The 72,089-nt window shown below is 39.6% G+C and overlaps 2 protein-coding genes and 1 pseudogene across 2 annotated transcripts; all 3 read right to left on the minus strand.

Moving 5' to 3' along the window:
• LOC135744132 (E3 ubiquitin/ISG15 ligase TRIM25-like) overlaps positions 1-7,994 on the minus strand; it is a 12,448-nt pseudogene extending 4,454 nt beyond the window's left edge.
• Positions 7,995-16,164: 8,170 nt separating this feature from the next.
• On the minus strand, positions 16,165-40,637 carry LOC135744099 (E3 ubiquitin/ISG15 ligase TRIM25-like). Its single transcript, XM_065262070.2, has 6 exons — positions 40,033-40,637; positions 39,738-39,833; positions 34,964-35,044; positions 34,635-34,788; positions 34,440-34,496; positions 16,165-16,735 (listed from the first exon to the last, which is right to left on the minus strand). The coding sequence occupies exons 1-6, from the start codon at positions 40,621-40,623 to the stop codon at positions 16,203-16,205; spliced, it is 1,512 nt and encodes a 503-aa protein (XP_065118142.1). The 5' UTR covers positions 40,624-40,637; the 3' UTR covers positions 16,165-16,202.
• Positions 40,638-45,316: 4,679 nt separating this feature from the next.
• On the minus strand, positions 45,317-55,681 carry LOC135744096 (tripartite motif-containing protein 16-like). Its single transcript, XM_065262067.2, has 6 exons — positions 54,924-55,681; positions 54,200-54,295; positions 52,154-52,387; positions 51,845-51,998; positions 51,653-51,709; positions 45,317-46,885 (listed from the first exon to the last, which is right to left on the minus strand). The coding sequence occupies exons 1-6, from the start codon at positions 55,503-55,505 to the stop codon at positions 46,350-46,352; spliced, it is 1,659 nt and encodes a 552-aa protein (XP_065118139.1). The 5' UTR covers positions 55,506-55,681; the 3' UTR covers positions 45,317-46,349.
• Between the last annotated feature and the right edge of the window lie 16,408 nt (positions 55,682-72,089).

Below are 72,089 nucleotides of genomic sequence, written 5' to 3' on the forward strand. Positions count from 1 at the left end.
CATGATCAAACTCAAGAAACTCTAAGTACAGATGATTTGTTTAAAGTTATATGTATTTTACTGTTGTATTTACTTGAAGCTTTCTTAGATTTTGAAACGAAGTAAACACATAATGTGTGTTGCTAATGTTGGGCCATGTAATATGTAATACATTTACGTTTTAATGAATAGTCTAACGATTTATAATCGTTGTACTCTATTGTTATAATATGTCTTTTTGACTGAATACATGTTTGTTTTATTTGTCTATATCTTAGATTCGCAGCTGTACACATCCTTCTACAATGTATGCAAACATGCCATAGCTGCCAACTCTCACGCATTCGCCGTGAGACTCACGCAATTGACCCCATTCTCACGCTACATCCATTTTCTCACGCAGGCTCGTGCCCACCATTTAGATTCCCATTGAGTTTAATAAAAGACATTAAATCATTTTATAAAAATACCTAACTGTAAATACTGTAAAACGCCTATCTCTATCTGGCGTGCCTCAAACAGCATAAAGCGCTCGTCAAAGTCAAAATGATGTGAAGGCGAATCAAATCAAAGAAGGTGGAGTTATTGTCTACAAATGCCGAAGCGCCAGCTACAAACTACAGAGAGCGAGTGCGCGGCTGCGCGATGGTGAAAGAGCAACGCACGATGTAAGTAGCTAAAGCAGTGCTCACATTATTGACACTTTTATATTTTAGCGTACCTTCACTGTCTTATGTGCCACCACTTCTCATGGTGCTGGTACTTTGCTGCAAAGAGTCAAAGAGCATTTCACTTTATGTGGCGCTGCGCAGGAAGTTCGGCAGCGAGGACATCAGAGTACCGCGAGAGCAAGTCGAAATGTTACAAAAGGGTCCGCCTTTACCTTTGCTATCGCGTGACTCTGATGTCATACGCCGATCAGTCAGCTCCGCACCAGTCGAACACACAAAGCGTCAAGGTCTGGATGAAAAGCAGAGAATTGCCCGGATTCCACGCACGCAGATACCCTCAGAAAACAGCAATTTTAATCAACCATCACTCGCGTCACGTGTGTATGTTTGCAAGCAGTACAAGCCTGCGTGATGTTTGCGGTGACAGGTTTTAATAAAAGAGAAAAAGGTCAATTTATATTTGACATCTATAAACAATAATATATACGAAATATAATTATATGGTCTTGACGTACACATTATCTCTTGCTTTAGTTTAATATAAACTACTAATTTGGTTTATTTGATTGTGACAGTCCTCTATCACCAATCACAAATCATCACTTTACGCTTCTCTTTCTCACTGGATAAACTGAATCAAAGCTGCTGTCATCTGCAGTTATACATTTTACAGAGACCAGTATTCATTAGATTTTAAGAACTTTTTTGGCACTTTTATCAGAAGGAAAGCATAAGTGTATAAAACAATAGTAAAGACTCTAATCTCAGGCATTTAAACTCAGTAAAAGCTTTTATTTCAATTTAATTTCTAAAATATGATTCGATTTGTATTGAACCATTTTAACGCAGTCTTTTCCAACTATTTAACACAGAAATAGCTAAAATCCACACTATTATCAATTGGCAAATGGTTAGGACTTATATAAAAAATTATTACCACCCCCCCCCCCCCCCCAAAAAAAAAATCTCACTCCAAGCTGAACTCAGAAGTTGGCAGCTCTGCATGCAACATCATAACACACAGTACAAGGAGTCAGACTGGCATATGAGGAGCAAAGGTGTGTAAGACATATGATGTATTTAGCTAGTGAAACCACTACCAGTCTTAGATGTATAACTGATGATGACAAAGTTTTTTTTCTCTGCATAATAATAGGAACCCAGGCAGTAGCATCGTTTCACAATGTTTCCATCACCATCATCAGTGGATGCCTTTGCCGTCCGTACCCTGAGATTTCAGATTTGCAACAAAAAAAAATTGATTTTCTCATTTATTGGAATGCTGTGCAGGTATTTAAGTATTTTAGTAACTTTGTTAAATAAAGTAGTATTTACTTTTACAATAAATTAATTGCTTGTTTATATTTTGCAGGTATTTGTACCTTGCAGCCATCCATTACAATGTCACCAAGCCGTAACAAAAGCAGGAGAGGGAAAGTACAAGGCTATGTTCCCAAAACACACAAGTGACATACCGTAAGCAGTAATGTTTTATTTCAAATACATTCATAATTAAAAACTTAATGTATGAAGCAGGGAAATAAATGATCAAAACAAAAGATTTATTGACTGCAATATTTCTACAGTTATGTGGAGGATGTGATCAGGCTTGTGTTTGATGAGGTATTTGAAGACAAGCTGAAGGAAGCCCCGATTCCAATGGACCTGGCATCACAGTTTGAGAGACCTTCAAAAGAGGACGTGATTGCATGCCATCTTCAGTGCAGGGGTCGTCGAAAGCCAAAATTGTGACCGATCTGATCAGGAAGCTCCAAGCGTATCTGGAGAACAACACACGACAGGATGATAACCTTATAGTGTCGTCTTAAATAGCACCAGCTGACAAAGCTTTGATATGCCATTTATCTGAATAGATAGCTGTAAGAAATTAATTGAACAATTTTTGAAACAAGAGCACAATATGGTTACTAAAGTATGTTTATTTGTATATTGTTTAACATTTAAATATATATTTGTAATAAATAAAAAAAACTTTTGACTGACTATTATATTTTCTTTAAAGTTACATCTTTTGTTCTTTTGGGTACTTTGTTACTATAATGATACTTTAGTGTTATTGGTTTAAAAATCTAATAAAACTTACTCTAGTCCTGCACCTCAAAGGCTTATAGTCGGTACAATAAATGTTCTGTGTGTAGGGATTTAGACAATTTGTGCAAAACCTGGATGATGAATCACGCAGGTAAGAAGCCCTGAAACCTGTTGCATTCTCCTTAAAACCTAATAAGTAAAAACATAGCACTTATAAGTAAGCAGTCTTTCATAAAAAAGTTTACCATAGTGAAATAATGTAGAACATTCATTTCAATTAATACTTTCTTTGTGCTACATTTGGTGTTTCCATATAGACCAATTTCGTGTTTGCAAACAGAGATGACGTTTTTTGTGGGCGGAGCCAAACTGGTTGCAGAAAGTGACTGCTCCGCAGTAGGGTTGTGAAGTGTTTTAGCATTAAACCGTGGTTTTTATGGATCCGGTGTTCTGTCGAAGTCTGATTCCTTTATGTTTCCCTTTAGTGCAATGTTTCTTATAGCGTTTTAATCACATTACGTTTATTTTTTTAGATAGATAAAAAGTTTAAATGGCTTGGCTACTGATATGCATGTATGTAATGTATATGTATTGTTCTTTTTTGCTAAATAAAATATTTTTACAGTCTGAATCGCTAAAGTACATGTAAAAGCAATACTATCATGTATTATATATAATAGCGTTTATTAAATATTTCATAATTTTCCTGTTTTTTATTATTTCTTCCTTAATAAATTATAATTGTAACATGATAAAAGCGCTATAAGAAACACATGGAGGGAACAGACTTCGACAGAACACCGGACATCTTCTCTACTTATTTTCTATTCTAATTATTAAAAGATTTCCAGATGATTTCCTTGCTCCATTCTGTCCGTTTAAGGGCTTATTGTAATCATAAACACCTACGTTTATCTTCAAATGATGTCTTTGACGATGGTATTCTATAAAAATGAAAGCCATCTTTTTTGGCATTCTTATTCTGACACTTAACAGCACAACCGGACATTTTCCAGTGAGTTATCTTGCTCTTTTCACTCGTGTCTAATTCATTTCCACTGTTTTTCTGCAACCGCATTGCGCGCGCAGCTTGCAGTGACGTAACTGTGACGTCTACTCTAAATTGGTCTATAGTTTGCACAGTGATATAGTATGTAAACAGTCTTTTATAATAAAGTTTACTATAGTAAAATAATGTTAACAAATGAAATAGTTTTATAATCATTTCAACAAATACTTTCTATGTGCTACATTTGGTGTTTCCATATAGTTTGCACAGTAATATAGTATGTAAGCAGGCTTTTATAATTAAGTTTACTATAGTAAAATAATGTTAATAAGTGAAATAGTTTTATAATCATTTCAAAAAATACTTTCTATGTGCTACATTTGGTGTTTCCATATAGTTTGCAAAGTAATGTAGTACGTTATAATTACCTTTTGGATGTCTTTGCAACACATTTTCGTCTTCGTTTAGCATTCTGGCAGAGCTAAGGACACCTAAAAAAGTTAAATCCAATCGCGTTCATTGACGGAGATCGTTTATATCGTAACGGCCTTCTGAACTCTCTGGATCGAGCTCGAAGTGGAAAGGCAGTACAGACACCTTCGTTTATAGAGAAATATAGCGCTTCTTTACGTTGCCTGTGACTCTCAGTCAGAACCGGAAAACCCACGCGTAGTCAGGGGCGTAACCTTTCAAACACACGCTGAACCCAGTTGACCAATAACAGTTGAGTAGTCATCTGACCAATCCGAATACACTAGACATTTTGGGAGGCGGAGACAGGAACTAAATCCGAGCGTTTTCCAGACATGCAGAAATCGGTGAGGTATGTAAGCAATTTATAAGACTCACAGTGCATTAGTTCAAGTTTTAATAACATGTATGTACTATGGGATATTACAATAACGTGCTAACGTGCTAATTTATTAGCATAATTGGTGCTCTTTAAATTTTGTGTGTGCATTTGTGAATTTTGTGTGCATTTGTGTATCCTGCGTGTGTATTTATGAATCCTGTGTGTGCATATGTGAATGTAGTGTGTGCATTTATCTTTATTGAGACTCTTCTAGCTCCATACGAATGGCGTCTAAATATCACAGTGGTTAAACGCATACACGGGGGCGCGCATCATCTACGCTGAGCGTAGTTTCAGATGGTGCAATATGCGTAAATATTTTTCACAATGTTGGACGTAGCTAAGCCCGACGTAGGACTATTACACCCAACTTCTTAACGTCCGGCTAGTGCAACCGGCCCTTGGTTATTTGCGCATGATTAAACATGAGTATTTATGGTGAGAAAATAAAGCTTTTTTGGATTTTTTTTTAAATGGGGATTGGGGGTGCGCCAACCCGGTTGGGACATAGAAGGGGGTGCGCAGGAAAAAAAGTTTGGGAACCCCTGATTTACATAACAAGCAAATAGTAAAAATATTGAAAACATTTGTTTTAAACATTGTGTGAACATTTAAACATGACATTGTCATAACGTTTAAAAATGGTAGAATGTAACATTTCTCTAACGTTCAGACAACCCAGAAACATTCTTAAAACGTTAAAAAATTTACATTTTTTATGTTGGCAGAAAGTTTTTGAGAACGTTGGAAACTTTCAAGGAACTTTCAAGGAACTTTTCTGTTAGCTGGGAATACACAACAATCAGATTTGTGTTCATTTCTTTTATTTTAGTGAGTCCTTTAGACATTATCCTTTCTCTATTGGCATGAATAAGACTCAATAATATCTGCCTGAAGTCAAGATGTATTTCTTGTAATGTATGTTGTAGTGTACAGTGTTGAGTTACCTGAAGGAAACTGATGTGATCTTTTGTTTGTGAAAGTTTCTCCATCTCATCATTTCTCCTCCTCAGATCATCAATCTCCTTCTTCAGTTTCTTCAAGAGATCTTCAGCTCGACTCACTGCAGTCTTTTCCTGATCTCTGATCAGTTGTATCACCTCAGATTGTCTTCTCTCAATGGATCGGATCAGTTGAGTAAAGATCCTCTCAGTGTCGTCCACTGCTGTCTGTGCAGAGATCTGTTAACAAACATTAAAATCAGACTGAAACTCAATCTCAAACACTTCTTCCAGTATTTATGTTTCTCTATTCATCAAAACTCACCGTGTGAATCTTCACAGCCTCTCTTAGATCCTGAAGCTTCTTCTCTTTCTCCTGGATTCTCTGATGGAGTTTTCTCTGCTTGTCCTCCAGTAATCTCTGTTAAACAGATAAATAACAGATAACTGAACTAGTCAGGTAGGGTTTGAGCGAGTAATCTTTAATACTACATTTAATTTACAGTCAAGCGGTCATTTCATGTACTCTTGCACGGACCTATGTGGCCATAGTGGCTCTAAGCAGCCACTTAGTTCGCATAATTAGGCTGAAAAAAGCATTAAAGTGTGAGTGAATGACCCATGCTCAAGGGGTGCCACTAAAGCCCTATTCGGATGGTATTCATTTTACGGGAGTAGATGGAGTAATGTAATTTTACCACAGGACATCTGTAATATTGATGGTCAATTCGCACGGGATTAGAAATCTCAGTAAAGCAAAAGTGGAAGGGTAGAAATATCAAGTCATTACTGTTACAGATCTTGACAAGTATAAATTTGCATAAGCGAGTATAATAGTTTTTTTTGTTCTGTTTTTTGTTAAGAGGACTGAGGGTGGATGGAGGATCTGAACACGCAGCTTTGGATGAAGCTCTATGAAGACTCTAAACGGATATACCGGATTAGTAGAAGGGTCCACGCACTTAATATGTAATAGTAGTAATGTAATAGAAATTATAAATGAATCTACCAAATAGTTACCAATAAAATAAAGTTACGGCTTGTTTCTGCATTTCTGGCAACCCCCCCCCCATTCACTTCATGCTAGTTGTCCGCCAACGTAGGAACCATATGGGTTTGACTGACTTAGCCCACATGAACCTTATGTAAAAACTGATGGAAATCAGGAAACCATGGAAATATGGTACAGCTATTTATAATAAACAGCGTTTTGACTAAATGTGTTTAAAATGTGTTTAATGTTAGGTGTGTGCAACTGGTGTGTGTAGATTATATTTTAATTTGTTATGAGCTTAATCATGATTTCTGTTTAAAGCAACACTATGTAGTTTTTTACCTTTAAATAATGTCTCTAAAATTATTTCAGTGATAGAACAACTTTTAACTGGACAATTTGTACTGTTGCTGCAACCTGAGCAGCCTCCTAGCTGCTACAAGCACACTCTGAAAGTGGCGGTGGAGAGTAGAGCACACAGCCCCGCCCCTCCCCCTGCCTGCAGAAGAGTGTCTGATACCAGGCACTGTTGTGCTTTTCAACCACATGGGGGAGCTGTAAGTCATTTTTACATGGAAACTACATAGTGTTGCTTTAAAGTTACTGAAGGCTTTTTTTAGTTGCACAACTAAATAATGATAGATTACTTAGCAGAATAGGCTAAATCAACCATACATGACTTTACTTGAACATGTTTTACTTTATTTTACCCTCTTAGATGATAGAATTAGATATGAATAACGTTATATGACGTTAAAGAACTGGTGAATCGTTTAATGAACCGGTTCTTTCAAACGAACTGTCCAAAAGAGCCAGTTCACCAAAAGGATTCAGACTTCCCAACACTGAAGCTACGCATGGGTGTGGTTGGGTTTAAAAGTGATGAAGTTATAAAGAGATGAATAAAGTTTTATACCCGCATTTGTTCATACCTGTTTCTCAGTTCTCTCTGCTGCAGCTGATACAATGTCGTGGTTTTTATGTTCATCCATCAAACAAAGCAAACAAATACATCTCTGATCAGTGCGACAGTAAACCTCGATGAGTTTGTCATGTTGAGAGCAGATCATCTCCTGAAGTCTTCCTGTGGCATCAGTTAATTTGTTCCGCTTACTCGGGTGAAAAGCTTCATGTTGTTCTAAATGAGTTTGACAGTAAGATTCAAGACACATCAGACAGGACTTGATAGCTTTGCGTTTTCTTCCAGTGCAAATGTCACACCCCACATCTTTTGATCCACTACAAACCTCTGTGGTCTTTAGATTCTCCAAAGTCTCAGCAAACACCACATTTTTATTTAAATCAGGTCTTGTATTGAAGGTCTGCACTGAGGGCAGCTGTAGTTTCTCTTCTGATCATCTTGATTCCAGCAGTTTGTAATACAGCTCATACAGTAACTGTGTCCACAGGGAATGGTCACTGGATCCTTCAGTAAATCCAGACAGATTGAACAGATGAACTGATCCTGAACCACTGAAATACTCGCTTCTGCCATATTAACAGACTGCGCAAATACCGGTCCGTTCAGAGACATTTCGGTGTCCCATCCACTTTCGGTGTTTCCTGGCTGGTTCTGTGTTATTTGAGAATCGTGTGAAAAATTATTTATTTGTCGTTCACTAAATGTCCACTAGGTGTCAGACTTGCACTGAAACTCTGAGTTCACGCTTAAAATTATACTGCACATCTATTTGCCAGTCTTGAAAGAGATTGGGTTAAATAGAGATTATTGAAAGGGGTGTTGAGAGATTTTTTTTTAAACTTTGTTTTTAAAAATATAGAGCTAGATTTTATACTAATAACTCACTTACCATCATGCTAAACCAAAGTTTATAATTGAATCAGACTCAAAGGGTGAAGATTTCTTTATTGAGTCACATACAAGGGAAAACAATAAATAAAATTTAACTTTAAGCATTTGTTTGTTTACAATTCATTTTTAGTGCTTTCACTTAATGCAATTATCTTCAATTCAGACAGATTTGTTACTGAAATAATATTTTGTGAATTTTTAATAACAGATAACATGCAGAAGATTGGTTGTCAGATGTCTTCACAGATTTACAGGAGGATTGGTGCTGATCTTCTTCCTTTCATTCTCTTTCCCTTGAAGATGAATTAATAGATGAAAGCGGGGACATATTTATATAAAAACTCCAAAATTTACACTGACATGAATATTCCTAAACATGCTGTTTGTGTTTTTGCCATCTTAATAGATCATCAGGTGTGTTAATGGTAATTTAACAAAAGCATGTTGGGGAAGATCACGCGCATGTTAACATCTAGGGTAAAAAATAAAACTTTAAACATCTCTATAAAACACATCTGATATGATTACCAATAACTTAAAGTTTACAAAACAGGTTTAAGTTTGTTTCTATGTGCCGTAGATAAAAGGTTACATCATTCTGAAGATAATGACAAGTGGAGTGTCAGGCATCATGGATTTGTGATCCTGAACAGCTCATTAATCTGAAAGTAATTGTGAAAGATATTATCAACTTTTTTCTTATTCTAATCTTGTTTTATGTTGTACATATTTCCCTTGATATGGTTTTGATGTAGAAATGAGAAAAAATATATATCTAAAGGAGTTTTAGGAAACTTAAAATGTACTGTTCTTTTTCCCCTTCCTTAATGGCATTAAGCCCAAAACTAAAACTAATTTCCAAAAGAAAGCACCATGTTAGGACACTTTATTTAGTATATTTCATTTGAAATATTTAACCCAAAAATGGGAGCTATTCTCAGGCTAAAATGTGTAACTCCGTTACCATACTGGTAACAGAGTTACAGGCAAGTCACAAAATGTGTACAAGTGCACATCTCGTTTACTAATTCATAATAAAATGCACTAATAAAAATAATAGAAAATAATTTGTGTTTTTTCTGTCAATATTATTATTAGTAATAATAATAATTATAATAATATTTCCTGACAAAAACATTTCAAAACACACTATTACCAATGAATAGATGATACTTGTATTATTTCATATATTTTTATGACAATTTATAGAATTAAATCTTGTTTTAACAATAGGACCATTTGTAACTCCGTTACCATGTAACTCCATTACCATGAAACATATATGTCTTAGAACTTAGAAGTACAACACAATTGGTCACAATCGCAACATTTTTGGTCATAGGAAACAAGTGTAGAAACGCTTCTATATGAGTTTTTTTTATGTTTTGAGAACCGCATGTTTGATGATGTTGACTTTTATGGTAAGTGATGGTAATTTTCTGTAACTCCGTTACATAGCACTTTTTTTATTAAAATAATTTTACCAGACCATTTTTGTGCTACTATTTAAGGCATATACAAACTGACATATTGTTCTTAAATTTTGGTTTATTAATTGCTGAGTGACACTAAAATATCTAGCGGCAGTGTAACTCCATTACCGCGAGATCTTCCCCTATTATTTTTATTATAATTTGTGTTAAAGTGATATAGAGAAATGTACATGACATACATATTTAAATAATTTATGCACAAGCACTACTTCTGTGTAAATTGTAGACATTATGTCCTGCTTATTTATCATATTTAAGTTGAAAACTACAATAGCTATCTAGACATAAATTAATTTATAATAATTTCCTTGTTTGTAAATGTTTTCTCTGTTGATCTTAAAGCCTATGAAACAAACAAACAAACAAACAAGATGTTATGGGAAATAGATTATGGGAGGTTGAGCATATTAGGTAATCATTGTAAAGCAACAGTAGTAAACATTGCGCAGGATACAGTACAATATATGATAACATAACTACATACTAGCATATAAGTATAGGTTTTGATCCTTACTTTCCTCTCTAATAGCACACAAAGTTGAGTTTCTCCATACAGCCTCTGTTCTCCCATCGCTGAGTTTCCAGGTGTAGAGATCCACAGTAAGAGTAATTGACAGGACATGCTGGCAGCTCAACCAGGTTCCCCAAATCCTCTCCGGTCAACCAGAACCAGGAACCTGCCAGAAACCTCAGACCTGTCCACACGCTAGGGGTTTCAGGGCTTGAGATGCTTTGGTTGACTTGGATGAGATGTGAATATGTAGGCAGACTGGCCAGATCAGTGTAATGAGTCCTGCAGTGTTCAAACGCATCCTCCCAACTCATCTTCTCTCGCACCAGGATCAGTTCAGGCTCCCACTTGTAGCAGAAGAAAGGGTACGATAAAGAACAGTGAAAGTCATACAACTCACCATTTCGAACTGCAGCACAAAGGTTGCTGTTGCCATTGTCGTTGCCATTGTCATTGCCTGAATTGCTCGGTTGACCATGTGCCCACATATAAAAAATGTTATCACTTCCATCACTCGCTTGCCATGTGTTTATAGTTTTCTTCAGACCAATCCACGAGTACAGGTTCAGTATGGTGTTTATCTTTGTATATTCCTCCTGACTGTCTACGCTGGACAGGTCGTCATAATTCTCTCTACAATATTTCTGAGCATCGCTCCATGTCTTGGCTTCGTTTATAAAAAAGTGGTTTCTTTGCAGAGCAACAGTCAGCTCACAGTGAGCTGACAGAAAAAGAGCAAACACGACAAACTTCATCTCTTCTGTGAATGTCTGGTCAGTCGACACCGTCCTAAGACATGCTCATTATGCAAAATTCTAATTTGAAAGTTAGTCATTTAAGCAAATGTAACATTGGAGCTCAGCAATGAAATGAAAGTGACGTTATTGTCAATGTTCATCTATGTGACCATTGTATTTAGCCTATCAAGCAGTGAACACACACACATAGAGCAGTGGACAGCTATCACATTCTTTTTAAACGTGAACATCGAACTTTCAACTTTCAGATTACAAGTTTGACTCTCTAACCATTAGGCCACAACTTCTCCATTAAAGTTTTAAGATTAAATAAAAGCTAGCAGTCATTTACTAAGTTTTAATGTTTTAAGCATTAGGTAAATATTTTGTTTTGTCTCTAGAAGCTGAGATGTTAGTGAGCAACCCCAATGTCTTTGTTGTTTTGCTTATTTAACCTTTTAAAAAAATCTGAAAATGCCTGACTGCCATTCCCGTCTGCTGAGATTTGCATTTTAGATTTTCCTATCAAATTTTGCATGTCTGTTGTCCTAATGAGCTTGTGAGGATTTGTAATATTTTTGCATGATTTGGGTATTTGGTTTGCTGTTATAGTGGATGAGAGCATCGTCTTCAGAGATAAAATGTTGTTTCCACTCCCCAGCAAACATTTCTTGGTGGGGCCAACGTAGGCACCATGTGGGCCCTAAGTGGGTTTGTAGTCGTGTTGCATGTTGGCCCCATCAGAATTTGCCCACATGAACCTTATGTAAAAACTGAAGCCAATGTGGACTAAACCAAAGCCAAGTATGGGTGTGGTTGGGTTGAAGAAGTGATGAAGGTAATGAGATAATGAAGAGATGAATCAAGTGATTATTGACCTTTAATAATAAACACCTGCTGTTAATAAACAGAATCACTTAAAAAAAGATAAACAAGAAGAGAGAAAAATACCAGAAACTCAACAACTACACAGCAAAATCCCCAGAGTTAAATGAACACTGTTGGGTGTATATATTGTCTCAATCTTATAGAATGTTAAAAAGTAACACTGAAGCAGAATTAAAATCTGTAACTTCACCATCTCTGTTTGAAAACTAAAATTGCATTTACATCTTACTTGTAGTGTTATATTCTTAAAGAGGCCATATCATGAAAATCTGACTGATGTTTAAGTGCTATTATTGGGTCCCCAGTGCTTTTATCAACCTAGAAAATGTGAAAAAGATCAACCCAGTAACTTAGTTTTGGTAAACCATTCTCTGCAAGCACGTGAAAAATGAGGTAAATGAAATTGGCTCCCCTCATGATGTCAAAAGGGGATAAAACCATTCCTTAATCTGCACTATCCAACCACGGCACTGCCATTTAGTGCAGAGAGAAAATAATTGAAAGCACAATTGGGTTTCAATTTCAACAAACCACCATTCTGGTGATCCGTGTTTGCATTTCATCAGCTCATTTGCTCTTTTTGATCTTTTTCACATTTTCTAGGTCGATAGAAGCATTGGGGACACAATTATAAAACTTAAACATGGAAAGTTTGCACGCTATGATGCCTTTAAACTTACCATCCATGTAACTCTGCAAGCAAGTTGTAATTCAAATAGAGATGATCATAGAGAGATCAAAGTGAAATATTGCTTCAGTGTTACTTTTTGACATTTTGTAAGAAAAAGTCATATATACACCCAGCAGTGTTCATTTAACCCTGGAGATTTTGCTGTGCACCTCCATCAAAAATATGATATTAACCAAATGCTCTCAGCACGTATTACGTTTATCAAACACTTTTACTTTAAATCCGCTTATTCCGGGCCTCAGGCCATTCAGAGATACCCGTTTGATGGCAAAATCCATCTTAAGTCTGAAAAAAATGTAATTTAAAAGAAAACATTTCAGAGGGTTTTGCATCTGAACTCTTCAATTATAAAAGAGGCAAACATTTAATCAAAAACACCATCTCATCATAAACGCTGTATATTGTTAAAAGAATGACACCATCCAAAGAGACTTTATTTTTAGGTGTTGTCTTGTCTTTCCTATAGAAGCTCAAATTCTTATCCATTTTTTAAATTCAAAAATCCTGATTTTACTTGTTGCAGGTAAAATAAATTTCTTGAGTGTTTGGTGCACTAGATGTGAACTTTATTGTAATGCAAAATAACATGGATTTAAAGCACACATTGTTTATTAACACCACTGCTTTATAATGGAACATCAATTTACATTTATAAAAGTTAGACAAGTAAAGGCATAGATATAAATGGCATAGTTGACACATAAAATAGGATAAGGACAGAATTATATATATAATATATACATACACACTACTGGTCAACATTTTTGAAACACTTGACTGAAATGTTAACAATGATCTTAAAAATCTTTTAATCTAAAGGTGTATGACAAATGCTTGAAATTACTTTCATAAACAAAAAGAAATAAAGCTTTGCAAAACAGCCTGTCATCCCTACCCAATCAGAATTTAGTCAAAGACATTATTCTTTAAATTATTTACAATCTATACATAGTAAGGGTTTAAAGAAAACGGCACATTTTTGTTCACAACTACAAAGTGTCAATTTTAACATGTTATAATAAATTATCTGTCTGGAATTTTAATGTAAAACTTCACATATGTACTCTGGGGACACCAAAGATTTGATATTTAAAAATATTTATTACACGGCTCTTTGAAATGCTTGATTCTGATTGGTCAGTTGAGACATTTGCAGGTTCGTTCTTTTCAAATAATAACCGCTCCAAAGTAATAACGCATAGCCGGTACTACTTGTACGAGTAAAATCGCTCCGCGCTAATAAAGATCAATAAAGATTACTGTTTGTCGCCATCTTGTGACAGGACAACCACGACAAGACACAGACAGCTTACTGAGACTGAACTTGTCAAAATAGAGCATGACAGCTACGAAGCCAACACACAAAAAAATACAGAATGGGCATTAAAACTTCTCAAAGACTGGCTAAAAGAGAAAAAATGGAGACAAGTATGAAGCAGAGGATCTTAATAAGGTATTACGATCATTATATGCATCTTTGCAAAGTTTCGCGGAAGGATAAAAATGTTAATTTAAAACAAATATGCCAATAAAATGTTTCAAATTCATATTCATGTCCGGTTTTTTTCTTATGTGGCAAGTAGCCGTGTAATAAGCGGAATAATGTAGAGGCAGCCGGTAGTTATCGGGAAATAAGCCCCTTCAGTGTGATACAAGACCCTCCGCTTCGCGTCGGGTCCTGATCACACTGTCGGGGCTTATTTCCCGATAACTACCGGCTGCCTCTACATTATCCCTTACATATATAATATGACCCCTTTAAATGTATGCTGCTGTAATGCAATCTCCATCTCTGTTTGAAACCTAAAATTGCATTTTACATTGCATCTTACTTGTAGAGTTTGTTGGATGTATTATTTAAAGTCACCCTCATTGTGATCAATGTTTGCATTTCATCAGCTCACTTGCGTTATAAATCACACACACAAAAACTGTACATTTTTGCTTGCACCTACAGAACAAAATCACTAGTGTTAAATGTACACTACTGGTGTATATATGCACATCACCTGGGGCCTCATTTATAAACGTTGCGTACGCACAAAAGAAGGCGTACGCCACTCTCTACGCAATAGTTGTTATTTATAAAAAGCAAACTTGACGGGAAAATGTGCTGTCCGTCACACAAGCTCTGACCCAGGCGTACGCACAAAAACGGGTGAAATGAGAAATGGCGACACTGTCGGCAGATGGAAGAAACACGTGAAAATGACAACACTGCCTCTCATAAATAACATGAAGACTTCTCAAAGCAAGTCTTACAATTAACAGCCTTACACGAACACCCGTTTGAACGATCAGCAGTGAAAAAAAAAAGAAATCGAAAATTACAACAGAAATTCAAATGAACACATATTTGCTAAAAGAAAAGTGAAATATGTTCTGAAATAATATTGGCATGTTGTGCAATTCATCCTGATAAAAAATATAGTTCACAGAACGAAATAATGTACAAAACTGAGATTCTCGTCAATGTGTCCATCTGGCGGAGCAGATATAGATGCAATTACATAGACAGATAGATAGATAATTAAGGAGATATAAAGATAGATAGATAAATAAATAGATAGATCTATTAATTGTCCACTGGGGAAAGTTGTTTTCATAGTAAACCATATCTTCATAATCTACGGAATTATGGTATTCATGCATATGCCTTTAGTGTGTTTTATTTTTGATAAAACAATGTATGGTGTATGTCTAAACCATTCAGAAAGCAACAAGAAATTACATTTGCGCTGAACAATGTCCCCTTTCCCCCACCCGTGGCAGACACACTCTGGCGATGGAGTGCTAGACGTTTTTGTGTCTCGACTTTGATGTCCGACCATTTCTTTATTTCGGCCACGGTCCGAGGTTGTGAGGCTACAGCATTTACGGAGTCTGCCACCGTTTGCCACTCAAGTGCCTTTTTTGGCAATAGTAATTAGTAAACACTGTGCCCTCCAAACAACATTTTTCTCCTCTTTTCCACCTCGCCAATGATAACTTCTACTTCACATTGAGTGAAGTTACGTTTTTTTTATTTCCTCTCTGTGTTTGCCATGATTTCGCAATCAATGCATATTAACTTGTGGGCGTTTCACGGACTATTTATGGACAACTATGGGCGTGTCATGAAGCCGCAAAAGCTGCGCTACATTTAGAATTGATTGTGATTTATTAAGGGAAAAATGCGTAGGATGTGCGTGCGCACGGTTTTATAAATCCGATTATTTCTGTGCGTACGCGCGTCCTGTTTCATCCGTACGCCACTTCTGACGCAAATCCTACGCAAAGTTTTATAAATGAGGCCCCTGGTCTGGTGTTACTAATACTGTATAAACACTAGCAGTGTACATTTAACACTAGTAAGTGGAATTTTAACACGCTATGATTGTCAAAGAAACTTGTTTTAAAAAATGTACTATCTTGAAAGTGTTCATTTAACTCTGATAAGTGTGAAGCTATATAAACTCTGAAGAAGTGTTAAAATCAACTCTGCGAGAGTTCATTTAACACTGTATTTTTTTGTATACATAATACATTATATATATATATATATATACACTATTCTAAGCAGGTATCAATTCAATTACATTGTTGACATAGTTTCACTGTTGACCTCTGACGTAACCCAAACCCAGGATAGAGAGGTTTAGTGAATGTGGTGTTGACTCTGTGGATGAGGGTCATTGTGTCAGAGACGCTGTAGAAGGACAAAATTCCTGCACTGTGATTCACATAAACTCCTATCCTACAAGAACTGGAGACTATTGGGAGATCTGTCTTTATCTTATTATGCCAGAATGAACATTCAGAGGGAGAGCAGTCTAAACCCCAGGACTGATCATTATATCCAAATGCACCCTCAGGACCTCCTCCCTTCCTGCTGATGCTCTCATAGGACACTGATATACACACACCATCACCACACCACTCAACCTCCCAGTAACAGCGTCCACACAAACTCTCTCTACACAACACCTGAAGACAATCATCAAATCTGTCTGGATGTTTAGGATACTTCTGATCTGTGGAAGTGTGAGTAGCCACTCTGTTCTCCTCAGACAGACAAATAAATCTACTTGATGTGTCTGGATCCAGAGAGAGCAGGCTAAAATCTGAAAAAGATAAATACATAATATTTTAATTTACATTAGTTTGTAACATTGTATGTGACCTTGCCTTGAAAACCTTCTTTTTTTCGGGGGATTTTTGTAAACAAGATTATGTGAAAATATAATCTTGATAAGGTAAATATTGAGTAAGGCTATGCTAGTGACTGAAATCAGATATTAATCTGAAATCAAACTTTGATGTTCATTATCTCAGAATTTGATTTTGAGACTTTAGCCTGGATTTCACAGAATCACATATAATAATATTGCATATAATCACGTTTCGACTATCATTTATTTGTTAATCTTAGTGTAAATGTCAGATTAGTGTACATAAAGTATCTATACACTGATCATTTAAAGAGATTAAGTGAATAACATTGATTATATTATTACAGTCAGATATATTAGACAACAAGTCAACAGTCAGTTCTTCAGTTTTTATCTGTTAGAAGAAGAAAATAGCTCAATTACTCTGACAGAAGTGAAATAGTGATGGGCTAAAGATAAATTGAGGTAGACAAGATGACAGTACTGCATATTTTGCTCGGCTTTGATTTAGGCCAGGGGTGGATAACGTCTCCACACGTTTGTTAATTTTTATCTCTTGTTTGTTACAAATAAAGTATTTTTACAGTACAAAACTGGCATTTTTGTAAATTAATCTTTGAGATTCATAGGTGTGATTGGCAAAGGACAAAAAAGCAGGAAAATATACGGCACACCTACCATGACGTGGCGACACACACACGCACACACACACACACACACACACACACACACGTATATATATAAAATGAAATACAGTTGAAATATAATTTAGGCTCAAAGTTGATCGATCTGAGTGTCCAATCATCAATTTGCGTGGGCAAGTGCCACCCTGACCATTATGTAGCCTTGCCACTGCATCAGACTGAACAAAATCATTTTGTGCATTTAAAGGTAAATACATCAATGTGGTGCATTTTGAGAGTAAAAATAAGTGACTAGATCTATAAGGATTTTTATGTTCTTCTAAACAAATGTATGCCCTTTTAGTAAAATCTTTGGTTGCATATGGTAATAATAAGGCACACAAGCCACATACACAATTTGATAAATGAGATTCGCTATTTACATGTTAAATGTTTATAGAACATGTTAGTGGGGGCATTTAATACAGATTAATTATTGATTACAACATTTGTTACTTAATTCAAATGTTGTGAATTTCTGGAAGGGCAGTCAAGCGCATTTGTCTTTTGCATAGTTCTTTTGGCACAGTCGAGCTACGCATTTCACACACACACACACACACACACACACACACACACACACACGCACACACACACGCACACGCACACGCACGTTCTGGTTTACATGTTTTTTGGGGACATTCCATAGACGTAATGCATTTTATTCTGTACAAACTGTATATTCTATTCCCCTTACCTGCCCCATTCCCTAACCCCAACCATCACAGGAAACTGTCTGATACCTTAGATTTTCAAGAAACATTATTCTGTTTGATTTATTAGCTTGTTTCCTCATGGGGACATCAAAATGTCCCCACAAGGTCACAAAAATACTGGTATTCCTATCTTTGTGGGGACAATTGGTCCCCCCAACGTGATAATTACCCGGCCGCGCACACAGACACACACACACACACACACACAGGCAAACCAGATCCATGAATGTGTGTGTTTGTCATTATATTATTCTGTAATCACAAGCATTACTGCCAGATTCACCATTAAGAGGACCAAATACAGGCGTGTGTTTGTCAGGATGACGTTGGATCTGATTTGCGTGGATGCGTGCGTATGTGATTACAGAATAATAATGCAAGCAAACGTTTTGACACAAACGCAACTTTGTATTGATATTGCGAGACAGCATTTCACCTCGACGAGAAATCTGATATTCACATTACTGGCATAGCCTGATTTGAAACGGACAGTTTTGTAAAGGAGCAAACACCTGGCGGGTTCTCTTAATTTTCTTACTACTAAAATGCTGTTTATCTCTGCCTATTCCTTCTATCCATGCCCAGCGCCACTGATTTAGGTCCTTTATCAATTAGGTTGTCTTACCTAGGCTTCATAAACTTACTCTTCATCCTGCTGACAACGTTAACTTGTTATGACTTCTCCGCAGCCGCGCGGCATCTGTAGCTGGATCTCAGCCACACCTCAAAGACCCCTCCCCATTCTACTTCTGATTGGCTAGTTTGTTAGTTTGGTTGAGAGTGAAAGATGTGTTTCTCTCATACTATTTGTAGGCGAACGCATGATTTTTTTTTAATTCGCAGCCAACACCACACGCCGGAGATCTGACTGCAAGCTGTTTGGTGAGCTCTGCTTTGAATGAAGTTCCATCGTGACAAATAAATAGACTAATGCGGAGTGATATGCGGTTATTTATAATGGTGCCTTGCAAACCCCCCCCCCCACACACACATAAACAATTGGATTTGCATGATTCACGAAAGCCTCATTTTCAGGTCGGAAAAGCCGGAATTCCGGATTTATCCGGAAGAATCACACCCCTGGAGATTACACTGATCATGTAGGCTATCCATACATTTACAGCAATTAAAAGCCTGCCAATTGTACTTCCATGACTGAAAGAAAACTACTTTTAAAGGTTTTAATACAAAAAATAACAAAATAACAATTTTAATACAAATAAAACAAAACATTTTTTTAACATCAATCTTAAACTGGTGGTCTTCTTCCTCCACTTAGCTTTTCAGTTTACAAATTCCACTATCTAAATAGGGAATCTTCATGCCCCAGTGCAACTGGCTTTTAAAGGGGATGAGACCTGACAGTCTCATTGGTTTATTGCATGTTACGCCCAGAACACACCCATTACTCATTATGTCACCACCAGGGGCTGGCTGTTTTAAACTAAAGCCACGCCCCTTTGCAACTCCCACCTCGAGGAGGTCCCCAAAGCCAACCCAATGACCAGACAAACACGGGAACAGGTAAGTTAAATTTAAAACAAGCTTTATTTAGTTTAAATATTTAAAAGAACTGGGAATTTAGGGAAAGGGGAATTAAAACTAATAGGTCTCTTCTTCTCCCTCCAGGGAGACTGCAGCCACGGGCAGACAGGCCAAGGACAACAGGGGTGCCAACCACCATAAGCCGGGGGAGAAAGGGAAACGTCAGGCTCCGGCCTGGACCCTGCTAACCGTGGCGCCCTCCTTCTTCCGTCCTGGAGGCAGAATAATTTTGGTGTGACCGGTAAGGAGGATCTCCACTGTAGGTGTACCCTTCCTCGGGTCGGCAGGGGGTCCTCGCCCCACGTGCCTTTACGTTCCTTGTCGTACGTCCGCCCACGTTCTCCTTGTGCCCCACAGATAGTCGCTGTGACACAAAAGCACTGTTGCTGAGACTTCGAGTAATTCTCACCGGCTCCGCCGCTTACAGCTTTCTGGGTAGGTATCACGTTCACAGTTTGCTCTTCAATAATTCACTCTCGTTCTGCTCTCTCTCCACAGTTGGCCGCTAGAACACAAAGACACTGTTACTGAGACTTCGAGTATTTCTCACCGGCTCTGCTGTTTACAGCTTTCTGGGTAGATATCACGTTCACAGTTTGCTCTTCAATGATTCATTCTCGTTCTGCTCTCTCTCCACAGGTGGCCGCTAGAACACAAAGACACTGTTACTGAGACTTCGAGTATTTCTCACCGGCTCTGCTGTTTACAGCTTTCTGGGTAGGTATCACGTTCACAGTTTGCTCTTCAATGATTCACTCTCGTTCTGCTCTCTCTCCACAGGTGGCCGCTAGAACACAAAGACACTGTTACTGAGACTTCGAGTATTTCTCACCGGCTCTGCTGTTTACAGCTTTCTGGGTAGGTATCGCGTTCACAGGTGGCTCTTCAATGATTCACTCTCGTTCTGCTCTCTCTCCACAGGTGGCCGCTAGAACACGAAGACACTGTTGCTGAGACTTCGAGTAATTCTCACCGGCTCTGCTGTTTACAGCTTTCTGGGTAGGTATCACGTTCACAGTTTGCTCTTCAATGATTCACTCTCGTTCTGCTCTCTCTCTCCAGGTGGCCGCGGCTCTGCTGTTTACAGCTTTCTGGGTAGGTATGGTTCTCCTCCGTAGGTCAGCAGAGGGGCGAAGGTCACACACCACCTCACCGGGTCGAGCGCTGCCCTATCTCCAATGCCCATAGGCCGATCGATTCCTAGACGGGGGCGCCCTTTTCGTAGAGACCACGGGGCGGCGGACCCTTTCGCCTCTGACTCTGCGACAAAACAGACACAGGTAAGTTCACACCACGAATGTTTCCAATGGTTTACTCACGGTCACGGACAGCTCTTAGTCTGCGTCCCTTCGTACTCCAAACAGCACACTACAGATAGTAACAGTAGTTTCTGAGGTCGTTGGCCTCTCCGTCCTCTGCCCAGTGGAAGAAAATGGATGATGCGGGGCTTCGTCTACAAGACACACAGCAACCCACAGCAAATACACAGCACCACTCCAACGTGAAAAGATTTATTACACAGTCTCACTCACCACACTATAAGTGCACCACAACAAGGGAAGCGCCCGGTGTCCTCCACTGCGCTTGGGCTACGATAAGGCGATGGGAAATACGACCACAATAAGTCTCGTTGCGGCGGCTGTTTGAATGTGTACTTCTAACGGCTCGCCCACCACCCTCTTGTAGGGGTAGGGCCGCCCTCCTTTTCCTGGAGGTTTCCAATGGCTACACAAGTTAATTTTTGCCAGTTACTCCACACAGAAAGGGTATACTCACGGCGGATAGCCTTTATTTACGTTGTACCAGACGGTCAATATCTCTTCCTGCTTTACTCCTTCAGTATTGGTTAGAACAAAGTTCCTTCTTACCCATAGGGCTTTCCTGTTTACTCCAGCAGGTCCACAATACAGACTGAAACGAGAGAGAGAGAGAGAAACACAGACAGCCACCACATCCAAAAATGAGCACAGCTCCGTTTCCCAGCACACACTAAGCACCACTAACTGTGTTCTAACTGTGCTTTATATACTCCTCTCTGTACTATAATCATCCAATTACCCGGCGATCTCTTCAACTAGGCACAGCTGTGCCCAATCGGCTGATTACAGCCTCCGTGAATCTGCCGGATGTCCGGTGTTTCCGTTTTCCGGTCTGGACGGAAACATCCGGGCGGAACCAAAACTTCCTCAACTTTTGGTTCCGCCCTGAAAGATCGTCACCCCGTGACATCCTCCCCCGCCAATGCATTCCAGTCCCTGGAATGCCTTTGAGTAGTCCACTCACCGTAACGGGAAGGGGGTCGGCCTCGATTCTCCCGTTGGGAGCGCCTCACAGGGGAGTCAGGTTCGGCGGGCTCGGGCACAACCTCAGGTTGTCTTTGGGCGGCCGGGGGTTCGGCTGGCTCTGGTACTGGCTCTGGCTGTCCCTGGGCGGCCGGGGGTTCAACTGGCTCAGGTGCTAGCTCTGGCTCTCCTGGGGCGGCCGGGGGTGGTGCTACCACGGGTAGGCCTGGTACCACAGCCCATCCTTCCATCCAGGGGGCCGTCGGTGCCGGTTCCGCCACTACCTCCTTCGCGACCTCGGGATAATTTGGGCAAGGGCGAATCATGTTTCGGTGCACCACCCGTTCAGGGCCGGCCTTTCCTTCCGGCCGGATGGTATACACCGGCTGTCCCGGCCTCTGTTGCCTGCAGACTACGTACGGGGTGGTCTCCCAACGGTCACTCAGCTTTCCTTTGCCTTGCCGCCGATTGTCTCGGACCAAGACTCTCTCTCCTGGTAACAAGGGGGCGTCCCGGGCCGTCCGGTCGTACAGCCGCTTGTTCTTTTCCCCTGTAGCCCGGATCTTCTGGGATACCTGTTCGTAAGCAAAGTGCAGCCGTTGGTGGTGGCGCCCCACCCATTCCGTCACGCTCCCTTCCTCTTGGCCAGCGGCCACTCCCAAGACCAGGTCCGTGGGCATCCGCACATGTCTGCCGAACATCAGATAAGTGGGGGCATACCCCGTCGTACTATGAACGCTGTTATTATAAGCTTGCAAAAGGTTCGGTAGAGCACTCACCCAATCGCTCTGCTTCCGTTGGTCCAGGGTCCCTAGGAGCCCCAACAGGGTCTGATTAAACCTCTCACAACAGCCATTTCCTTGAGGGTGATACGACGTCGTATGGGTCTTCGTGCATCCATACAGCTGGCATAATTCTCGGATCACCTTTGATTCGAAATTTGCCCCTTGGTCTGAGTGCAGGAACTCTGGACATCCGAACGTTTGGAAGACGTGCCGCCATAGAGCCGTTGCGGTGGTGTTTGCCGTCTGTTCAAGGGTGGGAACTGCCCATGCGTATTTTGTAAACAGGTCGGTGATTACTAAGATGTTCGGATAGCGGTCCTGTGGCCGGCCCAGTGTCAGGAAATCCATCGCCATGATGTGGAGGGGGGCTTTGGCATGTATGGGCACCATCGGCGCTCGAGCCTCTCGTCGAGATTTAAACAACATACACCTGGGGCAAGCTTGGACCAAGCTGCGTACTGATGCTTCCAGCCCCGGCCAGTAGAAAAACCTGCGCAGCAGCGATACTGTCCGTTCCTGTCCCTGGTGCCCCAGCTGATCATGGTAGGCGGACACCAAGGCTGCTGCTTGATCGGCGGGCACCACGATCTGGCGCACCTCTTCGTCCAGCTTCGGGTCACTAACCTTCCGGCAAAGCACCCCTTCTTGTAGTTCCAACTTGTCCCACTGTCCCAGCAGTCTTTTTCCCGTCTCTGTTTGGGTCAGCCTCTCAGATGATGTTGGCCGTCGGCCCTGCTCCACCCACATCTTTACCTGACACACATCCTGATCCTGGGCCTGCCTCGCTTTCCACCGACAGGGGTCCCAGCCCCAATTCTCCGGTACCGCCTCCTGCTGGCCTCCTGGGGCCTCCACGGCCCCTATCAGATAGCCCTCCCTCTGGCTTTCTTCTTCCTTGCCTCCCCGGCAACCGGGGTTGTCCGCCTCTGGCAATCGGGACAAGGCGTCCGCGTTCGTGTGTTCTCGCCCAGGCCGATACTGCAGTTGATACTCGAAATTGGCAAGTTGTGCCACCCAGCGCTGCTCCACAGCTCCCAACTTCGCTGTCTGTAAATGTACCAAAGGATTATTGTCCGTAATCACCGTTACCTTAGCACCCCAGAGGTAGTCCTTAAACTTCTCGCTCAGGGCCCACTTCAGGGCCAGCAGTTCCAGTTTAAATGAGCTGTAGTTTGCGTCGTTCTTCTCAGCTGGGTGGAGGCTTCGGCTTGCGTAGGCAATCACCCGTTCTGTTCCCGCTTGTCGTTGGGCCAAGACCGCTCCCAACCCCAGGTTGCTAGCGTCTGTATACAAGGTAAATGGTTGAGTAAAGTCTGCATAGGCTAAGATAGGAGCCTGTAATAATTCCTGTTTCAACCTCTGAAATGCCCCCTCACAGGACTCATCCCAGTCAATCGGGGGTGATCCCCTTCCCCGGTTCCGCCCTGTACCGACCAGCAGCTGGTTAAGTGGCTTAGCGATCTTGGAAAAATCTTTTATGAACCGTCTGTAGTATCCCACAAACCCTAGAAATGAACGTACTTGCCTCACAGTCTTGGGCGCACTCCAATCTCTTACTGCAGAGACTTTCCCAGGGTCTACAGCCACCCCAGCAGCGCTGACCACGTGACCCAGGAACTGGACCTCTCGCCTCAACAGATGGCATTTATCGGGTTGCAACTTCAGCCCATATTTCTCCATTGCCTGGAAAACCTCTTCGAGGTGCCGGAGGTGGGAATCGAAATCTGGGGAGTACACAATTACATCATCCAGATATACCAAGACTGACTCCATTAACTGACCTCCCAGACAGCGCTGCATCAGGCGTTGGAACGTGGCTGGGGCGTTGCAGAGCCCGAAGGGCATCCGTTCCCACTCGAATAATCCAAACGGGGTCGTGAAAGCGGTCTTCTCCCTATCGGCCTCGGCCACTGGCACCTGCCAATACCCACTGGCCAGATCCAGAGTGGAGTACCATGCAGACCGCGTGAGACCCGCAAGGGAGTCTTCGATCCGGGGTAGGGGAAAAGCGTCTTTCTTAGTCACCAGGTTGAGCTTACGATAGTCCACACAAAACCTCCAAGCTCCCGACTTCTTCTGCACAAGTACGATGGGGGCCGCCCATGGGCTACTGCTTTCCCGGACGATGCCCCGCCCCAGCATGCCCTGCAATAGTGAGCGTACCTCTGTATACAAAGTGGGTGGGATCGGCCGGTACCTCTCCCTACTGGGTCCTGCATCTCCAGTCGGAATATGATGTTCTACCACCTTAGTGCATCCGTAATCCTCCTCGTGTCTTGCAAACACATGTTGCCATTTCTGAAGGAGGGCTTGGAGTCTTTGTGTCTGCGCCTGTTCCAGCTTTTCCCCTTGCAGGGACTCACCTGCCAGGTGTCTTGGCACGTCCCTCTCCCTGTTGTTCGAAGGGGCTTCCATCTGCGTCAGGGCCACCTCGATGACAGTGGGGCACACCTGACGGAAACTAACATCTCTCTCTTCCCTCACCTGATGGGGTGCAACCCCCGTGAGTCGGGCCAGCCGCTGGTGTCGGTGTAAATGTACTGGGTAGGGGTGGTCATTTCGAACCTTTACAGGGACCCTCCCCCGGTGGACCGCCGCTAGGCCTCGTGCTACTTCCACTTGGGGGCAATCAGCGTGGGGTTCAACCAATACCCACTCTTCGGGGCCAACTCCTCGGGGGGCCACTCTCACCCACACCATGGCCTCACTCCTAGGGGGGATAGATAAAGCATAGCGACACATCACTCTCCCTACCTCTTCTCGGCCTCTGCGGACCTGGGTCATCTGGACCCGACGACAGTCGGCGACTACTCGCTCCCATAAGGGCCTCTCAACAGGGGAGATCCTAGGGCCGGGCTTAGCCCGAAATAACTCCTCCCAACATTCGGAGAGCACGTTCATCCCTAATAGGGCTCGATGGACACCCAAACACCTGTCTTCCACGATGATCACCCCTTTTTGGGGAACTAACACCCCGTGAACTTCTAAGTCCGTCAGCCGATAGCCAATGTAAGGAATCTCTAAGCCGTTGGCGCCCCGCAACGTCAGCCAGGGGGCCTCTCCTCCTTGGGTTCTCTGCTTCCCGAATACTTCCTGCGAGAGACTTTCGGCAAACAATGTCACTTGAGAGCCCGTATCTACCAGGCACTGTATTGTCTTGCCACATACCTTCACCTCCACCATTGGGCTATGCCCAACCATCTGGTCTCTTGAGTTATCACGTCTTTCCGGGTCTCCTCGAGGGGTCCCGGCCACACGACCCACTGTGGCCGGTCGTCCTAAAAACCCCCTTCCGATGCCCTGCGAGGCCCACACTGACGGCTATAATGCCCTGGTTCTCCACAACGATTGCAGATTGGTCGCCCTTGGTCATCCCACTCGAAGCGGGGCCGGTTAAAACGGTTTGGGCGCCCCGGTGGCTCTCGGCCCCTCTCAGAGAAGACTCGCTCTCGGGGTGCCGGCCTCGGTTCCTCTCGCGCCCTACCTTGGCGAAGTTCTCCCAGAAGAGTCTTAGATAGTTCCGACATCTGCTCTCGGACATCTTTCAACAATTCTACTCTCAGGGCTTGCTTCCAATCTGCGTGTTCAGGTGGTACTGCGGTGTTCCCACTTACGGCTGCACATACAGGGGTTTCACTTACTTCGACCTCATCATCCTCCAAGGCCAGCGCCTCCTTCTTTAGGTCTTCAAAGGTGAGCCCAGAGTCCCTCCGAAACTGGACCCTCAGACTTTGTCTCACGGGGCCCTCTTTCATCCCCAGGAGGAACTGGTCACGTAACAATGTCTCTCCGTCTCCTAGCCCATGGTCTCGTCGGGCCTGCAGGCGAGTGAACTGCTCTCGCAGCCTGAGGGCAAAAGCTCTAATAGGTTGTCGGGGGCCTTGCTTACAATTAAAAAATTGTGAACGGAGGACAGCTACGGGGGTATGGTCGCCATATTGCTCAGTAAGGAACTGGAACACAGTCTGGGCGGTGGCTCGGATTGCTTCGGGGGCGGCTTGTACCTCTCGCCGTGCTTCTCCCTCTAGGGAGTTCAACACAAACTGGAGCCGCTGAGCGGCGCTAAGGCCCTGTAAGTCGGCCAAGTACTCTAATTGGGCCTTCCATTCGGTCAGTCGTACCTCCGACTCTGCTCCTCCGTATTTCTGGATCCATGGGCTTCCCATGATAATAGATGTGGCACGGGGTGGGGCTGCAGGCCCCGCGTTGTCAGTCATTGGGTGACCTTGGTTACTCAACTCGAGGTGGGGCCCTGCCGACTACGCCAAAATCTGTCACCACCAGGGGCTGGCTGTTTTAAACTAAAGCCACGCCCCTTTGCAACTCCCACCTCGAGGAGGTCCCCAAAGCCAACCCAATGACCAGACAAACACGGGAACAGGTAAGTAAAATTTAAAACAAGCTTTATTTAGTTTAAATATTTAAAAGAACTGGGAATTTAGGGAAAGGGGAATTAAAACTAATAGGTCTCTTCTTCTCCCTCCAGGGAGACTGCAGCCACGGGCAGACAGGCCAAGGACAACAGGGGTGCCAACCACCATAAGCCGGGGGAGAAAGGGAAACGTCAGGCTCCGGCCTGGACCCTGCTAACCGTGGCGCCCTCCTTCTTCCGTCCTGGAGGCAGAATAATTTTGGTGTGACCGGTAAGGAGGATCTCCACTGTAGGTGTACCCTTCCTCGGGTCGGCAGGGGGTCCTCGCCCCACGTGCCTTTACGTTCCTTGTCGTACGTCCGCCCACGTTCTCCTTGTGCCCCACAGATAGTCGCTGTGACACAAAAGCACTGTTGCTGAGACTTCGAGTAATTCTCACCGGCTCCGCCGCTTACAGCTTTCTGGGTAGGTATCACGTTCACAGTTTGCTCTTCAATAATTCACTCTCGTTCTGCTCTCTCTCCACAGTTGGCCGCTAGAACACAAAGACACTGTTACTGAGACTTCGAGTATTTCTCACCGGCTCTGCTGTTTACAGCTTTCTGGGTAGATATCACGTTCACAGTTTGCTCTTCAATGATTCATTCTCGTTCTGCTCTCTCTCCACAGGTGGCCGCTAGAACACAAAGACACTGTTACTGAGACTTCGAGTATTTCTCACCGGCTCTGCTGTTTACAGCTTTCTGGGTAGGTATCACGTTCACAGTTTGCTCTTCAATGATTCACTCTCGTTCTGCTCTCTCTCCACAGGTGGCCGCTAGAACACAAAGACACTGTTACTGAGACTTCGAGTATTTCTCACCGGCTCTGCTGTTTACAGCTTTCTGGGTAGGTATCGCGTTCACAGGTGGCTCTTCAATGATTCACTCTCGTTCTGCTCTCTCTCCACAGGTGGCCGCTAGAACACGAAGACACTGTTGCTGAGACTTCGAGTAATTCTCACCGGCTCTGCTGTTTACAGCTTTCTGGGTAGGTATCACGTTCACAGTTTGCTCTTCAATGATTCACTCTCGTTCTGCTCTCTCTCTCCAGGTGGCCGCGGCTCTGCTGTTTACAGCTTTCTGGGTAGGTATGGTTCTCCTCCGTAGGTCAGCAGAGGGGCGAAGGTCACACACCACCTCACCGGGTCGAGCGCTGCCCTATCTCCAATGCCCATAGGCCGATCGATTCCTAGACGGGGGCGCCCTTTTCGTAGAGACCACGGGGCGGCGGACCCTTTCGCCTCTGACTCTGCGACAAAACAGACACAGGTAAGTTCACACCACGAATGTTTCCAATGGTTTACTCACGGTCACGGACAGCTCTTAGTCTGCGTCCCTTCGTACTCCAAACAGCACACTACAGATAGTAACAGTAGTTTCTGAGGTCGTTGGCCTCTCCGTCCTCTGCCCAGTGGAAGAAAATGGATGATGCGGGGCTTCGTCTACAAGACACACAGCAACCCACAGCAAATACACAGCACCACTCCAACGTGAAAAGATTTATTACACAGTCTCACTCACCACACTATAAGTGCACCACAACAAGGGAAGCGCCCGGTGTCCTCCACTGCGCTTGGGCTACGATAAGGCGATGGGAAATACGACCACAATAAGTCTCGTTGCGGCGGCTGTTTGAATGTGTACTTCTAACGGCTCGCCCACCACCCTCTTGTAGGGGTAGGGCCGCCCTCCTTTTCCTGGAGGTTTCCAATGGCTACACAAGTTAATTTTTGCCAGTTACTCCACACAGAAAGGGTATACTCACGGCGGATAGCCTTTATTTACGTTGTACCAGACGGTCAATATCTCTTCCTGCTTTACTCCTTCAGTATTGGTTAGAACAAAGTTCCTTCTTACCCATAGGGCTTTCCTGTTTACTCCAGCAGGTCCACAATACAGACTGAAACGAGAGAGAGAGAGAGAAACACAGACAGCCACCACATCCAAAAATGAGCACAGCTCCGTTTCCCAGCACACACTAAGCACCACTAACTGTGTTCTAACTGTGCTTTATATACTCCTCTCTGTACTATAATCATCCAATTACCCGGCGATCTCTTCAACTAGGCACAGCTGTGCCCAATCGGCTGATTACAGCCTCCGTGAATCTGCCGGATGTCCGGTGTTTCCGTTTTCCGGTCTGGACGGAAACATCCGGGCGGAACCAAAACTTCCTCAACTTTTGGTTCCGCCCTGAAAGATCGTCACCCCGTGACAATTACAAGAATAGAAACAGCCCATTTAGATTGTGCGCTTGACGCACAAACCATTTTCCCCGTCGTTAATAAGTCTCAAGTCTCAATTTATTTATAAAGCACGATTAAAAACAACTCCAGTTGACCAATGTGCTGTACAATGAGATAATGACTAATTAAAAAAAAAAACACAAATATACAAACCACATCAACATCAGACAACAAATATCATCACGAGTCATAGGCCTTAGTAAAAAAGTATGTTTTTAACTTAGATTTAAATATATGTAATGTTGGGGATATTCTTATATGAAGCGGTAAAGTGTTCCAAAGTTTAGGTGCGGCTATGGCAAAAGCTCGATCACCCCTAGATTTTAATTTGGACTTTGGAACAGTTAACAGATTCTGGTTGGCAGTTCTTTCCGGACGATATTCACCCAACAAATCCGAGAGGTAGAGGGGAGCGAGTCCATTTAACGATTTAAAAACGAGCAAAAGCACTTTAAAATCAATTCTACACTGTACCGGAAGCCAATGTAAAGACATTAGCACAGGAGAAATATGTTCGTATTTACGAACGCCGGTTAACAGCCGCGCAGCGGAATTTTGAACCATTTGTAATCTCGCTATTAACGAGCTATTTATTCCCACAAACAGCGCATTACAATAATCAATTCTGGATGAAATAAAAGCATGGGTTGCAATTTCTAAGTGTTTAAAAGAAAGAAAGGTCTTCACTTTAGCCAGCATTCTTAATTGATAAAAACTCGCTTTTACAACTGCATTTATTTGCCTATCAAATTTGAGTGCACTATCGAAAAATACACCTAAGTTTTTTACACTTGATTTGACCGAAGAAGATAAAATACCAGAATTTCCAAAAGAATTTTCCAGAACATCGGGCGAGCCAAACACCATGATCTCCGTTTTCTTCTCATTCAGATTAAAAAAATTCAAGGACATCCAGGCTTTAACATCAGAGAGACAGGCACTGAGGTAGTCTATACCATTTTTTTCTTTAAAGGCAAATAGAGTTGCGTATCATCTGCATAGCAGTGATAGTATAAGCCATACTTTCCAAAAATAGACGCTAAAGGAAGCATATATAGAGAAAACAATAACGGTGCTAAAATAGAACCTTGGGGGACCCCACACGTCAGAGGAAACACCCCAGAGAAATTACCTCCAATATTAACTGAAAAACTTCTATTTTTAAGATATGATCGAACCCAGCTTAATACTGTTCCACTGAGGCCTACAACTCGTTCTAGCCGGGCAATCAAGACCTCATGGTCCACTATATCAAATGCCGCACTTAAATCTAATAATACCAGCACAACAGAGTCACCTGAATCAGTAGTCATTAAAATATCATTTAAAACTTTTACCAGTGCTGTCTCTGTAGAATGAAACTTTCTAAAACCTGATTGGAAAACATCAAAAATCTTGTTATCATTCAAAAACTTCTGCAGTTGCTGAAAGACCACTTTCTCCAAAATTTTGGAGCAAAAAGAAATATTAGAAACAGGCCTAAAATTAGATAAAATTAAAGGATCCAAATTTGGACTTTTTAAGAGTGGTTTCACAATTGCATGCTTCAAACAATCAGGTACCATTCCTGATTCTAGACACTTATTAATAAAAACCAGGAAGACAGGACCCACCACATCAAAAACTTCTTTAAAAAGACGAGGAGACATAACATCACCAGGAGACCCACATGGTTTTAACTGCTTCACAATGTCCTGAAGACAAGAAAATGAAACTGGACTAAACTGGCTAAAAATGGCTTTGGGATTATAATAAACTGCAGGATCATAATTAGCAGGACTAATTTTCTGCCTAATTTCCCTTATCTTCTCTACAAAAAAAAGACCAAACCTCTCACACATTTCAGTCGTTTCAAAAAGGTCCTTATCCAGGTGGATTCACCACAGCATTTATAGTATTAAAAATCATTCTTGGTTTATGCACATTCTTCTCAATGAGCTCCGACAAATACATTGACTTAGCCAGTCTTACGGCTTTCTGATATTGATATAGAGCAGACCTTAAGATTTCAAATGAAATCTGGAGCTTATTCTTCTTCCACCTTCTTTCTGCTTTTCTACAAGTCTGTCTCAGGGCACGTGTAGCATCATTAAACCATGGTACAGACCTAGATTTAGATTTTCTAAGCTGCTTAGGAGCTACACAGTCCAGGATATTAGTGCAAACATCATTAAAACGGTGTATAAGCTCATCAGCACTTTGATCAGATAAAAAAGAGCCAAGTGGTTGAGAAAACTCATTAAACATTAATGAAAAGGTCTCAGATGTAGTGGAAGATATCATACGAGTCACATAGGCTGGTTTACATGATTTAACAGCAGGAGAAGACAGTGAGACAGTAAATAAAACAGGCTTATGATCTGAAAAACTGCATTCATCTACTTCAATGTCCAGCACTGAAAAGCCGCGGCAGAGCACAAGGTCAAGTGTATGGCCATGTGAATGAGTAGGACTGTTCACTAGTTGCAACAGCTCAAATGAGTCTAAAAGACTAATAAAATCCTTTGCCAACACATTAGTTGGACAGCACACATGAATATTAAAATCTCCAAGGATTAAAAGTCTATCAAAAGTAAGGATGATACCACTTAAAAACGCAGAGAAATCCACCAGAAAGTCTTTATGAGGTTTTGGGGGTCGATAAATCAATGCAATTACCCATGGATTTACAGAGCCCAGTACCAGGAGTTGAAGTTCAAAACTATTATAGGCATCCGTCTTTAAGACCCGACTAGAGAAGTTTTCTTTGAAAATGGTTGCCAAACCACCTCCCCTTCTCGCCGTTCGCGGAGAATTAAAAAATTTACAGTTGTCGGGTAATAGTTCGGAAAACGGACTCACATCCCCAGCCGTAAACCAGGTTTCCGTCACAAATAAAAAGTCCAGTGAATTTGAAGTGAAGAAATCATTAAGGATGAAAGTCTTATTCACCGCTGATCTTGCATTTACTAACGCCATTCTTACCTGCACCGAACCATCCGCCGCTTGTGTTGTCCGACATAGCGAGCGGAGGTTGTGTGAACGTACACCGCCCCGCCGAAGCTGAGGTGGACGTGGCCGGGATAGCTGGGCAGAGGTCGTCGGTAAAACTGGTATAATCCCGGAACACATAGGATCCGATGGACGCCATATGACAGAGCGTCTATAATCCACACCATGATGATTTAAAACATCCAAACAGGATCTAGAGTCTTTTTTTGCTAAGAGCAAGAATTTCATCTTTATAGATACGCCTCCTCGTTTTCCTCGTCTTTTCCGGCGTCTTTTTTCAGGTAAAAAGCACGGCGTTCGGCGTAAATTCGCCGGTAGAGATGTTAGCCAAGGGGGAGGGGAATAATATGGACCTCTTTGACCCTGTGTAAAAACTGCGTCCGTAGAGATTCGCAAATTTAAAAGAGTTTCACGATCATACACTAATAGTGGTGAAACAACTTGAAATAAAAGCCAGAGACATAGTAACATAGACAAACTCAGAGACACAGACGGGAGCAGACGGCAAGCCACACACAACGGCGCCATCTTTACCAGCGTCTTTACTTAATAGGGCTGGGTATTGGCAAGGGCTTCACTGTACGATATATATCACGATAGGTGTATCGCGATACAATACATACATATGTTGCAATACCTTTTTTATCAAAATGTAAAAAAACTTTCAGGATTTTATTTTATTCCTTCTTAAGAATCTATATACTTTGCCATGACACTGAATGAGCAATCGTAATTATAATCCAAATGGGCAAGCGGTATCAATTATTATGCAAGTTGACATGATCAAAAGCAAATGTAAAACTGCGTTATTCATCACCATAACTGTAAAGTAGACTTTTAAAGCTGGAATAAGCATTTAAATCGTCAAGAGAGGAATAACATGGATTTCTTGGCAATGAGGATTGTGCATCACAGTCAGGTACAAGGAGGGAGAAGGCTAACTTCTATGGGTAAGACAAAAAGGTTAATTTTGCCTACTTGTTTACTGACTTATTGATAACATTTAGCTTAAGAATATTTGCCAATCAGGTCCAGTCGGGTCTGTGTCTTCCTGGACGGATTCGGGTCTAGCTTTCAAAATAACAGACGGGTCTGGGTCGGTTCAGTATAGCACAATTACGGGTCTCTTCGGGTTCAGGTAGGAATTTTTGGACCCGCGTAGACCTCTACTTAGCCTGGCTCCGCCCTCCTACATGCTTCTGCTTAATTTTCACTTCGCTTCAGTACAACGTCTGGGACTGCTGTGTAGAGTTTAGTTTTCTCCGGCAAAAATCTAAAGGTCCAATCAGCGAACAGAGGGGGGTGGCTAAGAACGATGACGTTGAGGTCGTTTGTCAGTTTGAGTTGTAGTTCAGTAATGGCAGCAAAGAAAAAAGACATGAGAAAAGCTATTCGGTCTGTTGTTGCAAAACTGCCGACTATACAGAAGTTAAAGCCGGAGCAAGAACAATGTTTGCTAAGTTTTGTTGGTCTGATCATTCTGACTTGTTTTCGGCCGGATTCAGCGAATGATATACGTCACGACCACACGTTAGCGATTGCCTATGGCAGATCCTGAGTGACTCTGGGCAGATCCAATAGTTTTAAACTTCAACAGAGGACCCTCCTTAACGGAAGTAACGCTTTGCAATGGAGCGTGGCCAGACTCTTTGTACAAATGAAATGAATGTACGAGAGTCTGGTTGGACCAGGCTAACCTCTATTACCCACCTCTGTACATTACTATAAAAACATGTTTGAAACACACAAAGTGAATGCAAGCAGGGAAAAACTAGTATGCAAAATGTCAAGGGTCCAGTGTCCAACTAAAACAAACACTGATCACCATAATGGTGACTTAAAAAGTAAACCTGATAAGTAAATTGTGTTTTCAACAGCAATATTTTTCCCACGCCAAAAAGCACATTCATTTTTCTTTATTTTCTCAACCAATCAGAATAAATCATTCAAAAGCCCTGTGGTATAAACATATGTAATTGAGAAAATGTGTCTTACATTGTATAAACTCCGCTCTGGTCTTGGGTTCTTTGGGAATAATTTCAATAAATGAAACTAAGGAAATAAAGTGACATCATTAGTTAATTTTCATTTAAACCATACATATTTTAATCTGTTCTGCATGTTTTTTTCTGTTATATTATATGCTACTGTACAGCTCATGTCTGAGACATAGATGTTTCTTTACTGTACCTTTGTCAGATATCTTTTCGATCTCTTCTTTACAGAAATCCTCCATCTTTTCTTTCAGTTTAGTGACAGAGGTCATCACATCATCAAAAGAGAAAAGTGAAGTGACAGTGATGTTGTCTGGAGATCCAGGAGATGAAGAGAGAGACTGAAAACTCTACATGAACATAACACAATGACAAAAACATCAAACCTACAATACACAACCATCAGATTTGTGGTGATTTAGACATGATTTTTACTCTATTAGCATGAATAAAACTCAATCCTATCTGATTGAAGTCAATATGTATTTATTGTAATGTATGTTGTAGTGTACTGTGTTGAGTTACCTGAAGGAAACTGATGTGATCTTTTGTTTGTGAAAGTTTCTCCATCTCATCATTTCTTCTCATCAGATCATCAATCTCCTGCTTTTTGTAAAGATGTCAAATAAATCTTTGGTGTCCCCAAAACCAAATGTATGAAGTCCCCATTTGTGAGGTTTTAGCTCAAAATATCATATAGATAATTTATTATAGCATATTTAAATAGCCACTTTGTAGGTGTAAGCAAAAAATGTGCCATTTTTGGATCTGTCCTTTTAAATGCAAATGAGTTGATCTCTGCACAAAATGTCAGTGCTGTAGTAGCTGTTCAAGAGATCAGCATTGGGTTTGCTTGTGGAGATACCCATAAAGCAATAAAATCCCCGGGTGGTGGTAATAACCAGGACTCAACCTCTCTGTCTTTCTCTCCCAAATTCCAGTTCACTAAAGGTCTATTGAATCTATGTAATGTCATATTCATTCTATGTTGTGAAGCTACAAAGGTTTCATCTTCATGTTTGGTGTCATTTTAAAGGTGATTATGCGATGGTGAAAAAGGTCTAATTTCTATAATTCTAAGAGAAAGTGTACCAAAGCTTAGAGCTTAATCTGTACTCCTGTGAGGGGTGTCACATTATGAGGAGGTCCAGATTACAGATGGTTAACAGTCCCATTTGGTGCTCCTTCAGGTCACGAGCACCGACCAACCAAATCCTGATTTGAGATTGTATTATTATTTATCTCATTCTGTGTATATAAGGTGGCTTGGCAAGAGACTCTGGGAAGTATTCTTTAGCAAGAATCTTCCCCACACTTTGGGTGTGTGTATTCAAACATTATGGAGGCATTCTGTTCAGAAGCTCCCACACTATGTGTGTATTAACATGGAAGAAATCTTCCTACACCATTTTGCGTGTATTATATCCATGATGGAAGTACTCTGTAGCCATAGTGTCTATTGCCAGGTATGACTTTGTAACTTTTGCAACTGTTGATCATTTTAATTAATTGGAATTGAATCATATTCTGTATGATATTCTTTAAGCTGAAACCTGCCTGGTATAATAAATTGTTACATTTGATTCATTTAAGTTCTTCAGAAATTGTATTGATTTATTTTAATTCTTTCAGAAATTATTATGACTAGTAGATTAGAAGGAGTCTGGTATTACCGCAAGATTATTCTGTCAGGATATGATCACACTGATGTTTTGATGGTGGAATGGAGCATGGGGCACATTCACCAAGACTCTCAGATTTCTGTCTATCACCTGCCTTAGCAAGTTGCATGATCGTGACTAAAGTAACTATTTTTATGATCGTAGCAAGCACGAAGCGGCCAGATGTAAAAGTATTAGTTTGCCCGGCAACCTCTGACTAAGATCAGACTGACAATTTTGTGTCCGTGAGATATACGCAGCGGCTGGCGTATATCCTGTGCGATATCGGGTCCCTAATGAACGAATAACTAAGATTATGGGAATTTATAAATAATCAAATATCTAAATTATGATCAACAGATAATTGGAATAATGCACTAAATTCTTACTATATTAAATTGGAGTCAGATTATAATTTAAACACAGAGGTCAAAGAAATAAATTAAATAAATGGAATTATTCTTCTAGAAGCGCTACGGACGGAAAGAACACGTGATCCCTTCACCACACCATTGGATTCCTTCGTTGAGCCAGTGGGTGCCGTCTTACAGTGTGGTTAGATTAAGGTATTATCCTAGGGTGGTCCTCATAATGAGTCATTTTTTTAATGTTCAAAACTCACCCCCTAAATGTGTTAGGATATCAATAAAAAAACACTGTGCAAAACTTTGCATTTTTCCTATAATATCTAGAGGTTGCTCAAAGCCTTTGAATATTTCTGAAATAACATTTTTTTGCAAAAACTGTACCATTTAAAAACGCACAACACACATAACATTCTAGGAGGGTAACTTTGTTCTAGTTATTTATTTCAGTCTCTTCTGATCGGAGTAACCATATAGCGGACTTGCTTCGCTTTGCTTCAGCCATTATCTCAGGGTATATTGTCTTGCTTCATTCACATTGAAGCTTTCTTGCTTTAAAAAACATATCAAAACTTAAACAGTTTTAATTGCATGGAACCTGCTCAAATAAGTCAATTGCTGCCATAAGTTATATAATAATAATAAAACTTACGGCAGCAATTGACTTATTTGAGCATGCTCCATGCAATTAAAAGTTTTGATATGTTTTTTCTCAAACAATAACTCAAACAATTATACATGCTAGCACCAAGTATCACATAATATGCGAATGTGTTAAACTTCAAAGATCATGAGCAACCCCTATTATATGAATTAATATTGAAAAAAATGCCCAATTTTTTATTATTTATTCAAACATATTGGTGGGATGAAAGCATGAACTTTTAAAAGTTGAAAAATAAGGACCACCCTAGTATTATCCTATTCTGACATCACAAGGGGAGCCAAATTTCAATTACCTATTCCTGCAAGCAAGCATATGATTATTTAGGGCTAGCCTTAGGGCCCCCAGCAGGTTTTGCTCACTGGCTAAACGTTGGCCCTTAGCACTGGCCCTGCATGGGCAGCCTTCATTTAGCCCCAAGAAGCCGATACTAGGCCTACCCAGGGCCTGCATTATAAATCTACAACATGGGTCTCCAGCCCTTTTCCTGGAGGGCACCTGTACTGCATCATTTATTTCCAACCCTAATCTAACCCTACTGACCATTATGGTGTTCAGCGTTTGTTTTAGTTTGACTTGATTCTTACATTTTTCTAACTGTTATAACTTTGTCTGGTTAAAACGTGTTTGTTATGGCAAAACAAGACAACAGTTCAATTCTTTGGTGGTGGTTAGTACATGAAGTCTTACCATTGTTAAGATTCATACTCTGATTCTTGATGTTTGTGTGTCAAATTTACACAATAGATAGTTTTTATGTGCACAGTTTTTCAAAATCCTTCAGAAGGACCAACTGCTGTGAGATTTCTGGACCTTGCACTGTAGTATTTCATTATTAACATAAAATTATACTTTTGATGAGTAAGCAAACACTAAATTAATAAATCAGTTTTCTATATGATGGTTTTTGACATTATGTACTAACCATCACCAAAGAGTTGCACTATTGTCTTTTCTTTGCCATAACAAACATGTCTTAAACATTAAGACATGTCCCCCCTCTCTACTCCCCCAGAAGCACGCACTCATACTGTTGTTTGAGGGATCCGAGCCTGGACACTCTTTCGTCATTAGAATGTGATTGTTTTGAACAAAGCAGGAAGTAAAGCAATCTCTTAACACTGGAACCCATCGTAATGTTAAGTCTTTATTTTATTCTGAGTCGTTTGGTGTGCAAAGACACACTGCCCTCTCATATGCATCATATTGCTTAGTTGATCTGTCGTGTGTGCAGCTCAGACATTCACGTTACCCGGCTGCTTGCAACGGAGGGTTTTTATGAAAAAGAAGAGTAGTTGTGCAATCAACGTCTCTCTGGCAAGATTTCCGATCCCCTTGCGCGTTTCACACCTGAGCCCAAGTGAACCGTGCTCTAGCACAGCTCTGCAAGCCAGCCAGGGTGAGATTAACTAAACCACGGTCACAATACAGAGCAATCACACTAGTCAAACAAACCAGATCAAATGGGCCCAGCTGGTTTGAATAGTGTGAGTGTGCCCTAAGGTTCAGGTTTAGCTAAAACAAACACTGATCACCATAATGATAAGTTTAAAGCTCCCATTCTTTATATGCTTTTGAAGCTTTGATTGTGTTTATAGTGGGTAATATAACATGTGTTCATGTTTCATGTGTAAAAAACACTGTATTTTTCACAGAATTTACTTATCTGTATAGCGCTGTTTTCACTGTCCTCAAAACGGGCTGATGTCTTCCTTGTTCTGTGAAGTCCCTCTTTCAGAAATACATATCGAGTTCTGATTGTGTAGTTTGTTTAGTGTGTTGTGATTCGATAGCAGCTTAGCTTAGCAGAGCCGTTTGAGCCAAAGCTGGTGACTGACGTATTCCTGTGAGCGGAGTTTAGTCAAAAAACAGTTTTTCTGACGTCATTGAAGCAGGAAATAGAGGGCTGTAGTCCAAACTGGGCATTTGCTGTAGGCTTTGAAAGAGGAATTCTATTCAATAAAATAAATCGCCTGGGAGTGAACTTCGAGCTTTATCATTTTACATGTATTATTTATGACATTATAGCAACATTACACACTAACTAAAGTTTAAAAAATGGGATCAGAAAGAATGCGACCTTTAAACAAAACAGACAACATCAGAAAATAACTCCACAAGTAAAATGCAATGTTGGCTATTAAACAGAGATGAGGAGAGAGGGGATAACAGAGCTTTAAATTCTGCTTCAGTGTTACTTTTTAACACTCTGTAAGATTGGGGCAATATATACACGCAGCAGTGTTCATTTAACTCTGGGGATTTTTTGTGTGAGGACTTCCTTGGGGCTAAGTGAGAGCTGCCGGGCCAGCACTAATGTGCCAACGTTTTGCCAATGAGCAGGCCATCAATGAGCTTGCCATAAAGGGCCATCGTAGGCTTGCTTGCAGGGATTTTTCACGTTCTTGCAGAGAATGGTTTACCAAAACTAAGATACTGGGTTGTTCCTTTTCACATTTTCTAGGTTGATAGAAGCACTGGGGACCCAATTATAGCACTTAAACATGGAAAAGTCAGATTTTCATGATATGTCCCCTTTCAAATCAGACTGATACTCAATCTCAAACACTTATTTCAGTATTTATATTTCTTTATTGATCAAAACTCACTGTGTGAATCTTCACAGTCTCTCTTAGATCCTGAAGCTTCTTCTCTTTCTCCTGGATTCTCTGATGGAGTTTTCTCTGCTTGTCCTCCAGTAATCTCTGTTCAACAGATTCATAATAGATAACTCAACTGGTCAGGTCGGGTTTGAGTGAGTAATCTTCTAAACTAATTTCTGTCTTACAGTCGAGCTGTCATTTCTTCTGCTCTTGCGCGCCTCCAGGTGGCTATGCAGCACTAAGCAGCCACTTCACTTATGCTTTATATTTATATTTCATATATTTGTTCATTTGTTCATACCTGTTTCTCAGTTCTCTCTGCTGCAGCTGATACAGTGTCGTGATTTTTATGTTCATCCATCGCACACAGATAACAAATACATCTCTGATCAGTGCGACAGTAAACCTCGATGAGTTTGTCATGTTGAGAGCAGATCATCTCCTGAAGTCTTCCTGTCACATCAATCACTTTGTGTCTCTTTCCTGTCCGAAAAGCTTCATGTTGTTCAAAGTGAGTTTGACAGTAAGATTCAAGACACACCAGACAGGACTTGATAGCTTTGTGTTTTCTCTCAGTACAGACGTCACACTCCACATCTTCAGGTCCAGCAGAACTGAGAGCAGATCGATCAGTCTGAACATTTGTCTTCTTCAGTTTTCCCAACATCTCAGCAAGCATCACATTCTTTCCTAAATCAGGTCTTGTATTGAAGGTCTGTCTGCACTGAGGGCAGCTGTAGTTTCTCTTCTGATCGTCTTGATTCCAGCAGTTTGTAATACAGCTCATACAGTAACTGTGTCCACAGGGAATGGTCACTGGATCCTTCAGTAAATCCAGACAGATTGAACAGATGAACTGATCCTGAGCCCATGAAACACTCGCTTCCGCCATTTTACTGACTGCACAAATACAGTTATGCGTACAACGGTTCAGAAACAGTTTCCGTTTCCTATCAACTTCAAATGTCTGCTGCTGTGTTTGAGAACCGAAAGCAAAAGGATTTATTTGTCGTTCATTAAATGTCCACTAGGTGTCAGACTTGCACTGAAACTCTGAGTTCACTCTTAAAATGATTTGACTGCACATCTTCTTGCCCTTTGTCGTGAAAAAGATTGGGTTAAATAGAGATTATTGAAAGAGGTGTTGAGAGATTTTTACTTTGTTTTTAAAAATATAGAGCTAGATTTTATACTAATGAGTCACTTACCTTCATGCTAAACCAAAGTTTATAATTGAATCAGAGAGTCAAAGGGTGAAGATTTCTTTATTGAGTCACATACAAGGAAAAACAATAAATCAGTTACAGAAATAAAATTTAACCTTATGCATTTGTTTGTTTACAATTCATTTTCAGTGCTTTCACTTAAGTATAATGCAATTATATTCAAAACAGATAGATGTGTTAAGATAATGAACTAATATTATGTGAATTCAGATAACATACAGAAGATTGTTTGTCAGATGTCTTCACAGATTTACAGGAGGATTGGTGCTGATCTTTTCCTTTCATCCTCTTTCCCTTGAAGATGAATTAATAGATGAAAGCCGGAACATTTTTATATAAAAACTCTAAATCTTCACTGACATGAATATTCCTAAACATGCTGTTTGTGTTTCTGCCATGTGAATAGATCATCAGGTGTGTTAATGGTCATTAAACAAAAGTTATTGGGGAAGATCACGCACATGTTAACATCTAGGGTAAAAAATAAAACTTTAAAGGGGACAGAGAATGAAAAACCATTTTTACCTTGTCTTTGTTGAATAATGGTAGTCTACCCGCATTCACAAACATACAAAAGTGCTAAACATGCTAAACATCTCAGTCTCATAGAAATTCCTCTTTTAGAAATGTCAGCCAGAAAACGGCCCAATCTGAAAAACTGATGCTTATGACATCACAGGCATCTCACTGCCCTCCACTTTAAAATAATTGGCTACATTTTTTGAGTGGCAGCAAAGTCAGCCAATCAGTAATAAGAATGCAAGTGAAGCCAGTAGGGGGAGCCAAATAGGTGCAAAACCACTTGTTTAAAATCCCCCACCCTAATAGAGCTATCTGAGAGAGGTTTTTAGGAAGCTTCTAAGGCATTACAGACCCAATCAAAAACATTTTTGTCTACATGTCACATCACAGAACAAGGATAAATAACCCGTTCAATCATTCTATGTCACATTTAAACATCTAGGCTATATAAAACACATCTGATATGATTACAAATATTTACAAAACAGGTTTAAGTTTGTTTCTATGTGCCGTAGATAAATGGTTACAGTATTCTGAAGAAAATGACAAGTGGAGTGTCAGGCATCATGGATTTGTGATCCTGAACGGCTCATTAATCTGAAAGTAATTGTGAAAGATATTATCAACTTTTTTCTTATTCTAATCTTGTTTTATGTTGTACATATTTCCCTTGATATGGTTTTGATGTAGAAATGAGAAAACATATATCTAAAGGGGTTTAAGGAAACTTAAAATGTGCTGTTCTTTTTCCCCTTCCTTAATGGCATTAAGCCCAAAACTAAAACTAATTTCCAAAAGAAAGCACCATGTTAGGACACTTCATTTAGTATATTTCATTTGAAATATTTAATCCAAATATGTGAGCTTTTCTCAGGCTAAAATGTGTAACTCCGTTACCATAGTTACAGGCAAGTCACAAAATGTGTACAAGTGCACATCTCGTTTACTAATTCATAATAAAATGCACTAATAAAAAGAATGGAAATTAATTTGTGTTTTTTCTGTCAATATTATTATTAGTAATAATAATAATAATAATATTTCCTGACAAAAACATTTCAAAACACACTATTACCAATGAATAGATAATACTTGTATTATTTCATATATTTTTATGACAATTTATAGAATTAAATCTTGTTTTAACAATAGGACCATTTGTAACTCCGTTACCATGTAACTCCATTACCATGAAACATATATGTCTTAGAACTTAGAAGTACAACACAATTGGTCACATTCGCAACATTTTTGGTCATATTATAGGAAACAAGTGTAGAAACACTTCTATATGAGGTTTTTTTATGTTTTGAGAACAGCATGTTTGATGATTTTGACTTTTATGGTAAGAAAATGATGGTAATTTTCTGTAACTCCGTTACATAGCACTATCTTTTTTTTAAATTATATTAAGATTTAATTTCACCAGGCCATTTTTGTGCTACTATTTAAGGCACATACAAACTGACATATTGTTCTTAAATTTTGGTTTATTAATTGCTGAGTGACACTAAAAAATCTAGCGGCAGTGTAACTCCATTACCGCGAGATCTTCCCCTATTATTTTTATTATAATTTGTGTTAAAGTGATATAGAGAAATGTACATTAAATACATATTTAAATCATTTATGCACAAGCACTACTTCTGTGTAAATTGTAGACATTATGTCCTGCTTATTTATCATATTTAAAGTTGAAAACTACAATAGCTATCTAGACATAAATTAATTTATAATAATTTCCTTGTTTGTAAATGTTTTCTCTGTTGATCTTAAAGCCTATGAAACAAACAAACAAACAAAAAAGATGTTATGGGAAATAGATTATGGGAGGTTGAGCATATTATGTAATCATTGTAAAAGCAACAGTAGTAAACATTGCGCAGGATACAGTAGGACAATATATACCTTCCTCTCAAAGCACACAAAGTTGAGTTTCTCCAAACAGCCTCTGTTCTCCCATCGCTGAGTTTCCAGGTGTAGAGATCCACAGTAAGAGTAATTGACAGGACATGCTGGCAGCTCAACCAGGTTTCCCAAATCCTCTCCAGTTAACCAGAACCATGAACCTGCCAGAAACCTCAGACCTGTCCACACGCTGGGGGTTTCAGGGCTTGAGATGCTTTGGTTGACTTGGATGAGATGTGAATATGTAGGCAGACTGGCCAGATCAGTGTAATGAGTCCTGCAGTGTTCAAACGCATCCTCCCAACTCATCTTCTCTCGCACCAGGATCAGTTCAGGCTCCCACTTGTAGCAGAAGAAAGGGTACGATAAAGAACAGTGAAAGTCATACAACTCACCATTTAGAACTGCAGCACAAAGGTTGCTGTTGCCATTGTCGTTGCCATTGTCATTGCCTGAATTGCTCGGTTGACCATGTGCCCACATATAAAAAATGTTATCACTTCCATCACTCGCTTGCCATGTGTTTATAGTTTTCTTCAGACCAATCCACGAGTACAGGTTCAGTATGGTGTTTATCTTTGTATATTCCTCCTGACTGTCTACGCTGGACAGGTCGTCATAATTCTCTCTACAATATTTCTGAGCATCGCTCCATGTCTTGGCTTCGTTTATAAAAAAGTGGTTTCTTTGCAGAGCAACAGTCAGCTCACAGTGAGCTGACAGAAAAAGAGCAAACACGACAAACTTCATCTCTTCTGTGAAGGTCTGGTCAGTCAACACCGTCCTAAGACATGCTCATTATGCAAAATTCTAATTTGAAAGTCAGTAATGTAAGCAAATGTAACATTGGACAAAGATAGAGTGAGCTCAGCAATGAAATGAAAGTGACGTTATTGTCAATGTTCATCTATGTGACCATTGTATTTAGCCTATCAAGCAGTGAACACACACACATAGAGCAGTGGACAGCTATCACATTCTTTTTAAACGTGAACATCAAACTTTCAACTTTAAGATTAGAAGTTTGACTCTCTAACCATTAGGCCACAACTTCTCCATTAAAGTTTTAAGATTAAATAAAAGCTAGCAGTCATTTACTAAGTTTTAATGTTTTAAGCATTATGTAAATATATTGTTTTGTCTCTAGAAGCTGAGATGTTAGTGAGCAACCCCGATGTCTTTGTTGTTTTGCTTATTTAACCTTTTAAAAAAAATCTGAAAATGCCTGACTGCCATTCCCGTCTGCTGAGATTTGCATTTTAGATTTTCCTATCAAATTTTGCATGTCTGTTGTCCTAATGAGCTTGTGAGGATTTGTAATATTTTTGCATGATTTGGGTATTTGGTTTGCTGTTATAGTGGATGAGAGCATCGTCTTCAGAGATAAAATGTTGTTTCCACTCCCCAGCAAACATTTCTTGGTGGGGCCAACGTAGGCACCATGTGGGCCCTAAGTGGGTTAGTAGTCGTGTTGCATGTTGGCCCCATCAGAATTTGCCCACATGAACCTTATGTAAAAACTGAAGCCAATGTGGACTAAACCAAAGCCAAGTATGGGTGTGGTTGGGTTGAAGAAGTGATGAAGGTAATGAGATAATGAAGAGATGAATCTAGTGATTATTGACCTTTAATAATAAACACCTGCTGTTAATAAACAGAATCACTTAAAAAAAGATAAACAAGAAGAGAGAAAAATACCAGAAACTCAACAACTACACAGCAAAATCCCTGTAGATAAATGAACACTGCTAGGTGTATATATTATCCCAATCTTACAGAATCTTAAAAAGTAACACTGAAGCAGAATTAAAATCTGTAACTTCACCATCTCTGTTTGAAAACTAAAACTGCATTTACATCTTACAGGTAGTTATTTTCTTAAAGGGGCCATTTAAAAAATCGGACTTTTTCCAGGTTTATGTGCTATAATAAAAAAACATCCCAGTAACCTTGTTTGGGTAAGCAATTCTTTGCAAGCATGTGAAAAATTAGATAGCTCAAATTTTGCCTGTTTTCTGAGGTAGGTAGCAAGACCAACTGCAATAATAGTGCCCCTTTATCTGCACTATCCAACCACGGGACTGCAATTTGATGGAGGTAGGTGGAGAGGAAGAGGAAGATACGGGGAAGCGAGAGGGGGGAGAGAGAGAGAGAGAGAGAGAGAGAGATTGACAGCACAATTCAATTTTAACAAACCACCATCATTGTGATCAGTGTTTGCATTTCATCAGCTCATCTGCATTTTAAAGGACACACCCGGAAATGGCACATTTTTGCTCAGGCCTACAAAGTGTCAATTTTAACATCTGTAGGGTATTTTGAGCGAAAACTTCACATATGTACTCTGGGGACACCAAAGACTTATTTTACATAAAAAAAATCTCATAATATGACCCCTTTACAAAATTGTAATGCCTCTGTAATGCAATCTGTAACTTTCTCCTCTCTATCACCATATCTGTTTGAAACCTAAAATAAATTTTACATCTTGTAGAGTTTCTTGGCTGTTTTATTAAAAGTCATCATCATTGCGATCAGTGTTTGCATTTCATTAGCTCATTTGCATAAATCACACACACAAAAACTGCACATTTTTGCCCGCACCTAGAGAGCAAAATCACTAGTGTTAAATGTACACTACTGGTGTATATATGCGTATCACCAGGTCTGTACCAGCAGTGTACATTTAACACTAGTGAGTGGAATTTTACATGCTATGATAAATTATATTTGGGGTATTTTGAGCTAAAAGTTCACATTTGCACTCTGGGGACATCAAAGACTCATAATATGACCCCTTTACACTTTTGTGAGTCATAGAAACTCTGGCCATAAGTGTGGAGCAATAAAAAAGGTGTTGATTTTTTTGCTGTGTATATATAAAATTGCCCACCCAGGATATCTGCCAGCCAACTTTTCTATAGCTGGCAAGAACCAGCACTGGTTCTAAGCAGGTATCAATTCAATTCCATTGTTGACATAGTTTCACTGTTGTCCTCTGACGTAACCCAAACCCAGGATAGAGAGGTTGAGTGAATTTGGTGTGGATTCTGTGGATGAGGGTCATTGTGGATGAGACCCTGTAAAAAGACAAAATTCCTGCACTTTGATCCACATAAACTCCTATTCTACAAGAACTGGACACTACTGGGAGATGTGTGTTATTCTTATTGTGCCAGAATGAACATTCAGAGCGAGAGCAGACTAAACTCCACGACTGATCATTACATCCAAATAAATGTTGAATACCTATTCTCTTCCGGCTGATGCTCTCATAGGACACTGATATAAACACACCATCATCACCACTCCACTCAATCTCCCAGTAACAGCGTCCACACAAACTCTCTCTACACAACACCTGATAATAAACATCAAATCTTCTTGGATGTTTAGGATACTTCTGATCTGTGGAAGTGTGAGTAGCCACTCTGTTCTCTTCAGACAGACAAATAAATCTACTTGATGTGTCTGGATCCAGAGAGAGCAGGCTAAAATCTGAAAAAGATAAATACATAATATTTTAATTTACATTAGTTTGTAACATTGTCTGTGAAAACCCAGCTAAATTCTTTTTTGGTGATTTTGTAAACAAGATTATTTTAAAATATAATCTTGATATGGTAAATATTGAGTAAGGTCATGTCAGTGACTGAAATCATGGAGAAATAAGTCTGAAATTAAACGTTGATGCTCATTATCTCAGAATTTGATTTTGAGACTTGGATTTCACAGGATCACATATAATAATATTGCATATAATCAAGTTTCTACGATCATTTATTTGTTAATTTGAGTGTAAAGGTCAGATAAGTGTAATATACAGTATCCATACGCTGATCATTTAAAGCACTGAGAGATGAAGTGAATAACATTGATTATATTATTAGTGTAATAAACAGCAAGTCAACAGTCAGTTCTTTAGTTTCATATGTTTGGAGCAGGAAAAAGTGGTCAAGTGAAAAGAGCTGAATGACTCTGACAAGAGCAAAATAGTGATGGGCTGAATATGAATTAAAGTAGACAAGATGACAGTACTGCATATTTTGCTTGGCTTTGCTTTAGACCAGGGGTGGATAACGTCTCCACACTTGTCTGGCATTTTTGTAAATTCATCTTTGAGACTTTTTTATTTTAATACAAATGAAACAACAAATTTTTTAACATCAATCAACTGGTGGTCTTCTTCCTCCGCTTAGTTTTTCAGTTTACAGATTCCACCATCTAAATAGGGAATCGGCATGGCGCCAGCGCAACTGGCTTTTAAAGGGGATGAGAGCTGAGACTCTCATTGGTTTATTGCACGCTATGCCCAGAACATACCTACCTTGACTACGTCAGACTTCGTACTTCCGCTAATATTCAATACGCTACTGTACTCAGTCTGAGATACCTCCCATTCAAACCAGCATCGAGACGGCCGTCAAATCAACGAACAGAGGGCGGGCTGAGAGCCGTGACGTAGACGCTAAGCGCCGAATGTACGGTTGTAGTTTGTAGTGGACATGTAGGCACAGAAAGCTATTTGCTCTGTTGTGGAGAACCGGCACTTGCCAACTTAAGCCCAAACAAGAAGAGTGTTTGTTAAACATTTTGAATGGAGATTATGTTGTTGCCCTACTCCCGACAGGTTTTGGGAAAAGTTTAATTTATCAACTATAACCGATCGTCAGCGAGAAACTGTGTGAAATCATGGAAGGGAATTTCATTGTTCATTGGAGGACGTGTGGGCAAACATTCTTTGGTGACATTCCTGATTAACCAGAAAATAAGACAGGAAGATTTAATTTACATGTGGTTATGGCTGTCTGGTGGAAGAGTTTGAGCGGAGAGAGGGGCATTCCTCCACTTAGATGTGAGTGGAAAGACACCGTAAGGATAGTGTTCAACTAGCTCTGGCCGGATTTACTTTACATAATCTGCAAAAGTCGTTCATAGCCATGTTAACTCCGGTATTTCGCTCGATGGGTTTGTTTTCACATCATACGTGTGTTTTACAGCAGAGATACGATGCGGCTGAGCCGGCGCATAACGCACATCATGTCCAAACGTTATGTGATTGGCTTATGTTTAGACCAATGATTTTAAACTTCAGACAAGCTCCTCCCACGAGAAGGAAAACGATTGTCAATTATGCCCAGCCAGACTCTGTCTATGAAGCGAAGCCAAATAGCAGAGGATGGTATTACCAGGCTAGAACATACCCATTACTCATTACAAGAATAGGAACAACCCTTTCAGACTGTGCGCTTGACACACAAACCATTTTTCCATCGTTAAATTAGCAAAAGTGGATTCGGACACACCCGTTTAGACTGTGCGCTTTAAACAATGTGCTTTGATCATTAAAATAGGGTTCTTGGTGTTTTGAGATATTAATTTACTTTTACTCACTCATCAAAAGCAGTTTTTCATCAATAATATGATGCTACAGTAGCCAACAGTAAAATGTGTCAATCTTAGGGATGCACATAAAAAAGAATGAACCACTGGGTTATTTAGTCACATAAACATTAAGAATCAGAGTATGAATCTTAAAGAGGTCATAGCATGAAAATCTGACTTTTTCCATGCTTAGAAAAGTGCTAGAATTGGGTCCCCAGTGCTACTTTTAAGCTCTCATAATTTGACCCCTTTAACAAAGGTGACAAATAAATTAAAAACTTCATGCTGCGATCACAAAATTCTGGTTACTTAATTATCCCTAGAATATCAAAAGTGTCTAAAGGTGGTAGATCCTTTTCCTACTTGGCCCCAAAGCTCTGGAATGATTTACCAAATAATGATTGAGTATCAGACACAGTCCAGCAATTTAAATCTAAACTTAAGACATTCTTCTTTAACAAAGCATTCACATAGAATGTCCAGTAAATGTACTTTTCCCGCAGTAGTTATTTTGTCTAGAACGAAGCACTCACATACCTCATATGGGTAATTTACTCTTGCCGCAATAGTTAGCCTGTCTGGAACCGAGCTGAATTAAACCACTATAATGTATGACACTTGTATTACATGCGAACGGCCCCTACGCACTGCAGCGTGGATAAATAACTATATATAGTATTTTGGCACCATTATTAAGATTTATACTCCGATTATTGATGTTTTGTGTGTCCCAAGTACATTGCGGTTATTTTTTGCAGATAGCTTCTAAAAATCCTTAATGACAAACTGCAGTGAAAGTGCTGGATCTCATATACATTATTGACAGAAAAGAAACTTTTGATGAGTAAATCAATTAATTGGATGATGATCTTTACCATTATGTACCAACCACCACAGAATTGCAACTCATAACTATAAAATTGCACTACATTACTATTACTAATTGCACTACATTACTATAAAAAACATGTTTGAAACACACAGAGTTAATTGAAGCAGGGAAAAACTAGTGATCAAAATGTCAAGGGTCCAGTGTCCAACTAAAATAAACACTGATCACCATAACGATGACTTAAAATGAAACAAAACATCTAAACATGTGAATTGAGTTTTCTACTAGGGCTGCACGATTCAAGCTAAAATGTGAATCACGATTTTTTTCCATGGGAATTGAGATCCCCATTCTCTCACCAGATTCTCTTTTTTTTAACAAAAAAAATGTATTATGCACTTAACTAAAAAAAAAAAAACGTGCTACAGGACTTTAAGTTATAATAACGTGTCTTAAAAGTCTCTTTCTTATTTTAGACCCCTTAAAATTTAGAGTAATTTAAAATTTGTTAACGTTAGCTGTTAAAATGCACCTGTGCTTTTTGTACTATCAAACTGGCAAACCTTAAACTTTAAAAACTGTTGGGGTTTTGTCTGTGGGTTTCTTGTTTTGTTTATTGTTTCTTTATTTGGTTCTTGTATTGTCCTATGCCCTGCTGTTTTGTATTGTTTGTGATTCCACCTCCGTCATCTGTTGCCCTGGACTCATTGATTACAACCTTTATTGTTCACATGTGTCTTGCATTAGTTAATTATTGTTCCTGTCTCACCATTGGTCATTGCTATGTATATATTCACTTTCTGTTCACTTGTTTGTCACGGTTCATTGTGTATATGTCGTGGTTTGCCCCGTGTGATGTCGTGTTTGTTTTTGTAACAGACCTGAGTTTTGTTCATTAAATTCAACTGCAAATGGATCCATTTTCCTGTTTCTTCTCTCGTCCGAGTGCAAATCATGACAAAAACACTAACGTTAAACCTTTAAAAAAGACTAAACGATCAACATTTTGAGGCATCAGAGAGAAACGCAGACATGTAACAATGTTCCCCTCATGCTAAAAACCCTTTCTAATGGAGAACTTGTGGCGGTGACACAGAGGCCAGTTCTCAATCTGAAGGCTGCAGCCTCTATGAAGGTCGCATTTCTAAACTGCGCATCATAATTTCAGAATATTAACAATTAACGTTATAAAGATGACTAATATTTTTAGTTAATAATAAAATGTTGAAGTATGTTTATGACTTGCGAATGTAATGCTCCGTTAACTCAAATGAACCAGGCTTGATGACGTATACAGCCTGCATATGCGACCTCCGGAGGTTCCAGCCTTCCGATTTAGGTAGGTCCTGAGGTAAATAATTTCCTTGCCTTCTTTCGGAACCATTGTTGTTGCATCTTCAGTTTCTCCGTCGCCACCAGGATTTTCCACAATGACGCTCGTTAATCCTCTCTTTTTGGTGAAAATAGCCGCTCCAAATCCACCAAGTAAACGACTGTGTTTAGGTCTGCCGCCTTGTTATACGTCACGCGAGTGACAGCGGAACGCCGCAAATAAGATGAGAGAGAGAAAAGAAACGATCGGGTCTGATTGGTGAATGAATAGGGTTTGGTTTTACCCTGTATGAGTGTGTGTTAGCAAGTTTGACTGATATTCTTGGATTGTAATCTAAATACGTGAACACGTAAACGCAGAATCTGAATACAGGGAAATACTGTATATGCAAGTGAATCGCCGTCATTTAAAATGAAGATCGCATTCATGTATGAATCGAGATCGTGATTCTTTTTCGATTAATCGTGCAGCCCTATTTTCTACAGCAACATTTATCTGTTAGCTGGGATCCTACCCATGTATTGTGATCAAGTGTGCCATTGTCTATAAGGACATTGCACATGGATGATGCATTTTTGTAGGCCAACCAGGAAGTTAGCCAGACACTGCTTCCCACTCCAAAAAGCACATTCATTTTTGATTAATTTCTCAACCAGAATAAAACATTCAACAGCCCCATGGTATAAATATATGAAATTGAGAAAATGTGTCTTACATTTTATAAACTCTGCTCTGGTCTTGGGTTCATTGGGAATAATTTCAATGAATGAAACTAAGGAAATAAAGTGACATCATTAGTTGATTTTCATGTAGAACCAAACTTATTTTAATCTGTTTTGTAGGTTTTTCTGTTATATGATATGCTACTGTACAGCTCATGTCTGAGACAGATGTTTCTTTACTGTACCTTTGTCAGATATTGTTTTAATCTCTTCTTTATAGAAATCCTCCATCTTTTCTTTCAGTTTAATTACAGATTTCATCACATCATCAAAAGATGGAAGAGAAGTGACAGTGATGTTGTCTGAAGATCCAGGAGATGAAGAGAGAGACTGAAAACTCTACATGAACACAACACAATGACAAAAACATGAAACCTACAATACACAACAATCAGATTTGTGTTGATTTAGACATGAATAAAACTCAATCCTATCTGATTAAAGTCAAGATGTATTTCTTGTAATGTATGTTGTAGTGTACAGTGTTGAGTTACCTGAAGGAAACTGATGTGATCTTTTGTTTGTGAAAGTTTCTCCATCTCATCATTTCTCCTCCTCAGATCATCAATCTCCTGCTTCAGTTTCTTCAAGAGTTCTTCAGCTTCACTCACTGCAGTCTTTTCCTGATCTCTGACCAGTTGTATCACCTCAGATCGTCTTCTCTCAATGGATCGGATCAGTTCAGTAAAAATCCTCTCACTGTCGTCCATTGCTGTCTGTGCAGAGATCTGTTAACACACACAGAGAGAAACATCAAAGGGGACATTTCACAATACTTTTTTTAAGATGTCAAATAAATCTTTGGTGTCCGCAGAGTACATATGTGATATATATATATGTTTGGGCTCAAAATCTCATATAGATAATTTATTATAGCATGTTAAAATTGCCACTTTTTAGGTGTCAGAAAAAATTTGCCGTTTTTGGATGTGTATTTTAAATGCAAATGAGTTGATCTCAGCACTAAATGGCAGTGCTGTGGTTGGATATTGCAGATTAAGGTATTATTCTCTACTGACATCACAAGCGGATGTCAATTTTAATTACCTATTCCTGCAAGCAAGCCTATGATGGCCCTTTATGGGCCCACTTACACAGCAAAATCCCCGTTGTTAATAAATCAGTTTTCTACATGATGGTATTTGACATGTATTAACCATCACCAAAGAGTTGCACTATTGTCTTTTCTTTGCCATAACAAAAATGTCTTAAACATTCAGACATGTTCCCACTCACTACTCTCCCAGAAGCACGCACTCATACTGTAGTTTGAGCGATATGAGCGTGGGCACTCTTTCGTCATTAAATGTGATTGTTTTGAACAAAGCAGGAATTATTGCAGTCTCTCAACATGGGAACCAATCTTAATGTTAAGTCTGTGTTTTTACATTATGAGTCGTTTGGTGCAAGATGACACACTGCTCTCTCATATGCATCATATTGCTTAGCTGATCTGTCGCGTGTGCAGCTCGGACATTCACCTAACCCTGCTGTGCACATCAGAAGGTTTTATAAAGAAGAAAAGTAGTTGTGCAATGGACATCTCTCTGGCCCAATGAACTATGCTCTAGCACACCTCTGCAAGTCAGCAGGGCGTTCACATCAGCCACGGTAGGCGTCAAGCGCGAGTGATTTCAATGTTAAGTCAATGTAAAGACGTGTTAACGCATGTCTGGAGGTCTCGCGGCGCGAATGACGCGTTGAAGCGAATTGAGCGTTGTCGCAGGAAATGCGCAAGTTGGAAAATCTGAACTTTGGCAAAAAATCGCAATGGAGCTTGCTCTGGTAGTGACGTGATACCAGGAAGTGAGCAGAATCGCAGAAGCCTCTCCCATGACGTGCATATCCATGTGAATGTCTCGAATGATTAGAATTTAACGCGTGGCTTTCATGCGCGAATGAGGCGAGTAAACTCTAAATGTTCAAGCGTCTAACTACGTGCAAATAGCGTTTTTGCCGTCTTTACTGCATTTGGTGTAAATCCAGCATAAGAGTCAAGTTTATCTAAAACAAACTCTGATCACCATAATGATGAGTTTAAACAAAACAGCCAATATCTAAACCTAAGTTTTGAAAATAACTCTACAAGTAAGATGTAAAATGCAATTTTGGGTATTAAACAGAGATGGTAAAAGAGAGGATAACACAGCTTTTAATTCTGCTTCAGTGTTACTTTTTAACACTTTTGTAAGATTGGGACAATATATACACGCAGCAGTGTTCATTTAACTCTGGGGATTTTTTGTGTGAGGACTTCCTGGGGAATAAGTGAGAGCTGCCCATGCAGGGCCAGCACTAAGTGGCCAACATTTTGCTAATGATCAAAACCTGCTGGGGACCCTAAGGCTATGCCCCTAAAGGGCCATCGTAGACTTGCTTGCAGGGTTTTTTTTTTTCATGTTCCTGCAAAGAATGGTTTACCAAAACTAAGTTACTGGGTTGTGTTCCTTTTCACATTTTGTAATGATGTACTTGGGACCCAATTATAGCACTTAAACACTTCTTCCAGTATTTATGTTTCTCTATTGATCAAAACTCACCGTGTGAATTTTCACAGCCTCTCTTAGATCCTGAAGCTTCTTCTCTTTCTCCTGGATTGTCTGATGGAGTTTTCTCTGCTTGTCCTCCAGTAGTCTCTGTTCAACAGATTCATAAAAGATAACTCAACTGGTCACGTTAGGTTTGAGTGAGTAATCTTCTAAACTACTTTCTGTTTTACAGTAAAGCTGAGCCCCCCCATGTGACCCTAAGCAGCCACTTCACTTATAGGGGACAGAGAATGAAAAACCATTTTTACCTTGTCTTTGTTGAATAATGGTAGTCTACCCGCATTCACAAACATACAAAAAGTTCTAGACATGCTAAACATCTCAGTCTCATAGAAATTCCTCTTTTAGAAATGTCAGCCAAAAAACGGCACAATCTGAAAAACTGATGCTTATGACATCACAGGCATCTAACTGCCCCTCCACTTGGCTACATTTTTTGAGTGGCAGCAAAGTCAGCCAATCAATAATGAGATTGCAAGTGAAGCCAGTAGGGGGAGCCAAATAGGTGCAAAACCACTTGTTAAAAATCCCCCACCCTAATAGAGCTATCTGAGAGAGGTTTTTAGGAAGCTTCTAAAGCATTACAGACCCAAACAAAAAAAAATTTGTCTACATGTCACATCACAGAACAAGAATAAATAACCAGTTCAATCATTCTATGTCACCTTGTCATGCTTTATATTTATATTTCATATATTTGTTCATTTGTTCATACCTGTTTCTCAGTTCTCTCTGCTGCAGCTGATACAGTGTTGTGATTTTTATGTTTATCCATCGCACACAGATAACAAATACATCTCTGATCAGTGCGACAGTAAACCTCGATGAGTTTGTCATGTTGAGAGCAGATCATCTCCTGAAGTCTTCCTGTCACATCAATCACTTTGTGTCGTCTACCTGATTGAAGTTCTTCATGTCTTTCAAAGTGAGTTTGACAGTAAGAGTTCAGACACACCAGACAGGACTTGATAGCTTTTTTTTTTCTCTCTGTACAGACGTCACACTTCACATCTTCAGGTCCAGCAGAACTGAAAGCAGATGGATCAGTCTGAAGTTTTGTCTTCTTCAGTTTCTCCACCATCTCAGCAAGCATCACATTCTTCCCTATATCAGGTCTTGTATTGAAGGTCTTTCTGCACTGAGGACAGCTGTAGTCTCTCTTCTGATCCCAGCAGTTTGTAATACAGCTCATACAGTAACTGTGTCCACAGGGAATGGTCACTGGATCCTTCAGTAAATCCAGACAGATTGAACAGATCAATTGATCCTGAGACACTGAAAGAGTTGCCTCCGCCATTTTACTGACTGCACAAATACAGTCACGTGTATAACGGTTCAGAAAGACTAAAGTTTCCGTTTCCTATCAACTTCAAATGACTGCTGCTGTGTTTGAGAACCGAAAGCAAAATGGTTTATTTGTCGTTCACTAAATGTCCACTAGGTGTCAGACTTGCGCTGAAACTCTGAGTTCACTCTTAAAATAGTTTGACTGCACATCTACTTACCCTTTGTCTTGAAAGAGATTGGGTTAAATAGAGATTTTTGAAAGATGTGTTTACAGATTATTTGTAAAACTTTGTATTTAAAGGGTATAGAGTAATGTTAAAAATATAGACCTTTTCATGCATGCTATATAGGTTTTATGCTAAACCAAAGTTTATAATTGAATCAGAGAGTCTGTTAGAAAGGCTGCGTTCTGTGCGCATGCGCACTTTTCCATTAGTGGTCGTCAGGGAGATTTATTCAGCAGCAGATGCGAGCGGGACTGTATGTGTGCAAAGTGTGCGTGAATACGCAAAAGTAAGTTATCTGTCTTTTCAGTAGATAATCAATGTTAGTTCAGGAGTTTGTAAAGTATTCATTCAATGTTATTCTGTATCTGAAATATAAGTATTAGTTGTTATTTAAGCTGTTTGTCGCGGGCTTTTGACAATATGTAAATGTGCCAATTATGTTCAGTATTACTTGCTATTATTGTATATATCTGGTAAGCATCGTTTGATTTGTATGTATATATGTGTGATTATCACATTAATAATGTAAACGCTTGCCATTTGATCTTTATTTAAGCAATATTTCTGTATTATATTCAGTTCGTTTAATTTACCTCAGGAATAAGTTTCGGTTTCAGTGTTTTGCCATTTCTGACCAACAAGTGGTAGTATTGAGTAATAATTATAATGCCTGTATGTTCATTTCTGTGAATTATTCTCATTTAGAGGTTTTATTGAGAGATTTACAACTGTTGTGAAGTAATGTCTGTGCTATAATATTTAAGAAACATTTGTTAATATATATCTTTATTTCTTTCCTTTGTAGACCACACATAAACACACATAAACACACATAAAACTCCTTACTTGTGACCTGTAATTCTGTGCACTGCTGTGTTGTGGAATACTGAAGAATGACAAATTAAACCCAATTGCATGAAACTAAAGGAATTCAGTGTGTTCTAACCGACACCCCATAAAGGAAAGCTAATTTAAAACTTCACCTTACATAGAGAAGAACCTTTTTCAGTCCTGCTATCGAACAGAGTCAAAGAGTGAAGATTTCTTTATTAAGTCACTCAGAAGGGAAAACAATAAATCATTTGGAGAATTAAAATGCAACTTTAAAAGGGACGTATTATGAAAATCTGAAAACCTTTTTTATGTCTAAGTGTTATAATTGGGTTCCCAGTGCTTCTATCAAAATGTGAAAAAGATCAACCTAGTAACTTATTTTTATGTAAACCATTCTCTGCAAGCGAGTAAAAAATATGTAATTGAAATTTAGCTCCCCTTGTGATGTCAGAAGTTAATACCGCTCCTTAATCTGCACTAAGACATAACTCACAGCACACATGAGAGAGCTTTGTGCCTTTAGCAGGGAAAGACACAAAGCAAAAAAAACTAAATGAATGTACCTGTCAAATTCTACAGCACTGAGGTCAGCGTTTCACTCATTTCAGGTTGCTGCACAATAGCTATGAAACCAAAGCATCACTTTTTCCAAAACCACGGGTGATCTTACCTGCTAAAAAGCACCTGCTTGATGCTTAACATCCTCCATGAATCTCACATCTGACCTCACCTTTGCTTTTCCACCTATGCATTATTGTTAGAGTTGACTCTTACTGTTATGAGTATAACTAAAGTTAATAAAACACAAATAGATTTGATCAATGGATTTGTTTTAAATATCATCTTTGATGTTTAATTATATATGTTTCATTAAGTATATAACTGTTTTTAATGATATCTTATTATGTATTGAAACAACATGAAGGCTGTTATTGAGATTAGGAAGCTCAACCTGATAATCTGAATTCTATTTGCCCATGAAGATGATTTAGATGAATATTAAACATCAAACAGTCATTCATTCAAATACAGAGATTACTTCATACAAATGAACAGAAATCCAAAAATTACAGTAAAATATTTCATCATAAACTTAAAGTTATAATTGAAACTTCTCAACAACTGAAGAACTGTGTTATTATATATTATACAACAGTTCTTTCTGGTTCTCGAATCTGATTGGCTAAGAGCCCTACCCAGCCATGCAATTTTCTACTGATAACATAGCAGTAACCGCTTCACTTTTCTATCATTCCGCCACCTACTGGTCATTTTACAGTTAGTGAGGGAGGCTTCTTTAAACATGTGAGCCAGGGCTGCCAACTCTCACGCATTCACTCACGCAATTGACCCCATTCTCACGCCACACATCCATTTTCTCACGTGGGCTCATGCCCACCATTGAGAGTCCCATTGACTGTAATAAAAATCATGAAATAATTGCCTAATATACCTAACTGTAAATACTGTAAAAACCCTATCGCTATCTGTCCTGCCTCAATCAGCATATGAAAGCGCCTGTCAAAGTCAAAATAATGCAATGGCCAAACAAAACAAAGAAGGTGGAGTTGTTGTTGTTGTTGCAAAGAGTCAAAGAGCATTTCACTTTATGTGGAAAGTTCGGCAGCGAGGACATCAGGGTACCCCGAGAGCTCTCATGGTACTCTGATGTCATACGCTGATCAGTCAGCGCCGCACCATATAAAGTCGAACACACAAAGCCTCAAGGTCTGGATGAAAAGCAGAGACCTGCCCGGATTCAAAATCAAATTATATGGTCTTGACATGCACATTATATGTTGCTCTGGTTTAATATAAAGTGCTCATTTGGTTTGGTGTATTTTGAGTGTGACATCACAATCAATCACAAATCATCACTTTATGCTTCTTCTCTTATTCAGTGGATAAACTGAATCAAAGCTGCTGTCATCTGCAGTTATACATTTTACAGAGACCAGTATTTATTAGATTTTAAGAACTTTTTTGGCACCTTTATCAGAAGGAAAGCATAATAGAAGTGTATAAAATAATAATAAAGACTCTAATCTCAGCCATTTAAACTCAGTAAAAGCTTTTATTCCAAATTAATTTCTAAAATATGATTAGATTTGTATTGTAAGCCATTTTTACTCAGTGTTTTCCAACAATTTAACACAGAATAAACTTTCGGCGATGTTCCAAAATAATGTCACATCATGTGGACGATTAACATACACTTGACGAATAAAGCAATAAAAACAATCATTTTCTCTGGAGCAATCTGTTTATGCATCTCTCCTCCTATTAAAAGGAGGCAAAAACACAGTTTGGAACTGCTGGTAAGGATACTGGCTCTTATGCTGCATTCCAGGCAACCTGTAACCCGTAAATCACGACTTCAAAACCACGAGTCACGACTCTGAACTGGGAGTACATCGATCTGGTACGAGTTCACGGGTGGGAAGTCACGGGTTTGACTCCCATTTCAGTGCACTTTCACAGGTAGAAGGTTGTAAAAACACTGGTTACAGGCTGCCTGGAAAGCATACTCCCAGTTCAGAGTCGTAAGTCATGGTTTTGAAGTCGTAATTCATGGGCTCAAAAACCTGCCTGGAACGCAGCATAACATAAGGACACTTGATAATTTTCGCCTGACTATTAAAACACATTGTGAGATATTACCACTTATATTTATAAACAGCACGCAGCTGATTTATAAAAAAAACTGGTTACAATATAAAACACTTAATTCTGTAGTACTGACGAGATCAAAATCCAGTAATAAAGCAAGTGCTCGTACCACGTTAAGATTAAATGGAAAAGCATTTATAGTATCTAAATATAGTTTTATTAATTTTTACCTCACGTCAAAACAATAACAACACAAAATACACTAAATATGAATAAAAACGTTTCATGACACCAAATACCGCGGGGTTAATCTCATTTTGACCATTAAACACAGATACATCAGAGCCAAGGATGTAGCCCCAGATCAGGCGGTGGTCAGCTGGGAAGGGGAACAATGTCCGCTGGTGGGTCTAGATGTCACGTTCGAATCTTTCTAAGCAAATGTTTAAATAGGCGCTATCTTTACTAATCGACTGCAGATATGAATATTATACATATATATTCTCTAATGAACTAATCTCAAAACTACACTTTGTGACCAAGACAAGGTAATTTTAAGAAACTGCTATCTCGTCTATTGAGTTATGACTAGGGATGCACCGAATCCAGATTTTTTGGGTTCGGCCGAATACCGAATCCACTGTTTAAGATTCGGCCGAATCCGAAACCGAATACCGAATCCTACTCGCATCCTTATTCCATTACAGGGCTCGCAAAATTTCAAAATCCCTGGTAGCCCTTCGGGCAGGCACTCTTCAGTTTTTGGTAATTTTGCCAATACAAAGCCAATAGGGCCTCTAACCACTATTGTTTAATCTGCTATTCTTGTTGTTGTTTTGAAGCTGTTGGTTTTTTAACAAACAAAAAAACTGGATTTCCATGTTAACCAACTGTTCCTGCTCATCCCCACACCAGATATACCCACCATTTAAAAGTGGTTCAGTGGGTCACAAAACTCACAGTTTGGATCATCCAGTTAGAGATTGGATAATTTTTTCGATCAGAAAAACAGGGGCTACTGTCGCTTTAAGATTCTGCACACCCTTGTGAAAAATTAGCGTACTTAAGTGTATTGAAAGCGTACTTTTTGTGTGCTTAAAATAATAAGAGTTTTTGAGAAGTGCACTTGCTGATAATATAATATAATATAAATTAAAGACCACTTAAGCGTACTTAAATGGAATATACTTTAATGACACTTAACACACTTAAGTGCACTTTTTACAACTGCACTTTGTAATAATATGTATTTAATTTTAACTTATAGTAAGTACTTGGGCTGGGATAAACAATTATTTTTTTAACGATTAATCTAGCGATTATTTTTTCGATGCATCGATTAATCTAACGATTCATTTTGTCAGTCCGATTCGACTTCGATTCGATTCGATTCTCGATTATCTCCCCATTAATTAACTAATAGCAAGTTATACATGTTGATTTACATATCTGAATGTAACCAATATATCAATATATCTTTATTGCTCTTAAAATTTCAAAATAAAAAAAGACTATACAAATGCAAAATAATGCATTCTTAGACAGAGGTAGCATTCAATAAAGCATTTGTACTGTACATACTGTGCAGTTAAGTAACCGTATAAAAATCTCAAGTTCAAATTACTTTATTTTACATGCATTTATGAGCAAAACCTCTTCAATGTGCCTTTTGATGGTCTGTGTAATTTTTATAACTAGATTTGTTTAATCCACATTGTTTTCGTGCTGTTTTTAGTCCATTTAATGACAGATATAAACACAATTATAGACTTAAGAAGCACATATATATTATTAAATCTCTTTCTCTTAGTTTCTTTATATATCTTTGTTAAGATAGATGAGGACTCATTTACTGCTGGACAGAGAGTGAATGAAAGCGCAGTCTTCTGGCAACAGTGACATATTTCATTGCTTTCTGTTAAATTGCTCAAATGACTGTTTAAAACACACTTGGCATCACATTCATGATTTTATGGTAAAATGACACTTTTTCGCGTAAATCCACGAGCATTTAAACCATAAACAAAGCACTTTCACTTTAATTGAGCGTGAGCAGCGCAGCAGAACCACGCAGAAACGATTGCAGCACTGTTGCTACAGAGCCGCCCAAGTATTTGCAGCTGGCTCCGACCTCCGTTTATATCCGTTTCGAGCCGCGAGCTCGCGCTGCTCATGCGGCGGGGTGCATGCTTGTTAACATGGGCGCTGAAAAAACCACGCGCCGCACGGCCGCAGGCACTGCTCACCCTTGCTGTGTGAAACCGGCGTGGACTGAAGCCAATTGCGTTGCTACTACTGCGCCGCCTTTTTGGGTCTGACGAATCGACGCGCATATTTTGCGTCGACATATTTTTTGCGTCGACGTCGTCGATTACGTCGATGCGTTGTCCCAGCCCTAGTAAGTACACTTTCATCATAATATTTCACTAACACACTTAAGAACACTTTTTAAAAATGCACTTTGAAATAATATCTAATTAATTTTAACTTATAGTAAGTACACTTTCATCATAATATTTCACTAACACACTTAAGGACACTTTTTAAAAATGCACTTTGTAATAATTTCTAATTAATTTGAACTTATAGTAAGTACACTTTCATCATAATATTTATAAACACACTTAAGTACACTTTTTTAAAAATGCACTTTGTCTAATTAAGTTTTACTTAAAGTATGTAAGAAATTTATATCAATTAATCAGAAAATGGCCCTGATATGTTACTAGACATTAAGAAATCATTTTCATTTCAAATACTTATATCACTGATAACAGTGGTCTGGCCAGGATATTGTCATTTAAAAAGTGGAGTTGCAGCCCTCAACTGATGTTTATGTTGTCATTTTGTGTATTGGCCACCAGTTGGATGATTGCAGTACCAGTTTTAGCCACAAGTTTTGTTATTGCAATACCAGTTTTGGCCACGATCCTACTGTTCCTTTAAATGTAACCCTGGTTAAATAATTTAATATTATTATTTTAAAAGTGTGCTTAAATATAATAGAGACTATTCATACATCTACATTTATTTTATAAATGAGGAAATATATGTGAATAATTCAATCTGAATTATAAATCTGAATTGAGTAAACTAATCGGAGTGTTTAATTGTAAGCTCCGCCGCTTTTTTGCTTTCGGATTGCGTCTCAGTTCAGAGGAGAGATGCAGAGCGACAGAGACACCCGATCTAACGCGAGAGTGTTTAATTTGATTAAATATGACTCCTAAATTCATATAAACTGAAGAAATCAGAATTTAACTTGCATATATTCAATGATACAGCGTGATTGTGTGGATTGAGCACTTTTTGAGCTGTCATTTTGACCTGAGTTTGTTATTACCGATGTTATAATTAGCCATAAAAACGAATGTCAACACTTTAAATGTCATATCATTTTATTTGTTTAATGCATACGAGACAAATTGGTGTTATATTGTTATGTTATATGGGTTGGATTGTTCATTGCAGTGTGATTATGTAAAACCACGGTGCCTTGTGTTCACTGCTGTTCGCTGACGCCATTTTGGTTGCACATGCTTGTGAAAGACAAAAAGATCGAGAGAGAAACACGTGAATGGACAGGTATTTGTCTAAATTGTCATTTATTATGATGATGGCACTTATGTATGTATTTTATTTGTTTCCTGTATTATGTACAATTGTTAATCATTATTGATACACAATATTGAATGCATATTCTGGTCTGTGATTAGTCCAGGTTTTTTCCTTTCGTATGAACTTGAGCTGGATTTTCCTAATTGATGGCGAGCCTCCCATTTCGACTTGATTGGATCACGAATCTAGAGGAAAGGACAATTTTCTATTTAAAATATTTTTCTTCAGACAAGTAAGAGGATACATTTCAGAAACTGTTTCCTTATTTTGATTGTTTACTTTATTGAACTGAAACATTTCAGAAGCACAATTCTGATAATTTAAGACTGATCAATACTCCAATTGATAAGAACTTTGAACTTGAATACTGATTTCAGTGTGTTACATATATAATTTGTACCATCTTTGTACATTGATTGCGACTGTGATTTCTGTAAATGAGAAGTAATTTAGAGGGTGCACCCAGTGGCGAAGCCAGAAATGTTTAAGTGGGTGGGCCTTTATAAAACAGGGTGGGCAAAGCATAGAATGTACATAAACTGGGGGCGTGCACAACAAAGTTTTTACGCCCGTGGTGGGCGTATGTTTTTTCCCAATGGAAGCATGGCGTTTTTCAAACAGCCAGCAGCTGTCCATTTATTGAAAAAGCTCAGCTCGTCAATGTAAGTTCTCATACGGCCGTTTAATCACAGTGGACGAAGGGCGGGACAAATATCACAACAACCAACCGGCTCACAGCTCAAGTATCACAGCAACCAAAGCGCTAGGCTAAAAAAAACAGCTGGTATTTGCCGTCCTCCAGGCGTTTTCAGCCGCGTTTAAAAACGTTGGTGTGCACGCTACCTAAGCCAAAATTATAAAACAACTTATAAATAACCAACAGTAGCTTGTCTACAGTATATGGGCAGGTGGGGGCTGTGCCTGTTTTATACAGTCTATGGGCAGTGCCACACCAAATTATTAATCCACTTGAAAACACAGAACTCAATATAAACTGGATTAGTAAAGTAATTACTTTGTACGTTATTTACGTTACGTGAACATAGTTCCGTTCAATGATTTGTCATACCTCGTCAGCAAAATGCATGACGTGAAAGCGTCATAGGATACGACAGATTCAACAGGTAACGTTAGTGATTTGATTTTACTAAAGAACTCGTTTGAGAGATTGTTATTTAATGAGAAAATGGCCATCAAACAACATGGCGCAATACAAAATCGCATGTGTTGTCTGTTAAGTGTACATTTTATTCCAACAACAGTAAATCATACAGCCTATGACACAACACAGAGTCTGCCCCCTTAAATAGTTGACTGGAGTAAAACTCCTGACTATAAACTGTAAATAGTAATGACACCACTATAAACATTACGAAAATGTCTGAACTCACCTTTAGATGTCCTATTGTATTAGTCTGAGACGGGGCTTCTGGTTAAAGATGGAGAAAGTCACATATGGGGGCGGCAGTGGCTCAGTGGTTCATGTAGGATGTCTACAAACCGGAAGGTTGGTAGTTCGATCCCCGGCTCCACTGGACCAAGTGTCGAGGTGTCCTTGAGCAAGACACCTAACCCCAGCTGCTCCCGACGAGCTGGATGGCGCCTTGCATGGCTGACACCGCCGTCGGTGTATGAATGTGTGAGTGAATGGGTGAATGTGAGGCAACATGTACAGCGCTTTGGATGGCCATAGGTCTGTTAAAAAGCGCTATATAAATGCAGTCCATTTACCATTTACCAAAGTCTCGATCATAATAACAAAGTCCAATATCTTTGATCATAATATGTCCCTTCGCGCAAAGAAAAGCAGAAATACATTTCTCAGACGAGCATTTATCATCAATGAGCGTAACGTTATGGGGGGGTTTCCCGGACAGGGATTAGACTAGTCCTAGACTTAAACAGTTTTAAGAGCTCTCCAAACTGAAAACAACTTGCACTTACATATCTTAAAATACATCAGTGCCCTTTGTTTTACCTCAAAATGCACACAGGTAATGTTTTTAGTAAGGCATGTTTGTTAAAACTAATTATATTTCCTAATTAAACTAAGGCCTAGTTCTTGATTAAGCTAATCCTGGTCCGGGAAACCGCCCCATGATGTTTTTGTACAATATGTGGTGAAGAACAGTCTTTGACACAGCATGACGTCTTATCAAAGTAATAAGTGCTCGTTTCATTTTGACGACGTTTGAAAAGATGTCCTCAGTAATCCAACATTTCCATGAGTGATGTATAGTCTCTGTCTCCAAAAGTAAACAGGCATAAGCAGATGTCATCGTGGAAAGGCTGTTAAACGCGATGATTTGCGACTTGCTATTTTCAAATTCAGTTCAATCGCGCGTAGGCGGAACTAACAATGACTGACGAATCATATTCAACGTTTCATGTTGACAAGCGTGTGCACCAATAGGGTAAAAGAAAACTGCGAAACTGCTTGAACATGCAAACTTGCACTTATATTTTATATTTTAATTATATTTATTGTTGTATTACATATATGAAATTATAGTGTGATAAGACGTCTATTCGTAGTACTATTATTTATTTTTGTTAAATTATTTACACATTTGTCTGGAAAATGGCCTTCTGATTGGATGGGCCACAACTCAAAGTGGGCGGGCCCAGGCCCGGCCAGGCCCACCCGTAGCTTCGCCACTGGGTGCACCCATAGTATATGTGACCAGCAGGGGCGTCATGCACCATTTTTTTTAAGGGGGCAGAGTGTGCACAGTTCACAGAAATTTGTGCATACACATACATCAAACAAATTATATTATAGAGCTTTCAGTCTTTTTCATGGCTTTTTTCCATGAGCGACCCTGCCTTCATGCAAAAAACTCCAAAATAAAAGTGTTGACTCACTTTCACATCAAATACTATTCAATCGGAATAATGACATGATATTGGTATCATATTTAAAACAGAAACGACATGTTTTATTTATTTAAGTTTTGTTTAATGACTTGTTTAATTGTGTCATTAATGCATTTTGCACAACAACTGCATTATGAAATTAATGTCATTTTAAATCCATAAAGTATATAAACCACGAAAATGACATAAGCTATAGCAACGTGATTGATTTTAATGTTCAATAATGATTTAAAAAATATGTTTAGATAAAATGATTGGAGGAACGAATTTTTGCATTAAATTTTACCTCATATGTGAGCATGTGTGATCCCGCGCCCACGTGAACTCTGGCGAACTTTGGCGTTGTGCCAAGAAGATGAATCTAGAAATTTCTACTAATATAACGTCGAGACGGTCACATTTTAAACCATACATTTTCTACACAGAGGAGGTTAACTGCACATTACTGTACTGGGGTTTGAAAATGCACGGTTTAAATTTCTCAGATAGCCAAATGCAGCAGCAACATGAAAGCTTGTGAGCGCGCTCACGCTGATGACGTCTGCGGCTGCTCTGGCTGCAGCGCCTGCCGCCAGAAAGTAATGTAACATGTTCAAAACACTATCATAACGGCAAAAATCTCTGAAAAGTGATAAGGATGCAGCACAGAGTTAATAATGTTGTGCATATTAAACAGATTAAAAGACAAGTTACCGTTTGATGGACGCTTGTTTGATTTTCAGGTTGCATGCAAAATCCATTTGGCTCAAAAAACCAAGGGGGCATGTGCCCCCTCAGTTTGAATGGGCATGACGCCTCTGGTGACCAGTCACGGAAAGTAGGGACACAAGTCGGATCTGGGGCATTTTGAGTTATTCATAGATTCTGAAAGTGCAGTTTCTAAGCTTTCTAACGATGTGTAACACATGGAAATCTGATATGATTTGGAGAAGTTGTGGCCATTTGAATGTAACACATTCAAGAAAGAGAATGCTGAGAAATTTGAGAAAGAAAAAAGTTAACACTTTCCCTTTTCCCTGGCTGGAGAGACAATAGGGCTCATTTACATCTCATTTAGCTAAGCCATACTCCCTGTAAAGCCGTTTTGAGATACAGATTTTCTAGCATCATATGTAGTATTTTATTACAGAAGTCCGAATGAACAACATGCAAAAATAAACAGGACTTTTACCTTTGTGGGGATCACAAGTCGAATCCAGTCAGTCAGATGTCTGAATCATCCAATGATTTTTGTCCACAAACAGGGACGTGCACAGGAATTTTTAGGGGCAGTTGCTCTGACCTAAATAAAGGGCACCCCCCCCTAAAATGCTGCTTGTCTGCAAGCTATGATAGACAGCTGCTATCTGTCTGATTATTTAGGCTTAAACGTGGCAAACTCAGCCTAGATTCATGAAGATTTTAACAGAGGTGGAAGGAGTAGCCAAAAACTTTACTCAAGTAAAAGTACAAGTAACTAAATAAATAATTACTCAAGTAGAAGTAAAAAGTATGAAATGAAAATAATACTCAGGTAGCGAGTTACTAGTTACTCATGAAAAAATAAATCTAGATATACACGTGCAAACACACACACATACACACACACACACACACACACACACACACACACACACACACACACACACACACACACACACACACACACACACACACACACACACACACACACACACACACATGTTGGGTTTCCATGTTTTGTGGGGACATTCCATAGACGTAATGCATTTTATACCATACAAACTGTATATTCTATTCCCCTTACCTACCCCATTCCCTAACCCCAACCATCACAGAAAACTTTCTGCGGCCTTGGATTTTCAAGAAACATCATTCTGTTTGATTTATAAGCGTGTTTCCTCATGGGGACCTCAAAAATGTCCCCACAAGGTCAAAATTTACTGGTATTCCTATCTTTGTGGGGACAATTGGTCCCCCCAACGTGATAATTACCAGGCCACACACACACACACACACACACAATACAGTGCCCTCCATAAGTATCAGAACTGTAAAGACAAGATTTTTCTCTTTGCTGTGGAGACCAGAAATTGGTAAGATAAATATCAGTATGTCAGAAGTTTAGAATGTCACATTTTATTAACCTTTGTTTATGTTTCAACACATACATGCTTTAACAACAAAGAACAATAGCATTAAATGCTGACTTATGTGTGTTGTACACAAATGCACATAAGTGAATCAAACTGATCGTAGATCCTACACATTTTATGCTTTTCATGTGTAAACAATCAGGACACAGCTCAGTGACCATAAAAAAATAATGTGACAGATTCTGTACTTTTGACTCATGTTCATCTTTTAATGTTTAGACATTTCTTGACTCCACAACAAACAGAAGAATACTTATGAAGGGCACTTCTACAGTATGTGTAAAACTGCAACATACACAAACAGTACAGAAAAAAACAGTGTTTCCCATACATAGGCTCTACTTGGGCGCTGCGCCCAGGTAAATTGCGACACGCCCAGGTAAAAAAATCACTTTACGAATTTCCGTATTTTCTGAACTCGACTGGATGACCCGTGTTTTGGAGAGAGAGAGAGCGCGAGAGAGAGGTGGGGGTCGGGTGACCTTGAAGATGATGCACGCGTCATTAACTCATCATCCACCGCGGCAAACTGGATCAACTGCAGCAGCACATACGGAGCAGCCAGGGAACACACTGCGACCAAAATGGTCGCATATGCTTATGTGCATATGTGTTTATAGCATCTAAGTTGGCTTCATTTTGCGTACAAGCACGTTGTGTCTCTCCGGTTGAGTGTCCGTTCACGTGCTCTCTGTTTCTCAATGAATTGGGCGCGACGCGAAGCAACCTCAGTGTCACATTGTATCCTTTCATGTTTCTGAACTTGAGCAGAGTTTTACCATTAGAGGTCTTTCTTCACTGAGGACGCGGGACCCGTACGGTTCCGGGTTTATATTTTAAATGGTCAGATGGGTCCGGGTCGGTCCTAGTTCATTACTTCGGGTCCCAAGTCTGATTAATATTGTGTGTAAATCCCGAATCGATCGGAGAACGGCCGTGAGCGCTACCGCGCTAAAGCTCGAGTGCTGTTTTAGCGTGCCTCCGGTTTCTATGGCGATAGCAACTGGCTAGCAACGACCACGCGCCGCTTCATTTTCTTTATCCCATTTTTTAATCTTACTATTAATAGACAATATCTTTACTAAAATCTAAACAGTTTGCACAGAGATTGTAGTAAAAAGCAGTGCTAATACTGAATGACCAAAGCTCTAGCTGACTCAGGATATAAAAAACGCAAAGCTGTAATGTAAAGTCTGTCATCGGGACAGCAAGTAGACTTTTAAATCTGAAATAATTAGTGGATTAAGCTTTTTTTAATCGGCAAAAGAGAAATAGAAAGCAGAAGCAGTAAAAGTGCCTATCTTATAGAAGTTATTAACATTATAACATCAGTCACATTTATAATCTATAGACCTGCACTGTCTATATAGGCTATAGTATACATAGTATTGTATATAATTGAGTTTGATAAAAGGGGTCATCAAATTGCTTCATATATCAGTGCAAAAACATAAAGTGTTTTCGTGGTGCTTTGACAAACAGTGTCAGCTTTGTTTATGGCAAAAAAAGTTTGGGGTGGTTAGATTAATGAACTATAATGTGAAATTAATATGAATGTTTTATAAATCAAAGTATTGTGTTGTGTCACACATTATAAGTTCTTTGTTACATGTATAGTAGACCATTTTTTGTCGGTGGATAATAATGATCGCCCTTTTCACCAGCTACCACCACAAGTTAATTTCAGATCTGTGGGAAACACTGAAAAAGAATACAAACACAGAATAGACAAGCATTTCAAATTAACAAATTAACTCTAGTCTCAATGTTGATGTAGCTTATAGCTGAAATATCAGACAAGTAAACTGACAACAGTTTTGCATATGTAACGTTATAAAGTTAGAAATTTCCTAAGTTGGTCTAAGGACATTGACAGTTTACACTTACATAAAAATTATTTTAGACAAAACTCATGTTTTCTTACCTTGTCATGTCACGTGTGTTTTGTGAGAATCACTTACATCATATACAGTACAGTATACAGCGAATCAGACGTCAATCATCGATGGATTTTCTTCAATCTGTGCTACAATCCTTCTGGAGGTTGCACGCGTTTAACTGTGTCTGATGACGAACAGGTCGCGTGTATGTAATGGCGGGTACATGTGTGAAGTTTTGCTTTTAGTTAAAAGATTGGTAAATTCATTTCCACGTCACCCAACACTGGTTATATTCTGCGTGTTTCTACATAGGTTACGAGTAAAACAGCTTCAGACGATTCCGTTTTTGCAGCGATCTGAACGATTCATTCAAACTGATTCGCGAACCAATTTAAAACCTTTGGCCCATTCGCTTTGTAAAGAATCGAATCAAAAGACTCATTTATTTGCAACACTTTGTAAGGAATCGATTCAAACGAGTCATTAATTCGCGAATGCGCCAGAAACACAAGATAGCAATTTAAAAATAAAATACAAATTTCGTAATGAATTAAAATACAGTAACAAAGGAACGCTGCATAGTGTAAACGAAGTAAAAGTACAATTATTTTTTTTCCACCTCGGAAGGGCAACTTGAGTCGAGAAGGGCATATGGGCAGTTGCCCGGGCAACCTGAGCAACCCCCCTGTGCACGTCCCTGTCCACAAATGCGTATAATCCGTGAAATATAGATATATAGTCTATTGTTTACATCAGATTTCGCATGAACTTCTGGTAATTTGGAATGTGGAGTTGACGTCACGCGGTATTGCATTATGATAATCCGCCATATTTGCAGGATCGCGTCCTATCCTGCTGTATTGGAGTTCATGTGTTGGAGGTTGTTTTTGTATTTTCTGTTGAGATTTTAATAAACTTCGATATGTTTGGTCAGTACTGCTCGATCAAGCAGGTCACGCGATTGTTCAGGGAGGAAACTGAACAACGGAATACGTTTTTTCAGCTTTTATTCGTGGAACAAACAAGGGAAGCCGGTGCAGGAGCTGACGAAAAGACGCCGGATCGCGTGGTTTACCTGCTGCAATCAGGATAAAAACGTTTACTTTTCAAAATGTGTTCGCTGCATTTTCAGTCATTCAGTAATTTGTGATTAATAAAAGCAGAACCACTTAAATTGTCTTGTTTTTATGCTAACACTGTCAAACTAACTTGTAAATGTAAGTTATTGATTGATTCATTCATTTCTGATCACCCTAACCACATGAGTTATAAAAATAAATATTTAGACAATTTTGACAATTGTAACAAATATTTTTTATTAAATGCAATTCAAACCCACTGCTTGTGACTCTTTAAATAACATAACGTTAGCTAAATATTTAGCATTTTGTTTGTTTTAATAACTTGGCCAAAAACATAAGTGCCATCTTATGAACATGTGTTGATTCATCGCACAGAATACAACGGATACATTTTTTAGAGAATCATTTAGATACGTAGGTATTAACACGTTGTCAGTAAATAGCTGGTCTGGATCCGTAATCCAGTCTTGGGCTGCTAAATCATATGGATCTATGTTGTTTATTTGTCCAAATAAAGTTTTTTGGCAGAAGCATTTAGTTTCTCCCGATAGGGTCCCTTCTCTTTTTCTTTCAACTTCTCGATTTCTTCCGTTCTTCTTAAATTTTACCTAGTTTTAGCTTAACTCACATACAATTAAATGGTATAGCGGTCGGCGGTGCCTCTAAACATGGCGCCCACGTCCCATAATGCAACATTGCGGTGACGTACATTAACATTCCCTATACAATAAAATATACAATTTGAGGACTATTTTCATCGTAAAGCAGCCATATCACCCTGTAGCCCAAGACAGCTTGCCCACTGAAGCTAAGCAGGGCTGAGCCTGGTCAGTACTTGGATGGGAGACCACTTGGGAAAAACCAGGTTGCTGCTGGTAGTGGTGTTAGTGAGACCAGCAGGGGGTGCTCACCCTGTGGTCTGTGTGGGTCCTAACACCCCAGTATAGTGACGGGGACACTATACTGTCAAAAAGCACCGTCCTTCGGATGAGACGTTAAACCGAGGTCCTGACTCTCTGTGGTCATTAAAAATCCCAGGATGTCCTTCGAAAAAGAGTAGGGGTGTGCCCCGGCATCCTGGCCAAACTTGCCCATTGTCCTACTAATCATCCCTCATACTAATTGGCTATATTACTCTGTCTCCTCTCCACTAATAAGCTGGTGTGTGGTGAGCGTTCTGGCGCAATATGGCTGCCGTCGCATCATCCAGGTGGATGCTGCACATTGGTGGTGGTTGAGGAGATTCCCCCGTTCATATGTAAAGTGCTTTGAGTACTGAGAAAAGCGCTATATAAATGTAAGGTATTATTATTATTATTATTATTATCGTAACATGTAAGGGTATATGAGAT

Source organism: Paramisgurnus dabryanus, chromosome 6 (genome assembly GCF_030506205.2).
Source record: "Paramisgurnus dabryanus chromosome 6, PD_genome_1.1, whole genome shotgun sequence".
Classification (NCBI taxonomy): Eukaryota; Metazoa; Chordata; class Actinopteri; order Cypriniformes; family Cobitidae; genus Paramisgurnus; species Paramisgurnus dabryanus.

What these genes read in the sequence shown, in the direction of transcription:
- LOC135744099 (XM_065262070.2), bottom strand. Translation starts at nt 40,623, where the DNA reads ATGGCGGAAGCGAGTGTTTCATGGGCTCAGGATCAGTTCATCTGTTCA. An exon ending in ATCACATCAGTTTCCTTCAG is followed by an intron (nt 34,789 to 34,963) that starts GTAACTCAACAC and finishes ATGTTCATGTAG; the next exon opens with AGTTTTCAGTCTCTCTCTTC. An exon ending in CAGAGCGGAGTTTATACAAT is followed by an intron (nt 16,736 to 34,439) that starts GTAAGACACATT and finishes TATCTTTTTCAG; the next exon opens with ATTTTAGCCTGCTCTCTCTG.
- LOC135744096 (XM_065262067.2), bottom strand. Translation starts at nt 55,505, where the DNA reads ATGGCGGAGGCAACTCTTTCAGTGTCTCAGGATCAATTGATCTGTTCA. An exon ending in AGGCTGTGAAAATTCACACG is followed by an intron (nt 52,388 to 54,199) that starts GTGAGTTTTGAT and finishes GTGTGTTAACAG; the next exon opens with ATCTCTGCACAGACAGCAAT. An exon ending in ATCACATCAGTTTCCTTCAG is followed by an intron (nt 51,999 to 52,153) that starts GTAACTCAACAC and finishes GTGTTCATGTAG; the next exon opens with AGTTTTCAGTCTCTCTCTTC.